Source organism: Opisthocomus hoazin, chromosome Z (genome assembly GCF_030867145.1).
Source record: "Opisthocomus hoazin isolate bOpiHoa1 chromosome Z, bOpiHoa1.hap1, whole genome shotgun sequence".
NCBI lineage: Eukaryota > Metazoa > Chordata > Aves > Opisthocomiformes > Opisthocomidae > Opisthocomus > Opisthocomus hoazin.
In genome coordinates this window covers 5,379,710-5,446,305 of record NC_134454.1, presented here as the reverse complement: position 1 = coordinate 5,446,305, position 66,596 = coordinate 5,379,710, and the positions used below count along the sequence as shown (strand labels likewise).

The 66,596-nt window shown below is 52.3% G+C and overlaps 3 protein-coding genes across 7 annotated transcripts; 1 reads left to right on the top strand and 2 right to left on the bottom strand.

Moving 5' to 3' along the window:
* Positions 1 to 6,231: 6,231 nt before the first annotated feature.
* Positions 6,232 to 21,590, bottom strand: POLR1E (RNA polymerase I subunit E). The gene is made up of 12 exons (XM_075411605.1): positions 21,430 to 21,590; positions 21,239 to 21,342; positions 18,997 to 19,073; positions 16,157 to 16,242; positions 15,975 to 16,030; positions 15,436 to 15,580; positions 13,564 to 13,671; positions 12,990 to 13,086; positions 12,094 to 12,227; positions 10,899 to 10,980; positions 9,150 to 9,281; positions 6,232 to 6,681 (listed from the first exon to the last, which is right to left on the bottom strand). The coding sequence occupies exons 1-12, from the start codon at positions 21,488 to 21,490 to the stop codon at positions 6,522 to 6,524; spliced, it is 1,242 nt and encodes a 413-aa protein (XP_075267720.1). The 5' UTR covers positions 21,491 to 21,590; the 3' UTR covers positions 6,232 to 6,521.
* A 213-nt stretch (positions 21,591 to 21,803) lies between these two features.
* ZBTB5 (zinc finger and BTB domain containing 5) lies at positions 21,804 to 40,508 on the top strand. Of its 4 annotated transcripts, none has more exons than XR_012761887.1 (3): positions 21,804 to 21,939; positions 31,395 to 31,523; positions 31,967 to 32,468. XR_012761887.1 is itself a non-coding variant. In XM_075410959.1 (3 exons), the coding sequence occupies exon 3, from the start codon at positions 35,567 to 35,569 to the stop codon at positions 37,589 to 37,591; it is 2,025 nt and encodes a 674-aa protein (XP_075267074.1). In that variant the 5' UTR covers positions 21,804 to 21,939; positions 31,395 to 31,523; positions 35,563 to 35,566; the 3' UTR covers positions 37,592 to 40,508. The 4 variants fall into 4 exon arrangements, 3 of the variants coding, with proteins under 3 accessions (XP_075267074.1, XP_075267076.1, XP_075267075.1); XM_075410959.1 differs by lacking the exon at positions 31,967 to 32,468 and adding an exon at positions 35,563 to 40,508; XM_075410960.1 differs by lacking the exons at positions 21,804 to 21,939; positions 31,967 to 32,468 and adding exons at positions 22,192 to 22,389; positions 35,563 to 40,508.
* Positions 40,509 to 50,064: 9,556 nt separating this feature from the next.
* On the bottom strand, positions 50,065 to 58,177 carry GRHPR (glyoxylate and hydroxypyruvate reductase). 2 transcript variants are annotated; one of them, XM_075410842.1, is made up of 9 exons: positions 58,086 to 58,177; positions 57,878 to 58,008; positions 57,711 to 57,783; positions 57,214 to 57,330; positions 56,540 to 56,628; positions 55,738 to 55,842; positions 54,361 to 54,496; positions 53,579 to 53,709; positions 50,065 to 50,326 (listed from the first exon to the last, which is right to left on the bottom strand). In XM_075410842.1, the coding sequence occupies exons 1-9, from the start codon at positions 58,148 to 58,150 to the stop codon at positions 50,205 to 50,207; spliced, it is 969 nt and encodes a 322-aa protein (XP_075266957.1). In that variant the 5' UTR covers positions 58,151 to 58,177; the 3' UTR covers positions 50,065 to 50,204. The 2 variants fall into 2 exon arrangements, with proteins under 2 accessions (XP_075266957.1, XP_075266958.1); XM_075410843.1 differs by lacking the exon at positions 50,065 to 50,326 and adding an exon at positions 50,335 to 50,496.
* Between the last annotated feature and the right edge of the window lie 8,419 nt (positions 58,178 to 66,596).

The following is a 66,596-nucleotide window of genomic DNA, read 5'->3' as shown; positions in this document are numbered from 1 at the left end:
ATTGTAAAAATAAAGTTTGCTTTCCCAATTAATCTTTCAATTTTATGCTAAATATACTTGAGACCCTAACTGATCAGTACGGTTAGGACTTGCAGACACAAAGTCAGAAAGCAATATTCTTTTCTTGTGTGGAGAGAATTCAGTGGGCCTTCATTAATTAATTTTCAGTGGCATTCACTAACCATAAAATGTTTTATATTCTGGTGCTACAGTGGACAGGTTTTAGAGCATAATGGAAGCAGTGTGTGGTGCTGCTGTGCTTGTGCAAACCTCTAATTCAAGTGCTCGCTGTGACACAGTGGGTAACAGCCCCCAGCCGCCCCAACCCGGGGCTGAAAGCACAGTCTGGAGCTCTGATGGCTTCCTTACAGCCTGAACATTGTGCAAAGCTACTGCACATACACGACCTGCACGGCCGTTTCTTGGCACAGCACCAACCTTGCAGTTTGCTTTGCTCAAACAGCACATTCGTCTGCTTGTAAGTTAATTAGAGCCCATCATTTCCAGAAGGGCAGCGCTGACGAGAGCCAAGTGCCTCCCTGCTGCTGCTGTGCCTGTCCTGCTGTCTGTGCAGGAACCAGCCGTGAGACAACAGGCCAACACCGCTGAGAGACGCTGACTCCAACCCAGCACTGTCCTACAGAGCCCCACAGTCTTAGGTGTGAGAAGGAGCCTGCGCCCAGCCAATTTCACAGAGCCTTTTATCTGATGGCCGGACAAGAGGACCTCAATGCCATCTGTACACTGGCGAAGTCCCGGAGTGATCTTGGGTGGTAGCGGCGGAGCAGTGGGGAGAGCGTCCGGTCACCTTCAAACCAAGCAGCCATGGGAACCGCCCTGCTCCCACGGGAACGTGCTCCTGCTCAGACACGGATGACAACGCATCCCGCTGCGGGTCCTGCCTCGTCTCCTGCGCTGGCTCAGGCATGCTGATGCTGCCAGGCTACGGAGCACACTTGCCATGGAAGCAGCTGTGGTGCTTTCGCAGCACAGGCTCAGAGCTGCTCGGTGGCAGCCCGAGGAAAGCTGCAGCCTGCTCCCGGCCAGCCTGTCCAGGCGTCACCGTGCCCTGGCAAGGGTCGGTGCTCTCTAGCTGGTGGCTGCCATGCCCGCCAGTCTCCCACAGGTCACACATGCCTCCGGAGAGGAGCGCATGGCCTCCCTCCCAGCCTTTCTTGCACTCTCAATGTCCAGGATGTTCTCTGGAGTAAGATGACCCTGGGAAATTGAGCAGAGTGTTACAAAAACTCTGAAAAGCAGCTTTCCCCACCGCTACCAGGTTTCTCCTTTCAACCTTTCCTGTTGTCTCCCAGGGATCAACCCACCCACTCACACTCCCCTCTGTGTGACGCGGACAGGGACCAGCGACCAGCATACTCAATGTGGGCCTGGGTCCCTCTAGACCACCTACATCTTGCTGTGGTTCACACCTGATACACGGTCCCCTCCGTGGGACCTGCCGGCAGCCCTGTCCTGCCGGCTTCAGCGCGGGCTGCCCAGCGCTGGGGACATCGCTCCGGGCCCAGCGTGGGATCCTGTGTCCCCTTCCCGCACTGTTACATCCCAGCCTTGGCATTTTTTTCGGTATAGCCAAGATCTCGAATGTGTTACCAGGAAGGTGAAGAGCTGCTCTCCAAAGTACAGCAGCTAAGAGTGAGACACATCACGGATGAGTCATTCTCCCTTTCGGACTAAATTAGCACTCATTTTCCCCAAATCAGGGGTGCTGCTCTCAGACTCAGCCAGACCAGGCTCTGCTGCACACAGCAGTGATGTCAAGAGAAACTATTAACGTCCTCATCTCTGCTGCAAGTGGCTCCAAATCATGGAAAAAAGCATCACTTCTTGCTTGGATGGTCGGGCAACCACCTCTGCTTTCTACTTCTCTACTTGCCTTGGCACACAGAAGCAGCTTTGCAACAGCAGTTAATTTTTCATCCAAAAATCCATAGCATTGTCAGGGTGATCCACATCTGCTCCCCTTCTCATGCCTGTACCAACCATCTGAAACACAGCAGCAATGAGCTAGAACTGGATAAAGAGGATAAACTGATTATACATCTCAGAATAGTGCTGCTTACCAGTCTGTCAGAGCTGCTGGCTCTGATACGCAGAACACCAGATTCTAATGAGAATGAAAAAATAAAACTCAAAAAGTGGTTTGGCCATATGAGCTCCCTGAGCAAATTCACTCTGCTGAAGACTTGAGAACAAGGTCTGTGTAAGTCAGAGGCTTCCACAGCTCAACACGGGGAAGCGCAGAGCTCTGCACTGGGATGTGCTGGGGGCTGCCCAGCTGGAGAGTGGCTTGGCAAGGGGACCCGGGGGTCCTGGTGGACACCCAGATGAGCACACGCCAGAAACCTGCCCTTGCAGCACAGGGTACAAGTGTCCTGGTGGCACAAGGAGGCCCATCTCAAGCAGGTCGAAAGAGATGGTCCTTTCCCTCTGGTCCACACTGGCAAGGCCACACTTGGGAGTGCTGTGTTCTGCTCTGGGCTCCCCAGCACAGGAGACACAGACACACTGGAGAGAATCCAGCAAACGGCAGTGCTGAATGGACTGGAGCATCTCATATGGGTGACGTTGTTGTGGGTGTGTACTGCAGGACCCCTGACCAGGATGAGGAAGCTGATGAGGCCTTCTACAGACAGCTGAAAGTAACCTCACAGTCACAGGCCCTGGTTCTCGTGGGGGAACTTCAACCACCCTGACATCTGCTGGGAAGACCACACAGCCAGGCACACGCAGTCCAGAAGGTTCTTACAGAGCATCGATGGTAACTTTCTGATGTAAGTAGTGAAGAAGCCAACAAGGAGAGGCATTTTGCTGGGCCTTGTACTAACGAACAAAGAGGGACTGGTTGAGGATATGACAGCTGGGGCCAGACTCAGCTGCAGTGACCATGAAATGGTGAACTTCAGGATCCTGCATGGAGGAAGCAGGGCAATAAGTAGGACCAAAACCTTGGACTCCAGGAGAGCTAACTTTGGCCTCTTCAAGGAGCTACCTACTTGGAGGAATCCCGTGGGTCAGGGCTCTAGAAGTTCGGGGAGTCCAAGAGAGCTGGTCGCTGTTTAAACGACACTTCCTCCATGCTCAGGATCAGTGCATCCCCCTGAGCAAGAAATCTAGCAAAGGAGGCAGGAGACCTGCATGGATGAGCAAGGAGCTTCTAGCAGAACTCAGACAGAAGAGAAAGGTCTATGGAATGTGGAAAGAGGGACAGGCCACTTTGGAGAGCACAGGAATGTTGTCAGAGCATGCAGGGATGCCACAAGGAAGGCCAAGGCCCACCTGGAATTGAAGCTGGCAAGGGATGTCAAAAACAACAAGAAGGGCTTCTTCAACTACATCAGCAGCAAAAGGAACGCCAGGGACAATGTGTGGCCGCTGCTGAATGAGGCGGGTGTCCTGGTGACGGAGGATGCGGAGAAGGCAGAGCTACTGAATGCCTTCTTTGCTTCAGTCTTCAGTGCTAAGACTGGCCCTCAGGAATCCCAGGCCCCGGAGGTAAGAGAAGAAGCCTACAAAGAGGACGACTTTCCCTTGGTCGAGGAGGACTGTGTGAGGGATCGCTTAAGTGATCTGGATGTCCACAAATCCATGGGCCCCGATGGAATGCACCCACGAGTGCTGAGAGAACTGGCGGATGTCATTGCTGAGCCACTCTCCATCATCTTTGAAAAGTCCTGGAAGACAGGAGAGGTGCCCGAGGACTGGAGAAAAGCCAGTGTCACACCAGCCTTCAAAAAGGGCAAGAAGGAGGACCCAGAGAACTACAGGCCGGTCAGCCTCACCTCCATCCCGGGAAAGGTGATGGAGCAGCTTATCCTGGAGGCCATCATCAAGCAAGTGGAAGAAAAGAAGGTTATCAGGAGTAGTCAGCATGGATTCACCAAGGGGAAATCATGCCTGACCAATCTAATAGCTTTCTACGATGACATGACTGGCTGGGTAGACGAAGGGAGAGCCGTGGATGTTGTCTACCTGGACTTCAGCAAGGCTTTCGACACAGTCTCCCATGATATCCTCCTAGGGAAGCTGAGGAAGTGTGGGCTGGATGAGTGGTCGGTGAGGTGGATAGAGAACTGGCTGAATGGCAGAACTCAGAGGGTTGTCATCAGCGGCGCTGAGTCTAGTTGGAGGCTGGTAACAAGTGGTGTCCCCCAGGGGTCAGTACTGGGCCCAGCCTTGTTTAACTTCTTCATCAATGACCTGGAGGAACGGTCAGAGTGTACCCTCAGCAAGTTTGCTGATGACACAAAACTGGGAGGAGTGGTGGATACACCAGCGAGACCTGGACAGGCTGGAAAGTTGGGCAGAGAGGAACCTGATGAGGTTCAACAAAGGCAAATGCAGGGTCCTGCACCTGGGGAGGAACAACCCCATGCATCAGTACAGGCTGGGGCGGACCTGCTGGAGAGCAGCTCTGCGGAGAGGGACCTGGGTGTGCTGGTGGATGACAGGTTAACCATGAGCCAGCAGTGTGCCCTGGCTGCCAAGAAGGCCAATGGCATCCTGGGGTGCATTAGGAGGAGTGTGGCCAGCAGGTCGAGGGAGGTTCTCCTTCCCCTCTACACTGCCCTGGTGAGGCCCCATCTGCAGTGCTATGTCCAGTTCTGGGCTCCCCAGCTCAAGAAAGATGAGGAGCTACTGGAGAGTGTCCAGCGGAGGGCTATGAGGATGGTGAGGGGACCGGAGCATCTCTCCTATGAGGAGAGGCTGAGGGAGCTGCGCTTGTTCAGCCTGGAGAAGAGAAGGCTGCGAAGGGACCTAATAAATGCTTATAAATATCTGCAGGGTGGGTGTCAGGAGGATGGGGCCAGACTCTTTTCAGTGGTGCCCAGGGACAGGACAAGGGGCAATGGGCACAAACTGAAGCAGGGGAAGCTCCAGCTGAACATGAGGAAGGACTTCTTCCCTCTGAGGGTGACGGAGCCCTGGACCAGGCTGCCCAGGGAGGCTGTGGAGTCTCCTTCTCTGGAGATATTCCAGCCCCACCTGGACACGGTGCTGTGCAGCCTGCTCTGGGTGACCCTGCTTGGGCAGGGGGTTGGACTGGGTGACCCACAGAGGGCCCTTCCCACCCCTGCCATTCTGTGGTTCTGTGATCTTACATGCGTGGAAAGGCTGTGTAAGCTGTGACTGTTCACCCTGGAGCAGGGAAGGCTCAGGGGGATCTCATCCACAGCTGTGACTAACAGAAGGCAGGGTACCAAGAGGATGAGCCAGGCTCCTATTAGTGGTGCCCAGTGCCAAGACCAGAGACAATGGGCACACAGTGAAACGCAGGAGGCAGCCTCTGATCATCAGGAAACAGTTATCGACTGTGAGGGTGACCAAGCATTGGCACAGGTTGCCCCAGGAGGTTGTGGAGTTTCCATCACTGGAGATACTCAGAAGTTATCTGGACACGGTCCTGCACCACTGGGCTTGGATGGTCCTGCTTGAGCAGGGGGATGGGACAAGGTGACCTCCAGCAGTCCCTTTCAACCTCAACCATCCTGTGATAAAAACATTTCTATTGATTATATGCAGCCTGTAATTCCCACGGCATTAATTATCCTCTACCCATGAAACTGGATGTTTGTGTCACTTCTAATGAGAGCTGTGAACAGGGGGTCATTAAGTCATGTAAGAGTTACCCTTAAATCCCAAAATGATGTACTAAACCCAAATTACTGTCTGAAGCAAAGACATCCCAATGAGAAGACTGCTTTTGACACCCCCTGCTCCTCCTGTTTCATATAAGCTTTTTCTCCTGGAGGCAATACTCAGCTTTTCACAAGCCTCGGATTCCTACAACCTTGCTTAGCAAACACCTGCAAGGAGGCTTACAGTCCAGCAGCCCAGGACTAGAGTGAAAATGTGGAGAAACTAGCCCAGAAGTCTCTCTCCCAAGGACTGGGAATCCACAGCTGTGGATCCAAACTAATCACCCTTTCCAAAGATGACACCAGCTCGAGTGAGCAGAAGTCCTTCTCTTCCAGGCAAGAAGCCACGATAGCAAAAGTGGCAGAAATATATTGTCTGTGTTGCACTTTTTCAACACAGAATTACACTAAAACTCTAGAGTAACAAACACATCCAGAGCCAAACTTGTGTGTAAGAAATGCTTTGCTTGGTCTGTCTCTTTCTATGCTTTCTACTCTGCATGTGTCAAATAGGGGTCAAACGGGACACGAGGTGAAAGGCCACCGCCAGAACCAACCAGACAGTAGCCAGATAGAGGACCTGCAGTTTCAAACTGTGTTCTCTTGCACAATCTACGCCCTTCTGCTCTCGTACAGACATTAATAATGACCAATGTTTCCTTATTACAGCTTTTTCTACATAAACAGAAAAAAGAAGTTTACTGAGGCGAACCGGGCTCGGTTCCAGCCCTGCCTTAAGACAGGGCTTCAGCAGGGGCATATGCTGATGCTGGACAGCCAAATGCAACGACAAAACCATCCCCACAACGCTCTGTGTGCAGAATGGCAGTTGAGAAAGGAACTGTTTTGTCCCTCCCGGACATTTTAGGTCATTTTCTTGCGCTTCCGTTGGCTCCCTGATGCCTTCTGCGCAGGCAAGGGAAGAGACAGAGTGCCCAGCCTGTGGTTCTGATCACTCTCGAGTCCTGGCAGCCCCTTTGCCTTGGAGATCTTCAACCGCATGGCCTTTGCGATGTCTATCATCCTGGAAAACATCAGAGAAATACTGCATCAGTGGGGTGCACAGGTCTTCTGTACCTGACCCTGCACAAAAGATCAAAAGCCTTTTGACTCTGGGGAGAAGTCAGGTGGCACCAGCGAGCAGGATGCCTTCTCTGCATCTCAAGGATACCATGGCGACAGAAGCTGGAAGCATTCAAAGAACAGAAGGTAGAGCCTTCCTGAGGAGGCTAGAATGCTCCTGAGCTGTGCACCGCTGCCTTGGAGCGCATTGTAAATCCGCGTTGCCTTACTCAACGGCCAGCTGACTTGAGGAAAAAATAACGCTGCTCTCCACTTCCCTAGGAAGAAGGAACAGGCATTATTTCTGTTCAGCTGCTGCTGCTGGTAGCCCATGGTTGTTTCCCAGTGCACTCACGTCCCGTGTGTGGTGTGATGAATGCAGCCTAGTACAGCAAGAATGTCTCATCTAAGCCACAAAAATTCAGCATCCTTAGCGTAAGGGGGGCTTGGCTGAGTTGTGCAGTCCAAAGAGCATGGGCAAGACCTGGACACACCTGGAGGCTTGTTAAACAGAGACCTAAGTGCATCTGAAGGCAAGCTTGCACAGAAATAGGTGTCCCAGCCTCAGCTGGGGACCTGAGAACACACAGGTGCCAGAATCCCTCCCAGCTGACTTTATTATCTTTAAAATACAAACAGATTCAGTCGGGGAGGGTACTTCAGTCAAACCTCCCACTCCAAGTGAGGATCATCACATCAGTTGGCTCAGGGCTATGTGTCTCTCCTCCATTTTTCCAACAGGTAACAGGTCCCAGCCTCCTCTACCCTTTTCTCAACAGCATCCTATGCCCTGTGTTCTCAGCTCCAGTACAGCAGTTAAGAACAAAACCTGGGCATCAGCTGCAAAAATCAACATGGATTCCTTAAAAAGCTTAGTCCAAAAAGAAAAAAAAAAAAAAAAAGAAAAAACGGATGGAAACCAACATCAAACTGCTGTTAAACCCACTATTGCCCATCAAAGAACTAAGAGCATAACTGGGGGCAAAATCAGAAGTCATTGCACCAAGGCCGACTAGGGAGCTTGCAAAACCCAGAGGTGACTAAGAACTCTGATAACTTGCAGTTGCTACAGCACCTTAACATTACGTCCCTCAGCCAGCAACCCCAGGACAGTCTGCAACGGTTTTCTCAGCTGCAGCGAAGGGTTTGTGTCCCTTCACAGTTCCTAGCCAGCCACACGACCTCCAAGCAATCCTGTTAAAAAACACCAGTGTGACCAAGTTTGGAAGCAAGCGTCCTTGGTGCCACCATCGCATACACAACAGGACAGAGTGGGAGAGAGGTGCTAAGACCAGGGCTGAACGGTCACTAGCAGGGCCACCCGGCCCCTTCCCACACTGTGTTAACAAGCTGCCTGCTGAGCTGACATCTGCTTGTTGGGAGACCTCCCAGCAAGCACAGTGGAGCAGTTTCAATCAACTCTCAATTTATTCTGCAGGGCCCAGAGAGACAGCACAGCACAAACCGCAGTGCAAGGACTCCCACAGCCATCAAAACTGGCAACGGGCTCCGACTGACACCTGCTGGGAAGACCAGACTGTGCAGCTAATGGTAGCTGCACAACACTGACTTATTCTTTGATGGAAAAAATCAACATCTAGGCAGCAACTGCCCCCAAAAGCTAACACAGCAAGCGTTGTTTGATCTAAAACTTATTCTGCAAACTGTTTTCTACCCATTCGCCTTCACTAACCCGGATTTGGCACATCCTTATTTCAAATACTACAGCCAGCCATTCTGCCTACAACGTCTCCCCATGATGCTCTGCTGAAAAATCTCCAAGTCCATCAGTATTTCAGAAACAAAAAACAAGCTCCTCAATGCCAAGTGCACAGTGGGTAAAATTCAGGAGCCTAGGATTTCTCCATGTAAACACCAATTACACACTCATAGCACGATTGTGAGGAAAAAAAAACCTGCTTCTAGTTTTCCTGTAGCAGTCAGCCATGAACCTGCACTTACACCCAGACTGGTACCCAAGAGGGACTGGAGCTCTGCAGGAAGAAGGGGCACAGAGGACATGAAGGTGAAGAGTGATGTCCTTTGTGAGGCAAGAAATGGGGCTGGGTGGCAGCAGATAAGTCTTGTCCTGGGATCTGCCCCAGCTGTCCATTTTGGTGCTGCCTGCCTCAGTTTCCTTGCCTGCAGGATAGCTGAAGAGTATCTGGATGCACGTGAGGACCTCTTTGTGTCAAGTGCTCTTTCAGAATTTGAGATGTATAACCACCCTCCTTTGCAAGTACCAGGGCTTCAATACAAGCTTCCACACACTCATAAAACACAAGAGTCCAATTACAACAAAAGGGACTGGCTAGCAGATACCACTGTACCACCCAGGTGCCAGTGAGGCTCCAGAGCTCCCTCCCCATGGGCTCTCTGTAGAGGGATCAAAGCCTGTCTCAGCAGGTATGAACAAAGACAACTCCTCACCTGCTTTCCGGGAGCTTCAGGTCATTCTGCAGGATGGTGAGGTCTGTTTGGAAGTTGTTAATGTGCAGAGCCAGCGCAATGACGTATGCTGCGATTTTAGCCTTCATGGATGCAGAGACTAAATTCTGGACACTGCATGGCAAGACGGAAAATAGATGAGGTGTGGAGTGTCAGTGAACCCAAAACACAACCACCCGGTGCAGACAGAACTGGAGCCCCAGTCAGATGTGACTGACTTTTCCTAGACACCAAAAAGAGCTGAAAGCAACAGAGACCTCGGATCACAGGGGCTGAACAGGCTTCTCTGTCCTCCTCACATGCCCCTGTTTCTGTTCAGAAATGCAGGCCCCTGGGGCTGTTTATCACCACGTAGCCTTGACAAAACCACCCACTAACGACAATTCAGCCTCTTTGGAAGGCTAGTCCCTTGCAAGAGGAAAGCCAAGGGAAGCTGTTCTGATGGCATTCAGTGTAACTGATCATAGCACCTCAAACACACAATCCACATAATGCACAGCCCTGCCTGGCAATCCTCTGGAAGCGTTTGTTTGTCACTGGTTTGAGCCTTCACATAAAAGCTGGCCCATTTGGACTCAAATTCTCTGGTCATGTCAGACTAACAGCGGCAGTGCAGCTGTGCAACAGCTGAGCATCGGCACTACACACCTTCTGGGCAGAGCCTGTTGAGTCCCCGAGTGTGCGGAAGGCACTACGGCAAGAGTGAGGGTGCTGTTCACTCTGGCCTGCATTTTGGTGCTTCCACTCAAGAAGAGGATTGCTGAAAACATTTTTCCAGATCTGTACCTTTTTAGTTATGAGTGGCATCCTTCCTAAGGCTGCAGCCAAGGGCCACCTGGTCAAAGGCAGCCTCCAGCAGAGCCCAAGGCCCTTCCTGCAGCGAGGCAGCACTCAGAGCCACAAACTGCTGGGAAGGAGGACGCTGTGGTAGCTTCCCAGCCTCTGCTCCAGTCAAGGGGTGGTGGCTTCTCCTGGCTGATCTCCACGGCAGAACCAGACTGCATCTTACTATACCAGACTTTGTCACTGCTGGTGGGGCAATGCCTGGGCAAAGCTCAGGCAGAGCTCTTTGGCCTGTACACACATGGGTGCAATGGTGTGGGTGTCAGCCCAGGGCAAGTTAACCAGTGCAAGCCTTCACACAGTTTCGTCTGCTAGGTTTCAATGGAGAATCCAAGTAAGTCAAGTCAGGTCTAGGTTCGCATAAAAGCACCCCTGCTACACTAATTAAACTATATGAGTGTAAAAAAAGCAGCATTATTTAGCCGTTACACCACCTCTGTCCTGACGCACTCTTGGATGGTGGAAGAGCCAACACACCCATCTGTCAGCTGCCTTGGTTCACCACAGTGAAAACGTAGGTACAGACAGCTGCCTGTTCAGCTGCACAGCCGAGAGGCAGCTGCAAAGCAAGCACTCATTCTGCCAGCCCGCATCCATAAACGGTCAGGCACACGGCACGGGCACCCCACTTGGTTACGCTAGCTAAATCCACAGCTGCAGGCACACATGACCATGCTGCTCCCAGTTGCATTTTAGACCTGCACTGTCTGAAATGGGCTATCACCAGCCACGACCCCGTGTTCTACAGGGCCAGGGGTGTGAAGCAAGAGAAGCTACTGCCATCTTCCATTTTGGCAGGCGGTTTCCTGATAATGTGTCCACGGCCCTTCAAGCTGAACTCTGACATATCTCTGCCTCAAGAACACCAAAGCAAATACAGTTCCTCACCTGCCATTGTTGTAGGTCAGTGAAGTGAAATTCTTCATGAGTTTCCGGCTAATAATGTGTGGGCATTCAGGACCCATTGGATCTAGGACAGAATCATAATAATACATTTATTACAACGACATTTATCACCTCTTCCCAGGAATACAGAGAACCTAAAAGGAACCTGGGCACTTGATTTCTGGGTCTCATAATTTTTCAGGTCAGAGAGAGGCTCCTAAAAGCTTTTATTTTCTTTACGAATGGCATTTCCCTCTTCAATACTACAAAATCTAAAATGCATGCATGCATGCCCACGCATACATTTCGTTTAATAGATTCCTGCCTTTTAATAGATGGTCCTGTCACAAAATATTATTAAAACTGAAACCACAGGAACAAATTCCTCTTAGCACCAGGACTAGTCATTTCCATATCCTCCTTGACTAAGTCCTACAAGGTGACTCCTGTGTCTCCCGCAATGCAGGAAGATATTTACAGACACGCTTGCCATTTCCTCCTCCATCACACTCCTGCCATTGAAAATGCTGACAATGACATGTTCAGTACTGACAACGAGACTCAGACAGAGAAGTTCTACGGAAGATGGCAAGTACTGAAAATCTCAAACAAAACATTTTGTGTAGTGCTTTTGAGAACAGCAGCTCCTGCCATTTTAAAAGAAAGAACCTCAAGACAACTGGGGTATGATCACTGCGATCCACACATTAAGCTTATAAACAAAGGATGATGAAAAATTCTCAAAAGCACAAAAGGAGATATAAGGGATGTATCGTGTGCTGTATATCTCTTGCACCTGGAATATGGAGGTTGGATGAGGGAGAGAGCTGACAGTTTCCAGCTTCTTGGCTTAGGATTAAAGTGTGAAAATATAAAACATGTTTATAAGTACAGAACTATTGATAAACTAGAGTCTCAAAATTTCCAATCTAAGCCACCCTGTCTCCCATCAAGAGGATCTCATGGTGCCATCCTGATGTACAGCAGTTACAGAGGGACTGAAAGGGATTAGACATACACCTCCCAGCAGACGCAGGTGTAACAACCCGCAACAACATGGAGATCCTCAACATCAGCATGAAACAGGCTAAAAGCAACTGCTGCAGCTTCTTGGCACCTTTACTGTTTCCTACTGCAGTAATCACAAACCAAGTCTCAGCAGACAGCTTAAAAGTGAAGGAGCTGAAATTTCTCTTACGCTTCTTCTTGATCACTTTCAGGTAGCTGAACTTAATAAGGGTGTCCAGGAACCAGAGGCATCGGGCTTTGTGATCTCTGCTCTTCTCATCAGCAGGCAGGAACTTCAGCTCCTCTAAAACAAAGGAGCAATGGCTGAAGGAGAAAGAGGGCAAAGATGAGGAACAAAGAACTAGGAATCAGTTTACACTGTCAGGACAGGACACATGTGTAACTTCAACACTAAGCTGTTTGAGAAGGGTTCCCTGGACACCTATGAAGGATAGCCCAGGGGGCTGCTTTGTGAGCACACTTTCCTCTTAATGCCCACCACGTTCAGCCAGCCCCTCTCAGTGTGCAGTTACCAAGGTGCCTGCACTGCAGAAACTGCAGGCTCTGAACATGGCACACAGACAGACTTCTGCTCCAGCACAGGCAGACAGAAAGCACTGGGAGTAAGGTGCGATTTGTGCTTTTTCTGCTCACTTCAGCCCTTCAGCACCAGCGCTTAACAGCTCTAAGTGTACATCCATGTCAGCTTGCCAAGGCATAGCAACTTCCACAGGAAGTCAGTACCTGGCTGGGACAGTGCCCAGCCACAGGCATACTGTGCTCAGCACAGATCTGTGGTCCCCCTTCCAGACCCCACTTTGGATTTCTCCACTCTCTTCCCCTAACTCAGTTCCCCAAAGCGCAGCCATGCTGCTGTGCACTTAACATCCTCACTTGTAAAACTCCACCCCACATTCTCCAAGGTAGGTGTTGCTCAGCTATGCTTGGATCAGATGTCCTCCCTCTGCACTGAAACAGTCAGCCTGGGTATCGTGGAGCTGACAGCAGCAGTCATCATGCCCCACAGAAAAACTAGCTTCACAGGGCCCACCTTGACTACTACAAGGCTGTTTGCAGCAGCATTACCTTTTGTCATCTGTTTTCTTGGCGATTTCTTCTGCAGTGATGTTAACAAAGACTGCTGCTGGAACCTGCAATGCTTCATATTCTGCTGGGGACAGAACTGGAAGGATTTTAAAGAAAAGAACAAGCACGCCTTTGCTCTCCCTTCTGGTCTGAACAGCTCGCAGTGAGGCAAGCTCTATTCACTCTTGCTTTAGGTGTGGGGCGGGGAAGGAGGGAAGGAAATTATAAATAGGCAGAACATAACAGGAAGACTAGGAAGCTAGCCAGTAACAAAGGTCTCTAACAAACGGTGGCTCGACACAAGTCACTTCTCCTGCATGGCCGACCTCATTACTATTCCCAGTGGAACTGCTGCCAACAGGGAGGCACAGCATCCTACTCTCTGTGGGGAACAGGCAGGATATGGGACTTGCGGGCCCAAAAATCTCCACACAGCATGTCCCTGCCTCTCAGCTTTTGGCCTGCAAGGGGAGAAGGCTTGGCTACACGTCTGGCAGCACTCACTCCCACATGCCAGACCACTGATGCCGAGGCTTACAGGTGTGGCAAACCACTGTGCCACAGAAAAAGATACTGTCCTCAAACTTGTAAACGTTTTCTGGTTTGTCAGCATCTTCATTACACGGTGGGAGGAAGATGGAGATGTTCTGTACGTCATCTTGGGCCACATCCTGGATCAAAGCTTTGGACAGAAGCAGGAAAGAAGAAAGTATTTGCACTATGCAAACAAAACCACAGAGAACATGACCACCACCCAAGTCCTTCCCCTAAACACAAGTCTACTCAAAGGTAGTTCTTGGGTCATCACCAGCTTAGTCACAGATGGAGTTTTAAAGGTTTAAAACTCAAGTTCAGTTTATCTCACCTGGGACAGCGCTAAGGAAAAGGCTACAGCTCCTCCCTGTTTTGTTTTGTTACTGCCACATGTCGGTGCTGACTGTACAGAAAGCATTCCAGTAGGCACAGAAAGGCCAAGAGCTTCTCATATGCTGGCTATGTATTCAGCATGTTGCCTTTCAGACTGGTGTTCACTCCTACCAAGAACTTTCTGCTCCTCAAAATTCAGAAAAGCCACTCCAGACTAGACAAAAATCTAGGAGAGAAGTGCACCAAGACAAACTGGTTGCTGCTGCTGCACCTCTTGGTGCAGAGCAGGCAGAATATGGTTTTGGCACCCTGTGTTCCACTGGACATCCCTTTGGCACAAAGCAGCTCTGAGAGCACGGTCAGTATCCACACTGCAGCACAAGGGATGAGAGCTGATGGGTTCTGTAGTCAACAGACATTTCTCCCATTCATAGCCAATGAAACTCAGAATCCCAAAGTGCTGGTGGAAAGGAGCTCTGGAGGTCTCCTGTCCAACCTCCTGTTCAGAGTAGGACTGTCCATAACGCTAGATAAGGGCAGCCCTGGCTTTGTCCTGCCAAGGCTTGGAAGCCCCCAAGGATGGTGACTCCACACCTCTCTGTGACCTGTTTCAGGGCTGCACCACTCTCCAAGGCAAGAAGGTTCCCCCAGTCTCCCATGTGGACCTCCCAAGGTCCAGGAACCACTGCAACTTGTGCTGTTGACCCTTGCTGGCCCTGCTGAGAAGAGTTTGGCTCTGACTGCCCTTCTGGTAGCTGTGGGCTGCTGTTAGATCCTCCTTGGCCTCCCCTGTGCCAGACTAACCAAGCCCAGCTCCCTCTGCCTCTCCTTGTCAGTTTTGTGCTCCAGGCCCTCGCCCGTTCTTGTTGCCCTGCCATGACTCTTCTGTCCACTCCAACTCCTTCTTGATCAGGGCTGGAGCACAGAGGGGTGGCACAGGCTGGACAACAGAATACAGATGCAGCCTAACAAGCACTTGGTAGCGGGGTTATCAACTCTCCTTGAAACAGTGCGATGCTTTGGAGAGTGAACTTTCCCAGGAGTAGTGACAATAACTAAGGCCATGGTAGACTCCTCCTTGCTGCAGGGTCCCCAGGTCCATGAGCCTGGCTCATAACAGCACTGTGGATGGCACTTGATGGGGCTGTGACGTGGTTCAGGGCACAGACCATCTTCCATAGACAAGCGACTGTGAAGCCAGGGTACAGTTCACCTTAATGAACGTTCAGCATCTCAGCTGAGACCAGGGGAACGTACTGCCTTTATCCCAGTGAACTGCCATCCAGTGACTCCCAGAAGAGTTCCCAACAACAGGCAGGGACAGACAATGATGCCACAGGGGGCTTCCCTCATTCAGGCAACTCCCACACTACGTGTAGCCAGATCAGCAGGAGGCAGTTCCTTTTCCCTCAGAAAGATCTGCGAGTTCCTCCATATGTGCGCTTATCAGCTGTTAGACCAGCTGCTTCCTTGGTCACTCAAAGAAAACCCTTTTCTTCTTCCTACCACACTTGGCAAAGATCAGACAGAAAAAGGCACTTCTGATTGCCTTCGCTGAACTCTGAGACAATATTCTTACCTGTTACTCCCTTTGCATCTATAACGTTTGCTGCTGCTTTTGTCACAGCAGTATTCAGAGTATCATTGCCCACTGCATTCATTCGCCGAGAGTTCAGAGCTCGCTTCTGCTTGCTGGTACCGAAGGCCTCAATGCACAAATCCATCTGTGCAAGAGAGAAGCAAATTAAAACAGGCTGCTGAACTGAAGACGCTTTCCATCTAAGGAAAACTGAGCTAATCACCACTTGTTTCACATTCACATTCTCTAAGAAAACTTCAAACATTTCACTGGGCACAACCCAACCATACAGCAAGCACTGATCTGCAAGGGGGCAGGATGTAACTGGCATTCTAATTAAGTCTGAAATAATTATGAACACACTGTCAAGACAGGCACTAACAATGCACTGTCTCATAGACCTCTAAGGCACAGAGAGAATGCTGAACCTGCACAGGTTCACCCTGCAGTAAACCAAATATCACAGACTCAGACAACTACCACCTGCTACCGTTAGCTGGATAATCACAGTAGAATATGATATGGGGTTTCAACTTTACCTTCTCCCTGTAGGATTTCTTCTGATAATCCTTTGTGTCATCAGGTATTAAGTTATCTATAAAAGACAAAAAGTTAGTTGCTTGGCACTGCTGCCAGCAACCAAGAAGTCAATTGCTGAATGCATGCATAGGTCTAGCATGCTGCAACTCTGCTGCTGTGGTTAAACACAGTATCTTCCTACCTGATAGCAAGGGCTGCATGTTGAATATTTCAGCATTGTAGACGTCCATTTGCCCAGAGTCCTTGTCTAACACACCAACAAAATACCTGGAAAGAACACGGGCAAGCGATTACCGACAGACAGTCCAGTGGAAGTGATGTTTTAAAATACACGTTGCCGAGTGATGTGTATTCCCCATCCCCTGCCAATTCTTTTGCCTTGCAAATACAAGTTTTCCAAGCAGACTCAGAACGTCACAATAAAACAAGTTACCTCCAAGGCATGCACTATATACATATACAAAAAAAGCCCAACAATCCCCCCCCCCAAAAAAACCAACCCAAACTTGTTTCTCTAAGTAAACGTAGAAGTCTTAAGACAACTAAATTAGGTCCAAAATATAGACTCTAGGTGCCAGAGTGCTAGCTGCTATTATCTTTTATCTTTTTTGATGTGTCAGGACCCTTGGTTTCTCAGTGTCTCTACGCAGTTTCCTGTGCTTTAAAAACTTGGGTTCCCTGTGGCCAGTTCTCTGCTTAGTACAAGTCACTTTAAATCCTCAGAGCTTCTCAGAAATGTGAGTTTGGGGTCTCTAAAACAGGACAATTTCTCTCACATAAATTCCTTCTCATCCCACATTACAGTGGGGCAAGGCCAAATGGTTTGCGCAGCTCCTCACCATGTCTCACAACCCACCAGGAACAGGCTGTATGTCACCCTTGGTTGAAGACGACCAGGGTATCAACCACACCAGTTCCTTACCCAGCTAGAAGAGTTGATTCCATGTGACCCCTTCTGACTGGTGCCTGAACTTGCTCTGCTCGATAGCAAATCTTTCTAAAACTCAGGACACACTTTCCAAAGACAAAACAGGCTGCTTGTTGCAGTGGAAGCAACATTCTCTATGCAGCTGCTCTCAGACGAGCTGCCTGAGCACAGGGGGAATCACAGCACCCTACTGTCCAGAAAGGATCTCTGGGCAGCTCCTGCCACCCCTGGAAGTCCAGATGTTTGGCAGAATCATTGACTTTCCACTCTGTTCTAGAATAAACTGGGCTGTTTGCTCAGAGGTGGTTTCTGCTCCCTGTTGCACCCACATTAGCAGTGTGAGTGCACAGTTTTGGGCTGACAGCTGTCAAGAGCTACAGGAATGGATCCACTGGAGGAAATCCTCATGCATGCAGCCGAATCAGACGTGGGAGGAAAGGGATAGAAGGACGGGGTGGGAAGACTTGAAAGAAAAGCAAGATATGACTGAAATGACTCTTGCCTGCATCTCTGGAGATCCTCAGGCATGTGCAGACTTAACAGAAAGCTAATACTTGAAGCTGAATGTATATCAGCAGCTAGCTTGCCTTGTTAGTTTCCACAGCTCAGGATCTCCAGAGGTGGTCCACTTAGGCCACTAAAACCACCTCTCAATAAGCGTTCAGAGATAAGAGCACTAAATCTGCCTAGAAATAATACTGCATTTACACCTGTACCATACATATTCATTAAACTAAATTCATCTCTCCAAACTAAGAAGAAAAAGCCCCTTGATGCCTTTTTTCAGCTACAGCATCTTAAACCGAAGACTGCTACATCTGAAGGTCCAGCTCTCCTGGTTCCACTTTTCAGAAAGAACAAAGACTAGTATTAGCATGTTTTGATGGGCTATTTGCAGAGGTGAAACCAGTTTCTTTTACAGAATTATAAAACAGAATAAGTATTTCAGTTGGAAGGGACCTACAACGATCATTTAGTCCAACTGCCTAATCAATTCACAGCTGGCCAAAGTTAAAGCATATTATTGAGTGCATTGTCCAAATGCACCTTAAACACTGACAGGTATGGGGCATCGACCACCTCTTGAGGAAGCCTGCTCCAGTGTGTGACCACCCTCTCAGCAGAGAAATGCTTCCTAAAGTCCAGTCTTGTTGAGAACATAGGACCATAAGGGCAGCCACATCGGAAAGCACCTCCTCTTCCTAACAGTTTTATACAACTCGGTTTTCTCTTCACCCCCTCACCCTACCTGTGGTTTAATTAGTCAGACACAATTAGGTCAGTGCAGTCCAACCAGAGAAGAGATGAGCCATGTAAGCAAACCGCACGGGGCAACTGGAGTGGATCTATGGAGCAGAGTGCTTGCTACAAAGAGCCTGACATGCACACTACATGCATTTCAGCGTTGTGTAGACTAGTAGGAGCAGGAATATGCATCAGAGGAGAAAATAAACACCTTTGCATGTAACAAGGCAATATTATTTCACATTGGCTCTCCACCCATTTGGTGATTCTCCTATTAGCAAACAAAGAAGATATCACATACAGAATACTTCTTAGGAGGCCAGTAGGATCTGCCCCAATGCTACAAGGTCACATTCTCAAACCGGGACACGTGAAGGCTGGTGATTTCACCAACACTTCCTTTTACAGCGTGGGGCACAGACAGCTTATTAGTTCACACAGCAGCATCATGCCATGGCCCTGAAGGTAAACGGTGATTAAGGACCCAGGGGTTTCCTGGGCAGAAGATGATGATCTTGGCGATTCCTTAATCTTACTTTCTTAATAACAAAGCTGTTATTCATAGGTTTCAGCTACATCAAATCATTTCCTCACCCTTTTCTTCACAAGACTTTTTCAAATACATGCTATTTGTATCTAACATCACAACTTCCAAAGGGGTGTAACGTGCACAAATGACACAGATGCCATGTGCTGGAGTCTCCTGTCAAAATACTCTTGATTCCAATCACGGCCTCAGTGAAGATTTCTGAGCCAGCTTTAAGAAAGGCTACCAGGAGCTTTGTATGTGAGCAATCCCTCTGCCTCCACCTCCACGTTCCTGCCCTCACATTGCCAGCAACCCGTACCTGCACAGGGTGTTACACTTCATAACTTCGCTGCCGAAGTTATTCCCCACATATGAAAGCCTTTCAGTTTCTGAGACCTGAAAAACAAAGAAAAATTACTTGAATACAGGGCTGTGAAAAACCTTCTCTTCATCCGCTTTGTTTTCCCTGGTGCCATGAAGCTCTATATTCCCAGGCATCGGACACTAGTCATGCGTAGCCGAATTTGAATTTGCTCATTCTGAGTACATTTTGCATCAGGCCCAAATCTTTAAAAGACAGACAACACTTCTTGACGCTGGAAGTACCCACGATATATAATTCTACCTCAGCTTTCACCGGGCCAGAAGATGAGGAACCACTGCAAAGAAATAATGGGAATCGTATTTTAGAGTTTATCAGTGTAGCAAACTTGGATGTCACCGCAGCTAAAACACCTCGCTGTGTGGACCACCGTATTTAAATCCAGAAGCAACAGTTTGTGAAACAAACTGGGGTTACTCACAAAGTCACTAGCAAAGAGAGATCAGGCCTCTCTGCCAGTCAGTTTCAGACACTATTTCCAGTGCTTCAGGGTCCTTAACACAGTTGCTCGAAGCTTCTAGCCAGGACAAACCTCACGGATTTCAGCCTGGGCCAAAGGCACACACTGGGCAGAGCCACCACTACAAGTAAGGGGAACGCAGCTTAAGAATGTAATTTTCAACGATCTGTTTTAAGCTCTAGTACTGCCAAGCGATGCCAATTCACTGACAGGACAAAACAGCTAGCACTATCAGGAATGCCTCAACCACCTAAACGTATTCTGAGATGTTTGTGTCTCTACTATACGGCACTATATTTCCCGAGGATTTTAGCTGTGAAGTCATCTATTCCTTGAGTGAATCACTGCGTAAGCAGTGCTAAAACTTAAAGATAGCAGCAGAAAGCACCTTCAGACTTTAAGCTTGGTTCTCTCTTCACTGATATAAATAGAAATCTCCTAATGTCATTTAACAGCAATCAAAAAAGCTTTGGAAGAGAACTCACCGTGTTCACTGTGTGAAGGTAACGGAACACATTTTATGATCAAATGGACCTGACCAGTTGTTAAGTAATAGCCTTTAAATTGCAAACATTATTTCCCTTTATGTTATTAAAATAATTCATGAACGCACACAACTTCCATACATCAGCCTTTGCCTGAGAATACGGAACCACGTACCAATCAACATCGTTCAAATATGCACGTATGCAGGTCTGATGGAAAGGTCAGTAACGCTCACGCCCCCCTCAGCACCGCTGATCTGGGTGTCCCAGCTCCCCTCAGCACCGCTGATGTGGGTGTCCCAGCTCCCCCTCAGCACCGCTGATCTGGGTGTCCCAGCTCCCCTCAGCACCGCTGATCTGGGTGTCCCAGCTCCCCCTCAGCACCGCTGATCTGGGTGTCCCACGTTCCCCTCAGTACCCCTGATCTGGATGTCCCAGCTCCCCCTCAGTACCCCTGATCTGGGTGTCCCAGCTCCCCTTCAGCACCGCTGATCTGGATGTCCCATGTCCCCTTCAGCACCGCTGATCTGGATGTCCCACCTCCCCCTCGGTACCCCTGATCTGGATGTCCCACCTCCCCCTCAGTACCCCTGATCTGGGTGTCCCACGTCCCCCTCAGTACCGCTGATCTGGGTGTCCCAGCTCCCCCTCAGCACCGCTGATCTGGGTGTCCCAGCTCCCCCTCAGTACCCCTGATCTGGGTGTCCCAGCTCCCCCTCAGCACCGCTGATCTGGGTGTCCCAGCTCCCCCTCAGTACCGCTGATCTGGATGTCCCAGCTCCCCCTCAGTACCCCTGATCTGGGTGTCCCAGCTCCCCTTCAGCACCGCTGATCTGGATGTCCCATGTCCCCCTCAGCACCGCTGATCTGGGTGTCCCAGCTCCCCCTCAGTACCCCTGATCTGGGTGTCCCACGTCCCCCTCAGCACCGCTGATCTGGGTGTCCCAGCTCCCCCTCAGTACCGCTGATCTGGGTGTCTGGATCACGGCTCTCCCTCCCGCACGGGCTGGGCCGCAACCCTGGCTCTGTTTTTAACTCTTCGCCGCAAAGCCGAGCCCCGCCCGCCGCACCGCGAGGAGGGCGGCCGGCCCGAGGAGCCCGACGGGAGCCTGGGGCGGGCCGCGGCCCGCCCGAGGGGGCAGCGTGGGGCCTCCCGCCGGCCGCAGCGTGCCGCTCCCGCGCGATGGGGCACCCGCGGCCGCCCGGGCCGGAGCACCGAGCCGCGGGCCCTTACCAGGATCCTCTGGTGCTTCTTCCGCGGGTGGGCCGCGTCCTTGTGCCGGTAGACGGTGAAGCGCACGGAGTCGGGCCGCTGCAGCCGGCCGTTGGCGAACCGCACTGCAAGGAACAGCACGTCAGACCGGGCGGCCCCCGCCGCGCCCCGCTCCCGCCCGCCCCGCGGCCGCCCCGCGGCCCCCGCCTCACCCAGCACGGCCGGCTGCTCCGCCTCGGGGCACCCGCGGTAGCGCCAGGTGGCGACGGCCATGGCGCCGGGCGAAGACGCCTCCCGGGGGGCTCCGCGCCAGGCCGCGGCCTCACTCCCGCCACCGGCCCCGTTCTGCCGCAGCGTGAGGCCCCGCCGAACCGCTGGGGGGCGCCCCTCTGAGACCCAGGGGAAGCGGGGCCCGCCCAATCACGGCTGTGCTTATTCTCGAGTCTCTGCCGGGCGCCATTGCGTATCAGTAATGAGGCCGCTGATTGGTTGGCGGCCGGCCGGGCCCGCCCCGTGGCTCCACCGCCCCGCCCACGCGCGTCGAGCGGGGCCGCTGCGCGATGGCGTCACTTCCGGCCGCCGGCGCGGCCGCCGCAGCGCAGGGCCCGTGGGGGCGGAGCCGCGGGAGCGGGGGACGAGGCCGCAGGGCCTAGGAGGACGGCGGCGCCCGGGGCCCTTCCCGCCGCCCGGAGAGCAGAGGCAGCGGGGGGCGGGGACCGCAGGTGAGCGGGGCGGCGGCGGGCCCGGCGGGCGGCGCCGGCCCCGGACAAGGCTGGAGGGGGGGGGGGGGGGGGTTGCGCGCGGGGACGCGCGGGGGAGGGGGCGGCGGCGGCGGCGCGTGACGGGGGCGGCCGGGCCGGGCGGAGCGGAGCGCGCGCCTGCTGCGGGGCGGCCCCGCCCCGGCCTCCGCCATGCCCCGCCCCGCCGGGCCCCGCGGCCTGGCCTCTCCCGGGGTCCGGCTCCCTTCGCGGCTTCCTCCGCCGCCACCGGGCCTGCGGCGGGGCCCCTGCGGCGGGGCGGCGTTCGGCCCCGAGCCGGTCGGGAGCGGGACGGGGCGCTCGGGGGGCTTGTTGTTTCGCGGGCACCGGCGTCTGGCGAGGCGCGGCTGGAGATCCGTGGTGTGTTCCCGACTGCTGGCGGCGCGGGGGAGCGATGCCCAAAAGACCCAACCAGTAAGCCACCAGTAGCTCCCAGTTGCTCTCTGTGTCCCCCCAGTAAGCCCCACTGTTCCCCAGTAGCTCCCAGTGACCCCCTGGTGTCCCCCCAGTAACCCCAGTGTGTCCCCGCCACCCCAAATGACCCAACCAGTAAGCCACCAGTAGCTCCTAGTTGCTCTCTGTGGCTCTCCAGTAACCCCCAGTGCTCCCCAGTAACTCCCAGTGACTCCCAGTAGCTCCTATGACCCCTTGGTGTCCCCCCAGTAACCCCAGTGTGTCCCCGCCACCCCAAACGACCCAACCAGTAAGCCCCCAGTAGCTCCCATTTGCTCTCTGTGTGTGTTGTCTCTGGCGTTGACCTCACTGGCTGTCAGTTTTCCTCACGATCGTGCTAACAAAGGCAAACTCTGCAGTGGTCGAGGTGGTAACCGTGTTGTACTCTGCTGTAAACCCACATGTTACAAAGAAAAGGTAGACCCGGTTAACATCTTTGAACTGACAAAAGCTGCTTAATTTCTTCCTCCACCTTGCAGAAATTACTCGGAATTCAGTTAATTCAGCATAATACATTCAAATCGTGCAGGCTGCCCAGAGGGGCTGTGGAGTCTCCTTCTCTGGAGATATTCAACCCCCCCTGGACACGGTCCTGTGCAGCCTGCTCTGGGTGACCCTGCTTCGGCAGGGGGTTGGGCTGGATGACCCACAGAGGGCCCTGCCAACCCTGACCATTCTGTGATTCTGTGACTTCTAAATGGTGATTAAGACAGTGTGTGCATGCTTGTGTTGGGTTTCGCGACAAGGTTTTGGTAGCACTGGGGCTGCAGGGGTGGCTTTTGTGAGAAGACACTAAAAGCTGCCCTGTGTCGGACCGAGCCGGCTCCAAGATGGACCCGCTGCTGGCCAAGGGTGAGCCAGTTGGTGACGGTGGTAGTGTCTCTGTGATAATGTGTTTAAGAAAGGGTAGAAGATGCTGTGCTACAGCAAGTGGGAGAGAAGAGTGACAAAACGTGAGAGAAATAACTCTGCAGACCCCAGGGTCGGTGAAGAAGGGGGGCGAGGAGGTGCTTCAGGTGGCACTGCAGAGGTTCCCGTGCAGCCATGGAGCAGACCGTGGTGAGGCAGGCAGTCTCTGCAGCCATGGAGGTCTGTGGTGGAGCAGGTGGATGTGCCCTGGAGGAAGCTGCAGCCCATGGAGAACCCGTGCTGGAGCAGGTCTTCTGGCAGGACTTGTGACCCTGTGGGGGACCCATGCTGGAGCAGTCTGTTCCTGAAGGACTGCAGCCCGTGGGAAGGACTCACGCTGTAGGGGTTTGAAAAGGACTGTCTCCCATGGGAGGGACCCCACGCTGGAGCAGGGGAGGAGTGTGAGGAGCAAGGAGCAGCAGAGGTGAAGCATTATGAACTGACTGCCTGTCCTCCTGTGATGCTTGGGGTGGGGGAGGTAGGAGAGTTGGAAGTGAAATCGAGTCTGGAAGGAAGGAAGAAGGGCGGGGGGAAAGTATTTTTAGTTTTGTATTTCTATCCTACCCTGTTATTTATTGGCAATAAATTATATTAATCCTCACCAAGTTCAGTGTTTCGGATGGTAACTGGTGAATGACCTCCCTGTCTTTATCTCAGCCCCCAAGCTTTTCATCTTACTTTCTCCCCCATCTTGCTGAGGAGGGGGAGTGAGGGAGCGACTGGCTGGGTGTCTGATCAACCCACCACAATGCCAAAAGAGACAGGACTGTGCAGTGCATCCGTGTAGATTTTTTTTTTCCTTCTGAGGCTAAAATAGTAATGTTAGAATCTGAGTTTTTGAAAGGAGTCTGGGAAGGTCAGGAGCAGATTATTCAGCAGTTCTCATCTGAAATACAGTAGTAATCTGTTGAATCAGTTACGTGGGTATAGTTATTTGCTTAAGCTGAAGATGTGTAATTCTAATGAATCCATTGTGGTGGTGGCAAACTAACGTGTTACTTTGATCTAAACCATTTCCTGGCAAAAGTGGATTTATTCATTACACAGTTAACACTAGCTTCATTGGGGTTAAAAGCTCAGGCAAATGAATTGCCAAGGAAGGTGGTTGGATAGGGTTGTTTAAAATCCTTGGATCTCTGGTAAATAGTGAAGTTGAAGAGCTAGATTTAGAAATGATTGCTGTACTGAGCAAGAAGACATTGTCCTGACGCTGAGCTGTCTGTGGCTGCCCTTTCCTGTGGGATCCCTGCCCTCAGACCTTCAGTTCTGCGTGGTGTTTTGTGGTTTGGTTCATGACCTGGGGTTGATGGCAGGCAGGAGAACCTGGCAACTGAGGACTTTCCTTTGCATCGTGTTCTTGTGAGAGGCCGATGACAGTATCATGAACCTTAAGAGAGGTTTTCTGAACCGGTAATGCAACTGTGAGTTCAGATGAATCCTGATTGATGGCAGTTTGTCTTTCTGTGCTGTTCAATGGCTTTATCGTCAGTTCTGCATAGCAGCGTTCTTTGCTTTTCCCTTTGTAAATGAATCAAATAGTGCTGTTGCCCAAACAGCTTTCTTCAGGTGTTTCACTGTGCAGTGCCTAAAATCCCATTGTGCTCTTGGGAACTGCTGTTTTCTCATATCTAGATACGCTTTTTTAGCTTCCTAAGATCAAGAATAGAATCCATGATCTTCTGTCTCTGTTTCGTATTGATACCTAGAAAATGCTGTGCTTTTGTAAGTTGACCAGAAAAGCATACGTCAACAACGTTGAGAGGCTGACGCCTGTGAAAGCTACGGTGCTGACCTTGGAGCCCAAAAGATGAAGGACAGGGTTAGCCAGGAAGTACAAGGAACCGGTGTTCAGTCTGTTCAGAACATACAGCAGTACAGGTGTGTTAAATGGTGGAATTACAACAAATGAACAAAGCCCCTGGTGACAAGCTGAAATGGGCACATCAAAATGCAGGAGTGTCACGTTTCAGTCTCCTCCTGTGTGTCTTCCTCTGAAGTATGGCACTGTGCTGCAGGGTCTGGAGACCAAGGGATGCATCACAGGGCTGGGAGGACATGAGTGGAAATGTCGGGAAGCAGGAGGATGGCCAAGTCACAGCTGGTGTCCGTTTCTTCAGATAACTAAGGGTGTCTAAGAAATATCTGATATCTTTCTTAAAAATTAATTTTTTTTCATGAAGCTTTTTGTTTCTTCTTTCTGAGGTGCTCATTGCAGCTGGCAAGCTGTGCTGTTACTGTTTGTTAATGAGTTGATGTTGCCACGGGTTGGACTGTCTATTTGCAATACCTTTCAGATGATGAGAAAATACGAAGCTATATGCTAATGTCTTACTCTTTGGAGGGCTGATACAACCAGCAGCAGTGTTTACAGTGCAGTTTATCCTTTCTGATTTTTAGACAAGTTGTAGCTCATCCTCCCTAACAATAGTGAGATAAACAGCGTGGGTTGGACTATGTATAAAACCTGGCTAAGGAAACACCTCAGATGAGATGCTGTGAGCTCAGCTGTCAATCATGAAAGTCACCAGTTGCAGGTTCTTCTCAGACACACACGAAAAATGCCTTTCATGTCTGGTACTCACCGTATTGTTGCACACATGAAAGCAGGGTAACAGTGGAGTCTAATTCAGTTGTATGCGGCAAATCCAGAAACCATTTTAACTACTGTTACCTAAAATTCCACTGTGTGTTCAGTTTGAGAACACTCTCAGAGCAGAGAACGCACACCCTCCATATTTTGAAGTGACAAAACTTGCTGAAGATATCAAAGAAAGTGAAGACTTCCATTTCTTCCTGCCTCCACCCTCCCACTGTCCTTCTGACTTGTTAAAAAAACCATATAACTGCTAGCATAAAGTGTTTTCTAAAATAACACTCATGTCACTGACTCCTGTCTAGATTTATATTTGTATTTCAGGCTTCGGGGTAGTTTTGTTTGTGAGGTGCATTATTTCAAACACAATGGTTAAGCATGGTACAAGTGTATTGTAATGTTTTGTAAAATGTAATTTAAGTTAAGAGGGTTCTTATGCTGTCATGCTCTCAAGTTTTGTCTGTATGCTGGAGATTCCTGCTAGCTGGGTACCTAGAATATCAAGTGCATTTCAATACAGATTGTTGGGAATGGAGTTTGAGGTGAAAGTAATAAATTGTCCTTCATTACATGATAAGGAAAACCAAGAACCTAGTGTAAAGTTTTCAATAGTGTGTTTCTATGTTAGATTTCTTCTGATATCATTCTACCGAACGGTATAGCTGAGGTGGCTTTACTTGTTGGTTTTAGTAACACAAGATGAATTACTTTGCAAGCTTTTTAAAAGCTTCTTTAGGGGGAACCTGAAGTTGCGTTTGATCTTTTTGTTTGACCATGTATGTTTGACTTCTTGACAGCGGCTCAGGATTGCATTACAATCTAGACTGTGTCCTTTAGTATATAAAATTTTACATAGATCATTATTCAGAGTTGTTATTTTTCCACACTGGTTTACAGTGAGTTAGGTTTAAAGTTTCTTTTTAAAAAATGAGAAAAGTTTTTGATTCTGCAGTAGTTTCAGTGCAAGTGTACTTAAATACTTGCCTTGTCCCATCTTGCTGCAGCTGAAGTATTGGAGCAGAGAGATCTGATGGAAGAAGGGGCTGTACGTCTACATAGTATTGTCAGTGCTAATCATTCAAGAAATAGGAAGAAATCATATGAAGAAACTATTACAGGTAGTAGAAATATGTGCTAATAAAACCAGAATTCCTATGGAAAAAGATGTAGTGTCCTTCTCCTGCTACGTGATTGTGTCACCACCTGTCCCTTGTGTTTCCTACCTGCCTGGCTGGGCAGATGGCTGCGTGAGTGCCTCGTTTGTAGCTGTGTGTGCAAACTGGCTGGCTGGCTGGTTTTAGGTGTTTTTAAGAGAATGAGGGAATTATGACTCTGTGAGAAGTAGCCTTTATAAATTTAGCTTATTCTGTACTAGCCAACAACTTCCACAAATAATGTGGGAATTCAGTATTTAATCTCCTCTTTGTTAAATTTGGTTGGAGTTGACAGAGAAACTGAGGTTAATAGCTGATGGGAAATTAATAAACAGGCTGTGTAATTGTAAATTGTAGGTCTTTTTTCCTAGAATTTGAAAAGACTTGCACATCATCTTCCCCATTAGGTATCTTTAATCCTGATGCTTTCTTAATATGGAAGGCTTAGTTTAAGAAATTTAAGCCTTATCTTCATCGACATACATGAGGAATATTTTATTGTGTGCCACCGTGAACATCAGGTTACATGGTCAAGCTCCTCTGCACAGCCCAAGGGAGCTTGGAGAGGCCATGGCAGGAGGGGGAGCCCAGGCAGGGCCCTGCAGGGGTGCTCCCAAGCCCATCCTGGAGCGGACCTGTCACAGGCCCAGCTCTGCAGGCCCTGGGGAGCACAGGGGCACAACCCAAATCAGGGACCTCAAGGAAGAAGCACCCTGTCCAGGCCCCTTTCAGGGCAGTCCCATCAGAACCTCTGCCCCTTGTCCTGTCGTGATCTGCCACAGTGGGTCACAGAGCAGCTCTGTGGGACTGAGGGGGTTGCTGCCCAGTGCTGGGTTGCGTGGGCTGCAGGGAAGACAAGTTGGGATCCCACAGGACTTACTATGGGATGTTTAGGGGAGGAACCGAGAGTGGGGTAGAGGAGGAGTTCAGGGGATTTGGGGAGGAACAAGTGTGGAAATACAGAGGGTTGAGGGGGTGAAAGGAACCGGTCACGTGTACGCAGCTGGCTGGTCACTGTGCTTGCCTGGCCATACCGGACGCCCGATCAGCGCTGTCTGTCCTGCTCTTTGCTGAGTTCGTGCCTGGCTCTGTCCTGGCTGGTGTGAGTACAGCCACAGGCGGGGGGTACCTGTCTCTGTGGCGTGTTGCGTGGAGCGGTGCAGGGCTGCGAGTGTCTGGCCAAGATCAGCCTGGATGAGCCGGTGAAGTGCCCTGGGGGCAAGGGGGTCCGTGGGTCCCTCAAGGTGGCTCTGGGTGTAAGAGTAGCTGTGTCTGCAGGGGCAAGAGCATGGGGGGTCAGCTGTGGGACCAGGGGGTCCCGGTTGGCTCTGTGTGCCTGTGACGGGCTGTACCGGCAGTAGAGCCAGGCGGTGGCCTTGGGGACCGACACGCCTGCTGACTGAGGATGGGGGGACTGGGACCCCGAGGACAGCTACAGGGAGGGACAGCAGCTGAAGGGGTCCACCTCGAACGCCTGTGTGTGTGTTCTCACGTATGGACGGCTGTCCTGCTGTCCTGCCCAGCCAGAGAGGGGAGCAGGACCAGGTCTTTAGGGCTGCACGTGGCTGCATGAGTGCTGACCGTCTCTTGTAGTGTATGCATGTGCTCTGTGCCTTCTCCTCCTCTGCTGGGACCTGGGGACGTGTAGCAGCAGCAGCCTCACCTCTCTTGGGCTGTTGGATCTGCTGTGGTATGTTTTCATCTAGCAGTGAAAAGGCAAGTTACGTATTTAAATATCTACTAAGCACACTTTTTATTTAAAGGTTAATTATCATTTTAAGCATATAATGAAAATGCTAGGGAGAAAATGCTTCAATCAATCTTACGTTAAAAATATCTATAGTTCTTTCCTGAAACTCTTCTGGAAATACCAAAGCAAGCTGTGAAGTTGAAAGCCAGAGAAGTAAGTGTATATAAAACTATGTCTGCAGTGACTTGTGGTGTAGTGCCTTCTCCAGGTGGAGCTGGCGTTTGAATATTTAATAGCTTTCAACTGATTTTTCTTCAATGAATGTGTGTAATGTGGCAAGGAGTTCTGTAGCTTTACTGCGTTATGTGAAGGAGTGTTTCTTTGGTTCTGACTCTGCTGCTCCTGGATAGGCAGAATGGTTGTTCTCTAGTCGGGATTTCATAGGTGTTTTTTGATTGCTTACCCTTAAAATTTTTCTGGCTCTGACTGTTTGTATTTGTAGCAAAACTACTTTTAGCTAAACAACTTGGTAGTGTTTCTTTTCACTTGTGGTTGTTTGTTTGGTTATAGAACTAAACTGGTTGCTTTCCTGCTGCCCTGCAGAAGGCCAGTGGACTCCATGCCTGCTGTTTGTACCACTGATGCCTCCCCTGAGTCCCACTGATTGGATCTGGTTCAGCGGAAGATTTAATCTAACATGCACTGGGTCCCCAGGATGTGGACGGGAGCTGGCTGTGAGCCTCGCAAAGGCTGCGGAGACTGGCTGCTGAAGCCACCCACTACTCAGCTGGGAGCATCTCTGTCCTTCCTCCAAACAGGCATTCACGTGCCGCGTGGTGGGATGCCACCCGTCGCGTCCTGGAGATCTTGGGTCGTTTATGGGGGAATGATGGGGATGTGCCTCCCACGGGGGGCTCGGGGAGACTTCATGGCGAGGTGTCGCTGAAGCAGACCGAGCGTGCGTATCCAGAAATATGCCACTCATACATGTTTTGATATTGACTTAGGTGTATTGCATGTGCTTAGGAACCTGAAGTAGCTGATAGCTAACCAAATGTGCTGTATGGATAGAATGCAGTATATATAATTCAAATCTAGTTTTATAATTTTCAGTTGATCTTGTACAAGATTTCAGCTTTCAGTGGAGGGGTCTGTGTTGATTGTGGTGTGAGGACTTCAGCCTTTATGGTGTAGTAAGAGTTAAGTACCAAGCCAGAGAAATGTTATTCAAAGCAAAAAAGGGGTTTGTCTTGTTTTGGGTGCACGAAGGATGCAAGCAGTTTTGGTGACTGTAAGCAAGGACTCTCTCTGAATTCTGAAATCCCAAATCATTGGTCAAATCAACGACTCCTGCCTGTTTTCTCTGGTTCAAATATGTATTGCTGCCCGGGTAGAAATACCTTGGACCATCCCTGTAATCAATCTTCCTTTCTGGAGTCCATCTCAATCTTTTTACTGATGTGAAATCCTGTCCTCACAGAATCACAGAATGCTTTGGGTTGGAAGGGACCTTTAGAGGCCATCTAGCCCACCCCCCCTGCAGTAAGCAGGGACATCTGCAACTAGAGCAGGTTGCGCAGAGCCCTGTCCAACCTGGCCTCGAATGTTTCTAGGTATGGGGCCTCCACTACCTGGCTGGGCGATCTGTTCCAGTGTTACACCATCCTCACTGTAAAAAATTTCTTCCCCAAGTCCTCCTTGGCAGGGCTGCTCTCCATCCCTTCATCCCCCAGCCTGTATTGATACCGGGGGTTGCCCTGACCCAGATGCAGCGTGTTGCACTTGGCCCAGCTGAACCTTGTGAGGTTCACACAGGCCCACTTCTCAAGCTTGTCCAGGTCCCTCTTGCTGGCGTCCCATTGTTCTGGTGTGTCAGCTGCACCACTCAGCTTGGTGTCATCTGCACTCGATCACACTGTCTATGTCATTGATGAAAATGGCAAACAGCATTGGTCCAGTAAAAACCTATGAGGGATACCACTTGTCACCAGTCTCCATTTGGACATGGAGTCGTTTACCACCAGCCTCTGCGTCCGTGCAACTAATTCCTCATCCACTGAACGGTCCACCCATCAAATCCCTATCTCTCCAATTTAGAGAGAAGAATGCTGTGAGGGACCATGTCGAAGGCTTTACAGCAGTCCAGACAGATCACATCCACAGCTCTTCCCTTGTCCACTGATGCAGTCACTCCATCATAGAAAGCCACTAGGCTGGTCAGGCAGGACTTGCCCTTGGTGAAGCCATGCTGGCTGTCTCGAATCACCTCCCTGTCCTCCATGGGCCTTAGCAGAGCTTCTGGGAGGATCTGTTCCATGATCTTCCCAGGCACAGAGGTGAGGCTGACAGTTCAGTATTTCCTAGGGTCCTCCTTTCTTCCCTTTTTAAAAATTAGCGCAGTGTTTCTCTTTGTCCAGTCACTGGGCAATTCACCTGACTGCCATGACTCTTCAGGTATATGGAGAGTGGCTTGGCGTGTTGTTTGGCATTTTCCACCTCCAGTTTTCTCTGGGCATTGACTCGAATGTATTATTATGTAGCCTTCTGAAGCACACCGCCTGCTCGGGTTGGCTTGATATGAGCAATGCATGAGCTCTCAAGTATTTTGTATCTTCTGCAGTGTGTTGCCTAAAATGACCTAAAGCAAGGCGCAGACTGGGAACTGCTCAGGTGCTTGTGAACAGCCTGCTTCTGACGACCCTTGAAGCTGGAGCAGTCTCTGCCGAGCCCTGTGCTTTCTGCGGCGAAGGTATGAGTGGAACGGTTTTGTTCTTGGTTGCAGATGGGGCACAGCAAAGCACTGCTGTCTTAGCTGCCTTTGCAGGCGGTGGTGCCAGTGGTTCAGCACTGCTGTGTTTTGGGGAGGCACTGTAGTTAATACCACAGTGTCCTCCAGGTCTGGTCCTTGCCTCTCCTGGTGTGGTGGGTGCCTGGCATTTTCCAGGATGTCTTGCCGGTGGGCTGTAACGCTGTACACTGTGCAGATCAGACCTGCATGTAGCTGTACAGCTGTGAAACGGTTCCTTGGAGCTGTCACCCTCGGCTGGGAAGTGAAGTGGAAACAAACTTGACCAACATCCAGCCCCCAAAGAGTGCACTGATGCTGTAGTGATGGTACTCTAAATGGAGCGAGAGTTTCTTGTTGGTGTGGCAGCTCTGGCCCCCACCCCTGTCTGCTCCTCTTCTCTCCAGATTCCCCCTAGATCCTGTGTTTTAGTCCCCTGAAGCCAAGGACGGAGCGTTATCCCTAGCATAACACCTGGCCCATCTCAGAGGTGAGAAGATAACTGAAGAATTGTTTGGCAGTGCCCTCTCAGCTTTCCAGGGGTGCCGGGCTGGAGGGGAGCTTTTCTTACGGCAGCAGTCATCCCTGCACGGTGCTTCGTGGAGCAGAGGAGGGCAGGAGTTTGACCAGGTGCGCACGAGCAGCAAAGGCAGGCAGCAGCGTGGCAGCACCGCCAGCGCAGCAGCCCTGGCCTTGGCCACCTTCCAGACGCTTCCCGACTGGACTTGGGGCTCTTGTCACAGGCTCCCCGTCCTGCTTTTGTGCAGCTGCCTGAGGCCAGTGAGTTTCAGGGTCTGCTCTTTTGTTCCTCTCTGCTTCTACAACCGCCAGGAAGCGTTTCCTCACTTTGCTTTGTGTTACGCTTCTCTCAGAGAAAATGTGTAGAAATAAAAGCTGTGCAATTCCAAAGTTTTTTGTTTCGCATTTTTTTGTTTGAAAGTGTTGCCTTATTTTTACTGTCAAATACATATTGGTGGTGAAAAATAAATAAAATCAGCTAGTATCTGTAGTCTTATTTCTTATTGAAGTGGCAAACTCAAATTCTTTTGTTTTATTACATAACTTTGTTTATAGAGGAAAGGGAAACTGCAACCCAGTACTGACTTAAATCTTATTACAGTGTTTATTTCACATATTCAGGCATCATAGCCTTAGTGCTGCCAAATTACGGGATTGTTGATGCTGCCAGTAAGCCTGGACCCTCACGATTGCTGGCAGGCATAAAGTGTAATTTCTTTCTTCTTTTTAAAATGCACAGGAACCGATTACAGTTGGAGGCAACAGATTTTTGCCAATAGAAGGTTTGGCTTTTTAGTGTTTAGGTAAAACTGTGGTTCTTGGCAACCCTGTACCCTTTGGAGAGGGGCAAGGGGACTAGGTGTTGCCATCTTTCTCCAGCAAAGACCTGGCAAGCGCATGTGGTGTGCCTTAGAGAAGGAGGGGTGGGTGGATGCCGGCCGCCTCTCAGCTGGCAGCAGCTGCTGCTCTGGCAGTAGCTCCAGCCTGGCAGCTGAGGCAGGGACTGTTTCATGAGAGTTTTTGTGACCTAGTGGTTCTAGTCCTTGTGATTTTATGTTACTTTGGCACCTCTTCTGGTGTGAATTCAGATCTCTTTGCCTACTGTGCTACCAATTCCCTTAGTTTTATCTGACCTGATGATAGTCGAAGTGCAGCAAAAGCTGCAAACTGGAGCAGGTCCTTTTGTTTGTCCGAGTTGCCTGTACGGGATTTCATAAGCTTGGGAATCAGAAGATGGCAGCTATTCATCACACAGTGGCGTCCGTAGTTGCCTCAAGACAGACTGAAAACAGGGAATATCTGCATATAAGGCCTTCCTACCTGATTTCTGTCTGTAGTCTGCTGCCCCTGACAACACAGCACTTTGTTCCGTAATGACAAGAAGTGTTACAGAGCACAACTGCTTTGTCCATCACTTCTATAGATGGTGGAGACCCTGGCAGGTTTGGACTGGGGAGACTACTATTTTAACACAGTCTATAGCTGCGGGCCTTACAGAAGAGAGGGCCTGGCTTTGCACCCTGGCTGGGTGTAGAGCCCAGCACGTGTTCATCTTGTGCTTGTCCTGCCCTGCCAGCGGATGGTGTGGCTGGCAAACCTTGCCCAGCCCCAGCCTGAGCTTCCTCTGGGGTCTGGGGGGATTAGTGCTGTTGGGGTGCGGAGGGGAGCAAGCAGGGTTATGGCGCAGAGAGCGAGGGCAGACAGAGCATATGTCAACGTCCCTTCCTAATGAGAAACCTAATCTCCTGCTGCTTGCAGAACTCCTGAACTAGTTCAGAAGTGTATTCTTTGTAAAAGAGGATCAAGAACACTTCCACTTTCCCTTGACATGTTAATGATGACAATCCAAGGCTGGGGAACATTGCAGGTATATTTCCTCCTTTGAGCTGAGTTAGTGCCGAAAGCCCATGGGTCTTTCTAATTCTACAGCTGCCTGCATACATACGCCTAAGTGTGTATGTGCATCAGTGATCTGCTGTGTATTGCTCGGCTTTTTGACCTTTACCAGCATGGTCTCACAGCAGTATGTGTGTTGAAGGTGCGCTGCCTCCCTCACTGCTGGCTGCCTCGCAGCCAAGGTGAGCGCAGAGCCCTGAGCTGCTGCAGGCTGAGGCAGCCTTGGTGGCCGTGTGCTGCTCTTGCTCCGTGCCTGCAGCCTCGGGAGCTGCTCTTGCATGTCTGACGTTTTGCTTTTTCTGCTGATCCTTCGAAGTAAATAGTCTGTGTCCGTGCAGGTGAACAGAACTGTGAAGTAATTAACAGTCTGCATCAAACAGCTGAACCTCTTTTCCTGTGAATGAATGCGTCTTCTTGGCAGCCACTGTCCCTGGCCTGAGCACACCTTATTCAAAACTATAATTCTTTCTGTGTGACCTTTTGTCTTAGCTGCTTTACAGTCTTCTTGTTTCACGTGATACTGTGGTATTGCTATTGAAAAATAAACGTGAACACAAAAATGTGTGTGTGTGCCCTATACATGCAACCTTTCTGTTCCCCAAATCTTACACGTTGTTGATTTGTCATGAGAAAAAGTAGAGATATCACCAAAAGTCACATATTTAGTCTTAAGGTGAGTCTACTAAGATTTGACTTATGTTCTGCTAATGCAAATTTACGGAAAAAAAAGAATCCCGAGTTTGTGTAGTTGTTTTGTTGAGTAGTGCATTGTTTTGTCAAAAGCTTCCCAGAACTTTCTTATGGACCAAGAAAGTTCATAAGGAGTAGCGAGTACAGAGACAGCTCTTAATGCTCACAAACTTTTCCATCTTGCTGCCATGTTGTTTATTTATTTTGTAGGCAAAAGAGGACTTTCAGTGCATCCCAGGTGATAAACTATAGTGAAGAAGAAAATTGTATTGAACTTCTGATAGCTAAAGGTGGCAGTTCGAGATAAGAGCTGACCACTTGTTCCAGCGCAGAAGTGTCTCTCTTCTTTTCCATTAACTCTCTTTTCTGTGTTTCTGTGTTGAAAGCGGATACTTCAATGACAGTTCTGCACAGTAGCTGAGAAACTGCAGAAAGTCATTTGCAGAAGGTGAAGCTGGATTAAATGAGATGAGAATTAAAGTTCAGACTTTTCAGTGGGAGGTTATCTAATAATGTGAGGAATTTATCGAAGGTTGCAGTAGATTATTCACAATTAGATTTTTTTAAAAGGCAGGATTAAATGTTTTATCAAAGAGTGTGTGTTAGTTTGGACAGGGGGTAATGGAGGTGAAATGACAGAGCTGCCTGTGACATGTCTGATGCCGAGGCGGCTGTTACACTAGGTCAGCTCCATGGTGGAACCTGTATTTTCTTCCTTGTCCTCCTCTGCAAGATTGCCAGCTTTGATACAGTACCAATGTGGCAGTGGTAAATTAAGATCAGTTATTGTTCATCTATTTTCAGCTGTCATCTTTCATTTTTAAACCCGGTTTTGCTGTGGTCTGAACAGGACATCAGCCATTTTTAACGTTATAGCTTCTTCTGTTTTGTTTTATAGGATCATGGATTTTCCAGGACACTTTGAGCAAATCTTTCAGCAGCTCAACTACCAGAGGCTTCATGGGCAGCTTTGTGACTGTGTCATTGTGGTGGGAAACAGGCATTTCAAAGCCCACCGCTCTGTTCTGGCAGCATGTAGCACACATTTCCGAGCTCTGTTTACTGTAGCAGAAGGAGATCAGACTATGAATATGATTCAGCTGGACAGCGAAGTGGTGACAGCAGAAGCTTTTGCTGCTCTGATAGACATGATGTATACTTCCACACTAATGCTTGGGGAGAGCAATGTTATGGATGTCTTGCTGGCTGCTTCTCACTTACATTTGAACTCTGTTGTTAAAGCATGCAAACACTACCTTACTACCAGGACGCTGCCGATGTCTCCACCAAGTGACAGAATTCAAGAGCAAAATGCGCGCATGCAGAGGTCTTTCATGCTCCAGCAGCTTGGACTGAGCATCGTGAGCTCTGCCTTGAATTCCACTCAGAGTTCAGAGGAACAATCAAATACTATGAGCTCCTCAATGAGAAGTAACATTGAGCAGCGCACTACTTTTCCTATCCGTCGTCTCCACAAACGTAAACAGTCTTCTGAGGATCGGGCCAGGCAGCGCATCAGGCCTGCCATGGATGAGTCTGTTTCCGATGTGGCTGCAGAGAGCGGGCAGTCAGTGGTTCATTCACGGGAAGATTTCTTCTCACCAGATTCACTGAAGATTGTGGACAACTCTAAGGCTGATGCTGTTGGTGATAACCAGGAGGATAATACTATTATGTTTGATCAGTCTTTTGGTGCTCAGGAAGATGCTCAAGTGCCCAGCCAGTCTGACAACAGCGGAGGAAACATTTCACAGCTGTCCATGGCGTCCCAGGCAACGCAGGTTGAAACCAGCTTTGACCAGGAGGCTGCTTCTGAGAAGAACAACTTCCCATGTGAGAATCCAGAGGTCAGTCCGAACGAAAAAGAGCACATGAGGGTGGTGGTGAAGTCTGAGCCCCTGAGCTCCCCGGAGCCGCAAGATGAGGTGAGCGATGTCACTTCGCAAGCGGAGGGCAGCGAGTCTGTTGAAGTGGAAGGAGGAGTAGTGAGCGCAGAGAAGATAGAACTGAGTCCCGAGAGCAGCGATCGTAGCTTTTCTGACCCTCAGTCCAGTACTGATAGAGTGGGAGACATCCATATTATGGAGGTGTCAAATAACCTGGAACACAAGTCCACTTTCAGTATCTCAAATTTTTTAAATAAAAGCAGAGGTGGTGGCTTTGGTGCTAGTCAAAACAGCGATGACAACATTCCAAATACCACCAGTGACTGCAGAATGGACAGTGATGCCTCTTACCTGATGAGTCCAGAGTCGGGGCCTGCTGGTGGCCACTCGTCTGCCACCGTGTCTCACGTCGAGAATCCGTTTAGCGAGCCTGCAGACTCTCATTTTGTCAGACCAATGCAGGATGTGATGGGTCTCCCCTGTGTACAGACTTCCGGGTACCGGGCGGCGGAACAGTTTGGCATGGATTTTCCACGGTCAGGCTTGGGCTTGCACTCCCTGTCGAGGGCGATGATGGGCTCGGTAAGAGGTGGAGCTAGCAGCTTTCCTGGCTACCGCCGCATAGCCCCCAAAATGCCTGTTGTGACCTCTGTCAGGAGCTCCCAGCTGCAGGATAACTCGTCCAGTTCCCAGCTGATCATGAATGGGACCACTTCTTTTGAAAACGGGCATCCATCGCAGCCTGGTCCGCCACAGCTGACGAGGGCATCTGCAGATGTCCTTTCGAAATGCAAGAAGGCCTTATCCGAGCACAACGTCTTGGTTGTGGAAGGTGCACGCAAGTATGCGTGCAAGATCTGCTGCAAGACGTTTTTGACCTTGACAGACTGCAAGAAGCACATCCGCGTGCACACGGGAGAGAAGCCTTACGCCTGCCTGAAGTGCGGCAAGCGGTTCAGCCAGTCCAGCCACCTCTACAAGCACTCCAAGACCACCTGCCTGAGGTGGCAGAGCAGCAACCTGCCCAGCACTTTGCTTTAACCTTCTCCACCCTGGGCCTGAGGCAGAACGCCGGTGCGGATGTCTGGCTCCCTGAAGCACCGCTGGAACCTGAACGCTGTTTTCTTCAAGGCTGCAGGCTCAGAGGCTGTTCTTGTTGGTCAGAGAACACTTACGTGTGATTGTGCCACACACACAAAAGTTTTGGTTCTGTCAATTGGGGATATTACTGTACCTACCTCACAGGGGTGTTGTGAGGCTTAAGCAGCTGCAAGCGAAGAACTTGGAGATGCTCAGATCCACACGGTAGGTGTGTGGAGCGTTATGATGATGTATGTGCAGGCCTTTGGCCGACGGGGATACAATCCCTAAAGCTAAGCAGTTCCTTTGCAGGGCAGAGGGGAGAGAGCGTGATTATCTCATGAAGTAGCAGTTTCGAGAATGAGAAACTGAAGTGCAAATTTCCTCTTGGTTTTTTTTCCGCTAAAGTATTTTGTAAAAGTGAAAGCGTTTAAATAAATGACCTGTAAAACAAGTTGCTGCATTATGTATGGACAGTAATGCGAGAGCTGTTTACTGTAACTGACACAGACTGCATATCTTTAAAAGAGAAAAACAACTTTGGATGCACCTGTCTGACATAATGCTTTAAAATACGCTAATTATAAAAGTAGTTCTAGGGTTATGAATGTATGTTTGGCTGTTTTGTGGTAAAGGACACTGTGTAATGAAGGTGCTTAAATTAAATCCGAGACAAGTAACTTTTGGACTGCCGGATGTATTTATACTTTGAATACAGCAAGATCTGGATGTTTGACTGATTTTTTTTCTGTAGAAACTTGTATTAAGTGATAAGTGAAGTACTGTTTCTTGTTCGTGCTATTCTTAGCAGTATTTTAACCAATTTGTATCTCCTATGTTAAAATTCTATATACACAGAAGTCTGAAAAGGGTTTTTGTCTGCTTTGTTACTTTGAAGGAAAGAGATAATTTGTGATGGCTTTTTTTACTGTGTAAGATAGTCTCTTGCGGTTTCCAGATGCTGATAGTCAATCTGATCCCCATTATTGCGTAAGCATATTGTCGTTTTCTGACACTCTTATCTTCAGGCTTTAATTTCCTCCTCTATATACTTACTCACTTTCCTTCACAGCTATGGATTGTTCCTCAGACCAAAGCAGTCAGGAATGATCCACATTTGCAATATTTATTTATGTCTCTCTGTAAAATGTAGTTGTCAAATCCAGTCGTTCCACTTAAAGTAGTGTCATAAATGTACTTTCCACATAAATAAAAAAAAGCATAAATTTAATTTTAAAAATAGCACTGTACACTTTGGGTAGCAGAAATTCAATCTTCATTATTCTCCAAATGAATCATGTAAATTTTGTTTTAATTTCCTCTTCTTAGGTACCATTGTAACTAATACTGTCTGCAGTCTTTTTTCTGTGTTAAAGCTGCACATGAACTAACTACTGGCGTTCAGCATATTAGGTTTCTGAATAAAATTTTGGAGCACTTCTGCTGATAAATGTTTCTCTGCCATATGGGAGCTGGGTCAGGGCTACAGCGTGTCTGTTCTGCTCAGGAGAGACAGAGGAGTTGCATTTCCTGGTATCTTAAATCAGAGAGCAACAGGGTTCCGTTAATAGAAAAAAAAATTGCAAACCTTCCCTTCTTTATTTTATTCTGTATAGCAAATGTATCCTGTGTGGTGATGTTCAGCAGTTTGATGGGGATTGTGCTACCTAATAGTCGTCCTTCTTAAGCATCTTGGATTTATATTTGGATAAACTGAAAATAAAATCCTAATCCACAGTGCTGTAGGTCATTCAGCAGAATGAACTATCAAAACTGTTGAAGCACAGAAACCAAACAGTCATTGTCAGACCAAAGGAAACATGGAAATCTTCCTGTACTTGGCATTATGTGAAACAGTAGTCCACTAATGAAGAAATGTGTCTTCAACTCTGATTACACTGCTCCACATTGAAAAAAAACACCAAATGTCTGTCAAAGTGTCATTGGCACCTTGGATGTCCAAGGTAAACAGGAACGGGGAAACACAGTGAATGGTTGGATTAATTCCTTTAAAGTGGTAAGATTTTGTTACGGGATTTATATAATGGTCATATTTCTCACTCTTGATTTTATAAGCATTAAGGAAATGTGCTGCATTTTTTTAAAGTATTAGTATAGGCCACATTTTGTTTGATACTAATTTTGATATCGGGGACTAACAGCATTGAGCTATACTAAATAATCTCACTGAAACATCAGTAAAATGCAGTATTTTGTGCTTCAGTATTTTCTTGTGTTGCCTTATTAGTAAAGTTCTGATTGTTTCATCTTCCTTGCATTTCTAGTGTTTTGTTTTAAAAATAGGGTTTTTTTTACATTTTCTGTCTTTCTCCTATAGCACATCTGAATTTGTTGAATTCTTACGATGCATAGGAATAAAGCTTCTATGTCAGTACGGAGATTACATTAATTAAGAACTAATGTGAGCAGATAAACATATCTAACTGTACTTTTGATTTGTTTTTATAAAAATTCGATGTCATTGTGAAATATCAGGCCTTGTGCAGGACTTCTGTCTTCTTTCATTAAGAAAAAATTCACCCTGGATAATTTTTGGAAGTAGAAACTTTAGATTTCATTGTTCATTGATATCTAGTGCATCTGGAGGAGCACGCTGCAAAGCCTGTGGCTGGTGTGCGGCTTTCCTAGTCTTCCAGTATGAAGCAATATCTCAGAATGGTATCTCCACATAGCTGTCCCCTGCTGTGAAACGAAACCATTCGTCTCAAAGCCTGGTAACATTGTCAAAGAGCTTATCACCCCAACTTTTGTTCAAAATTTAACTACAGTGAGACCTCATGTGAAGATGTCAATATGTTAGTATTATGAAACATCTGAAAATAAACCCTGCATTTTTGTGCAGCTGTGTCTGGCTTGATTTACTTGTTTATGTTGTCCCAGTGTCTTTGCCAACAGCATGTTATGTATTGACAAAACAAGTAATGTTTGTATGTTAGCGTGTCAGCTGGTTGGGCTCTTCATGTTGCCAGATCACTTGGCGGTGCAAAATAATGCTATTGAAATGTGGGCACACCCAGAGGCATTTTTGTCAAATGAGGCCAAGCACATCGTGCTGCCAGGACAAGGGGCAACGGGCACAAACTGAAGCAGAGGAAGCTCCAGCTGAAGATGAGGAAGAACTTCTTCACTCTGAGGGTGACGGAGCCCTGGCCCAGGCTGCCCAGGGAGGCTGTGGAGTCTCCTTCTCTGGAGATATTCCAGCCCCGCCTGGACGCGGTGCTGTGCAGCCTGCTCTGGGTGACCCTGCTTGGGCAGGGGGCTGGGCTGGGTGACCCACAGAGGTCCCTTCCAACCCCGACCATTCTGTGATTCATTCTGTGGCCGGCCTCCTGCCGAGGCCTCGCTAGCTTTGCGGGGACACGTAATCTCTTGTCAAGAAGAAGAGGGTCCATATTTGAGCCAGTGTGAAGTCCTGCAGGGCTGCGAGAGCTGGTCTGAGCGAGCGGAGTGTGGCTGGGCTTCACCGCGGGGGCTGTGGCCAGGCCCCGGTGGCTCGGTGCCTCAGTGCGGTGGGCTGCCTGCCGGCCAGCTCTGCTCCGGAGCTGAGGCTGAAGGTGTTTCGTGCTGATCCTCTGCGGTGCCCTGTGGCCGGCTGACCTGCCTGCAGGGATCCTTGCTCCTGCTGCAGCCCTGATGGGAGGGGGTGCATTGCCTGCATCTCCCTCTGCAGACGAAGGCTGCAAAGGCCTGGGATCTTAGGAGCATCCCTGCCTGTGCATGGAAATCATTGATATTTTTTTCAGCTGTATCAGGTCCCTGATGAGTTCACTTTGCAACTGCACAGGTGCTGGCGGGGGACCAAGGGTAAGTGGCTGGTTAATGGCATGATGATTTTTGTTAACGACATCTGCGTGCCCATGGACGACCTTCCAGGTCTGCAGAGCAAGGCAACTAACAAAGGTTAGTTTGGTGCCTTGCTTAATAAAATGTATTAGTGCTGATGAGACTAAACTGCGTGACATGATAGCGTAATTTGTGTCTTGAATAGACATCAGGGTACTTAAACAGATTTTGAAAAGGCCTAAAAGCAGCAGTCTAATGTAAATGCTATATTGCGCTCCCTTAATATTTCTTAATAATGCAGTAAAAGAAGTTCAGTCTGGAGCTTCCTATAAAAAGGAGTTACTCTGGAGTACTGTAAGATGTCAGTTGGTACAAGCCAGACATCAGTACTACATCTGAGTACCCAGGAGCGTGTGCTTAACTAAGGCTTTGTGTCCATTTATGCTGTGGAATCACTTTTGAAGGCTCGCTGTTCCTGCCAGAGGTAATAGTCTTGGAAAGACTGTGGCAAAGTTTCCTGCTCTGGAAAACTTGCACAGAGGCTGGTCTGTGTGCTCTGTCCGCTGCCAGTTGTCCTTGCCGCTGCAGGCCGCTCGTGTCGGTGTCTTCACCAGGGTACTGTCGTCTCACTAGGTCAGTCCACAAGCATCTCTTGCTCACCATTCAGCCTTGTGAAGCGCTACCAAACCACAGCAAGCGTATCTCTGTTCAGAAAGTCCAAGGGACGGGTCTGTCCCTGGCAATGGTTGTTTAAATCATCAGTAGGTACTCTGAGCGCTGAAGTGCTGCGGCAAATCTCACCTCTGCGGCAGTTTCACCACATTTACTGCTGATGTGTTACGTAGTGAGGGCTGGCCCTTGCCAGCCGCTGAGGAGAGTAGACGTGACACTCGGCTCCGCAGCTGCCTGTCCAGAGGGACAGGGTTCCTGCACCTCTTCCCGCTGTGCTCCGGGCTCTCCATCGGCTGCAAGCACCAGGGAGTGAAGCAATTGCTCTGCTGGCGTGAAATGCTGCTTTCCCCCACCGCAGCGCGAGTGCGAGTCTCCTTGTTTGCAACAGCACCATCAGCCAAATGGCCACCAGAACAGGTCACTGGAAAGGCACCTGCAAAGTGGTTATTGTTCTTTATGCCAGCTTGTACAGAAATACTTGTTTTTAGCAAAAACTAATTGTAAAAGCCTGAGTAACAATTTTGTTCCTGGTAGAATATACTCTTTTACAGAGTATTACTATGGTTGTTACTGAAATAACGTTACTATCTACGTGACGTCTGTAAAACCCATAATCCATTGTCATTGCTGCTCTCTGAATTCCTTGTGGGAAGACGACGCAGTGATCTGGAGGCCCAGCACAGCTGCTGTGCCCTGGGAGCTTCTGCAGCTCACCACACTGGCTAGCTGTCTAGCTGCTGGTGGTGCCAAGTCTTGACTGGTTGTTGGTATGGAGTATGTCCAGAGCTTGCTGAGCAAGAAGTCCTGTTAAGAAGTGTTTGCTCTTGGGCAGAGACCCGGCAAGGCTTACCTGTGCTTTGCTGTCAGTGGGTTCAGCTCTGACCCACCACAGTCAGATTTGCGTAAAAGACAGCAGTTTCCTTTAATCAGGGGCAGAGAGATAAGATTAACATTTTATCATTTGCAGTTTTTAAAGTATTTTTAGAAAGCAAAATCTTTTCAGTAATGGCATACTGATGATTTCTGTGGCTGGCAGAGCAAAATGATCGACAGCTGCAGAAGGTACTCTTCTCGAAGAAATTCCAAGATGCAACCCTTGAGATGTGCTTTGGTCACTGCGGCAGCCTTATTTACAAGCTTGTGTTTATTTCTTAATATAATTGGGAAATCTAATACAAGCGCTCAGATACCAGTTCATGTACACGTAACTATTTCTCACATCATTAGGGGGTCACAATAACCTCTCAAATCTTTAGTTGACGTCTTTCAGCATGACAGTAATTTCACCAGTACCAGAATCTTTAGTGTCAAAACTAACAGGTCTCAAAAATCATACAAGGCAGCTGTCCTGGTTTTGGCTGGGATAGAGTTAATTTTCCTCCCAGTAGCTGCTGTGTTTTGGATTTAGTACAAGAAGAATGTTGGTAACGCTGATGTTTTTAGTTAGCCACCCTGGGTGCCAGAAAGGACTGTTCTAGTTTAACTCAGCATCTGGCAACTCGGCACCAGACAGCCGCTCGCTCACCCTTCCCCTTCCCCCCCAGCAGGATGGGGAGGAGACATGGGCTGAGGTAAAGATTGTTTAATAATGCAACAAAGGAAATACTAATACTACTGATAATACTATTAATAATAATAGTAATGAATATGCAAAATCAATTATGGACAATACGATTTTTCTCACCCGACAACCAATTTGCAGCCTGAAAAAAGTTTGAACTCCTGGCCAAGAGAGGATTCAAACTCCCAGAAACTGAGAAGAACCGATAGCTTACTCCCCCTGGCCAGCCCCCCGTGCATAAACTGAGCGTGATGTCCATGGTGTGGAATATTTCCACTGCCCAGCTTGGCTCTCTGCCTGGCTGTGCTCCCTCCCATCTCCTTCACACCTGCTTTTTAGTATGAGTATGAGAAACTGGGAAAAAGTCCTTGATTTCATAGCAACAACCGAAAACATCAGAGTTACTAATGTTCTTGTTCTAAATCCAAAACAGCTACTGAGAGGAAAATGAACTCTATCCCAGCTGAAACGAGGACACCAGCAAACGAAGTTCGAGGACAGCCAGGGTTTTCACACCGAAGCGCATCCTGCTGCTTTCTGTTCTGTCAGTTGGAAACTTCCCAGCCAGCTGAGATGCTCGGGAGCGGCTCCCCTCCTGTTTACCACCACGGCTACAAACCTTTCCTCGGTCAGCGGAGGTCTCATGAGAGACTTCCCAAGCACTTTCTGCTTCCGATGGGCAGGCGTGCGGCCGTCAGCAAGCCCTGTCAGTCAGCGTGCGCTGATAGACTCGTCAGGTGCTCTCTGAGGCGTGAAGCGAAGGGCTGGCTGCAACTGGCCGGCATCGATAGCTAATTAACGAGCATCTCCCAGTAGCTGTTATTGCTGTCAGAGCGCGGCTCGTTTAAGGTGAAGTGAAATGCAAGCGGCGAATTCAGCGTGCGGCATAGCTGCCGGTCTGTCCATCTGCCCGTCCGTCCGCCTGCCCGCCCGTCCGTCCGCAGGTCTGTCCGTCTGCCCGTTCGCCCGTCCGTCTGCCTGTCCGCCCGTCCTCCCGTCGGTCCGTCCGCAGGTCTGTCTGTCCGCCCGCCCGTCCGCCCGTCCGTCTGCCTGTCCGCCCGTCCTCCCGTCGGTCCGTCCGCAGGTCTGTCCGTCTGCCCGCCCGTCCGTCCGTCCGTCGGTCTGCCCGTCCGCCGGTCTGCCCGTCCGCCGGTCTGCCCGTCCGCCTGTCTGCCCGTCTGTCCGTGCGCCCACCTGCCCGTCCTCCCATCTCCCCGTCCGCCCGTCGGTCCGTCCGCCCGTCTGTCCGTCCGCCGGTGGCAGCCCCGCGGGGCGGGGAGAGCGGGGGAGCTGCGCCGGGGGGGGCCGGGACGGGCTGCGGCCTCCGCGGAGGAAGCGGGGGGGTGGGGTGTGTGTGTCCTCCTCTTCCTCCTCCTCTTCCTCGTCCTCCTCCTCCTCGTCCCGGGCCAGGGGTGCCGAGAGCGGCCAGCGAGACCCTTCCCTCTGCCTGTGGCAGCCCCCCCGCCCGGCGCCGCGTCTGTCCCGCAGCCGAGGCCGCGCGGTACTGCTCCTCCCTTTCCAGCACGACGGCTGCGGGACCCGAAGTGGCGTGGGGGCCGGGGGGCCGCGTGGGGATCGGTGCCGGGGACGGGGGCACAAGGGGGTCCACGCTGAGACACCAGAGGAGCTCATGTGTCCTCCTGCATCATCCCGGCCACCACGGGGAGGTTCACCTGGCTCAGCCCTGTGTCGAGTGCGAGCACCGAATGACGGCAAAATAGCACTAGAGAGCAACAGGCTTGAGCTGGCCCCAGACAACACACTCCCTCCCGGCGGTTGGGGACTCCCGGTGGCTGGGGACACCCAGCACGACGACCGTGGAGCATCCAGAGGTGATGGGAATCACGTTTCTACTGCAATCCCACCACGTGGTACTGTGCTTGTACTGCGATTGCAGTACATACCACTCTGCTAAAGGAAAATCCAATGTAAGATCAAATGCCTACACAGAAGTAAATGTGGTACCAAGCACCAAACCCTCCTTGTGTGGATTATCTAACAGAACACGCTCAGAGGGTACCGGACTCCGTCAGGCACTGGGGTGCAGGTGACTGACGTGCTGGTCAGGAGATCAAGCCAGAGCCTACGTGACTGGAAGAAGGGTGCCCATGCCTGCCCACCCCACGCACTGAGCAGAAATCCCAGAGCTTCACCCTGGGATGGGGACAGCTTTGCAACCTTGCCTCAAACTGCAGGAGACCGTCTCTCATCCTGACCAAAGCTGGCCCCTCCAAAGCCACAAGCTCCCTGGCTACGTTCGCGTGTTGTGCTGCGGAGCACGTGGTGGGTTCCTGCACGCATGAAGCCGACAGAGCTGCTCCGGTCTCAGCTTTGGTGGAAACACAGGATGGAGATGACCCAGTAGCAGCCGGGTGGCTGGGGCAGGTGCTCTGCTGCTGGCAGAGCTCACAGCGGCTCAGCAGCTTCAGCACCTGCCCTGGCTGGATGCACCAGGCACGCTTTGTGTTGTCTGTGGGACAGACACCCCTGGGGTCAAAATGTTTGCTCACTTCCCCCTCCTCCTCCCCACACCTCCCACAGCCTTGGAAACCAGGCTGTCCCTTGTCCTGTGTGCTGCTCTGACTGCCGGAACCTGGGGAGAAGAGTGACGAGGCTGGGGGAGGCGCGTGGGCAATCAAGCGCCACGGCTCACCGGGAACCATGTGAGTCCAGGGCTGCTTTGCACCATGCGGACCGGGAGCGCACGGAGCTGGGAGGAGGCTGATGTAAAACTGGTGAGAGCGATCTCCACAGCACAGAGCGGGGGACCGGGGGGTGGCCGGGGTGGTGGCACCGCGCGGCTGTGGCTGGCAGGTCTGTGAACGGACCCTGCCAGCAGCGGGCAGGGCTGGCCGTAGGTGCCAGGAGGGCACGAGGGGCTGGGACCACAGCAAGGCCGGCACGCAGCCCAAGCAGCCTGGCACCGTCAGGCAGGGACGGCCCACCCGGACCCCGTCTTGATCCCCAACAGCACTAGCAGACTGCACTTGCCAAGCCTTCCCCACCATGCCACAGAGGCAGAACGTGAAAAGAAGATAAACTGAACTGGCTTCCTCACCATACATGTGTTCATCCACGGGGAACACAAATTCACAATTCACAGACGTGTCGAGCTGTGGCAGTGCTGTCGGTGCAGGACTGGGCACAGGACAAGTCTCTGCTAGGGCTCCAGACAAGTAACATGACTGTGCTTGTCCAACACACTTTGCTGCCGATTTGAAAATACAACAATCCCACACATCGAATCCTTCCCTGTTATTCCCTTATTATTACGAAGCTGGTGAAGGGTCTGGACAACAAGTCCTATGAGGAGAGGCTGAGGGAACTGGGGTTTAGTCTGGAGGAGGCTGAGGGGAGACCTCATCGCTGTCCACAACTACCAGTAGTTGTAGTGAGATGGGGGTTGGTCTCTTTTCCCAGGTAACCAGCGATAGGGCAAGAGGCGATGGCCTCAAGCTGCGTCAGGGAAGGTTCAGACTGGATATTGGGAAAAATTTCTTTCCTGAAAGAGTGGCCAGGCATTGGACCAGGCTGCTCAGGGCAGTGAGGGAGTCTGCATCCCTGGAGGGGTTCAAAAACCGTGTGGATGTGGCACTCGGGGACATGGTTTAGCAGGCGTGGTGGGGTTGGGGTGACAGCTGGACTTGATGATCTTAGAGGTCTTTTCCAACCTTAGTGACTCTCTGATTCTGAAAATCCCAGTTGAGTGCTTTCCCTTGCTGTGTCGTGACCTTTTCAGAACTGCTCCCTGAGTGCTGGCTGAACAGCAGGATGGGAAAAGCGTTGCTCTAGACCATGAAGCTGCAACTGTGGTTCCCAACCAGAGAAGACTCCCCGGCGACCCCAGAGACCTCGGCTCCGATCTGAGGAAGAGCAGATCTCTGACCTGGGCTTGCTTGCAGCAGGCTGGGAAGGACTGCCGCAGCTGCAGGGCACTCCAGGAATGGCTGCCCCTTTTGAGCAAGCTCCCAGGGGAAGCAGCCAATACCAGGAAAGGGGCTCACTCGCTCCTTACTCTTGGGAAGAAAGCTTTGCCAGCCCTAGGCCACTTCTCTCCTGCCGAAGAGAGTGAGGAACGAGCTGCTCCTGTCCGCAAGAGCATGGCTGGATGCTGCAGTGCCACGCGCTGCAGTGCAGGATCCTGCTGCAGATGGCTTACGGGCACGCCGCACAAACTGGAAACAGCCCTCTTGACCCTGGTGCCTGGGAATCACACCCAACGTGTGCTCATTTCCAAGCACGATTTCTGAGCAGCTTTAAATGCGTTAAATTCCTCCTGTCACGGCAATGCGATGTCACAGCCACCCTTCTCTTTTCCTTACGGCAACGATGCCACCAGGGCACGCAGCCCTCAAGCAAGGCATGGTAAGCAGCAGGCAGAAGCAACCCAAGGAGCACGCCTCACCAACTGCTTCACCAGCTGGAGCAGGGGCTTGCTGCGCTGGACTGGCAGCGAGAGATGGGTTCCAGCCCCCACTTCTAGAAGTGGGGCAGTCGCTGTGGGAGAGACAGAACCCCCCCAGATCCTGAAATGTGCTCATTCAGGCCTCTCCTGGCAGCCAGACGCCTGGCACCTGCTCAGGCTTTCCTTCGCACGAAGACGTGCCACTTCACCTCCAGGAAAAAAACAAAACTGTGGAGGGGAGCTGAGGCCAGAACCAGTGGGGGGTTGCAGAACCGCCCAGCGTGCATTCCGGTTTGCAGCCCACTTCAGAGCCATGCCCAGAATGAGTGAGGTACAAAAGGCAGAGCTGGAGATGCCAGGGGAGCCACGCCAGCCTTTTACGCTTTCCTTTAGGCACCTGAAGAACAGAAACATCGCACCCCGGCACTGACTCAGCAAGGCCTTTTAACGCGAGCCTGGCAGCGGGCGGGCAGCAGCTCTCCTGGCAGCCATGAGCTTGTGCTGGTCGCGCAGCTGCCTCTCCTGCCTTCCTGGCTGCGAGCCGGGAGCTCGCGTGCAGAACTGCCTGGCCTCCGGCTGTGAGCCGAGGCGCTCGGCTTCCAGCGCAGGTGCTGCAGCAGCAGCTCCCTTATGGTACGACACGTTGTGGAATTATTAGTAAAATTAAGGTTTTACATCTGAAAATTCAGGTTTATATGAAAACGTAGCAGTGTTCAGCCATTGAGGAAAAGCATGAAATCAAAAGGAGCTCTGAGGATGGGACACAGCTGCAGCAGGCATGCGAGGAATCCACTCACACAGCAACTCCCTGCAATGTACCGTAGAGGACGGAACGGAGCGGAGACTCCGTGGCCCTGCTCCGTGATGATAAAGCGGGAAGAAATGGTCCTCCAGAACTGATAAGCAGCTCGTCTGACCCCCTGAGCCAACAGGTTTTCAAAACCTTGCCAAAGTGCTATCCTCTCGTGAACTTTGCTCGTTTTAATATCATTTTAATACCAAAACACACCTCCATCCCGAAGGCTCCCCGCCTCCGAGGTGCGACCACCCCTCTTCGAGTCTGCGCTCTCGATTTTTCGTAAACTCTACCTTTAAACGTGAAGCGAGAGGATTTTACACCAATCATGATAAAAGGTCTGTATGACTACAGTCACTCAAACTCCACCTTAAAGGTAGAAAGGATATAAAAATAGCCAGGGAAATGGGGGATTTTCGGAGAAGAAGATAACACCGTAGATTTTTGGAGGAAAAGAAGATAACACCGTGAGCAAGTCAAGGGAAACTCCACCTCAGACTGCCTCCGACAACCAGGACTGGCCGACGGGCTGAGCCTTGCTTCTCCGCCCCTTGGGATGCCTGGGGTAAGACTTCAACTGAGCACTTTTCTCAGGAATCTTAGAAATCTCTCTAGAGCGTTACTCCCTAATGTTTATAGCCAGGCTGTATTATTTATAATCTTTTCACGCGTTTTGGATTTGCACGTGCTTTCTTGCAGGCAGTCACTATCACCAGCAATTCAAAAAACCTATATATCTGCTGCACAAATAAAACTGCCCTGTTTCAGCAGCCAGTTGTCACAGTTTCTCACTGAACGCGACCGAATGCGGCCATGCCAGTTCATGAGCACGACTGGACTGAAGGTGCAGACCGCTATGGGTGTATCCAGAATCATGGTAGTTTAATATACGTATTAAATGCGACTGGACTGGTAGTGGCAAATTGGACATCACTCAGAATTTAAACCTACCCGCACCGAGCCTCTCACTTCGGTGAGGAGAGTCAGAACGCAAGGGGGTTTATTTTCTGCCAAATTAACGTGACACACGTGCTGGCTACGAAAACAAACAACAGTCTTGACACTGCAAGTGTTTTCTGAACCAGGGCCAACCACCATGGTGATGTGACCACGAGGCCTGCAGCCCCCACCAGCGCTGTGCGCTCCGCCGCGCATCGGGCCGCACCCCGCTCTCAAACGAAACGAGCACAACGCACTCACTGCTTCTCTTTAATGGCCACAGAGCAGCTCCCCTGCCGCAGGCGCTGCTGGCACGCCGCTGCGGAGGCACAGGACCGGTCCGCGAGGCTTCTGCAGGGGAAGGCAACACCCGGCCCTGCCGCAGCGGGGCTCGGGCTCACAGCAGCAGCTCGTGGGGCATGGGCTCCCCTCGCAGCCCGGCCAGCAGGTTGTTGGCCGCCAGGACAGCCATGGTGCTCCTCGTGGCGTACGTGGCACTCCCGATGTGCGGCAGAACCACTGCAAGGGACAGAGAGGGTTATACACTCGTTTCTTACCTTCGCTGACTGCTTGCAGCCTCTTTCAGAGGTCTTCCCATGGAGGGCAACCCAGGTCCTGCACCAGCCACCATTCCACCTGGAGCTGACATCGCACATGGAGTGTGGAGCAAAATCATCGGTCGCTGAGGACTGGAAAAGACACCTGATAAATGGCTGAGTTATTTTTTAAGTCCTCCAACGACAGGCAGCAAAGAGTGGATCCTCCTTTCTGGATTCAGACTTCGTGCTCACTGTCCTGCAGAGACTCATGAGTCGGTGGTGGATGTAAAATACTATCCCTGCAGCAGAGGAACATGCAGTGGAATCTGCATGCTGCTGCCCGATGGCCACACAGCTTTAGGGGGTTCTGCTCTCTGACAGGCACGAACCAACACCTTCTGGGGCAAGAGCCTGAACACTGCTGTGAAACATCGTGTTTTACACACCCCTGGGTGCACTGGAAAGGCACGTGTGGAGGCCAATGGCCCGTGCTGAACAGAGCTGGCACGATGGACCACAGTCAGGGGAGGGATTTTTATCCACCTACGTGAAAAGACTCCTATTACACAACGCACAGGAACGAGCCAAAGCTGCTTTAGTAGTAAATTATTAAAACATTAGTAACGGAGAGTACTTGCCCAAGGTATGGATAAAAGCGTGCACCGCAGCCTCTGTTCTGCAACAGAGAGCAACTCCAGGCAATGCAGAAGCCTGAACACCCGACACGGTGCTGCCCCAGGGGTAGAAGGCTCTCCCAAGGGCTGTGGGGCCACGTAGGTTCTCCCTCCCCCAGTCCAGAACCAGGCTGGGTTCGGTTCCTTGTTCGGTGTGAAAGTAATGTCAGCACTTCCTGCTCTACTTATGCCATGTTCCTCTAGCTGCTGAAACTATCTGGCAGGTTTGGGTGAAATCTGTGAATAGTTTCAGAATCATCAAAGCCTCGTTTCTGTGAAAGTAAACATGCATGTATTTATTTGTGTCTTGCTTGCTGCTGTTCCAGAGCTCTAAGATCTCTGAAGTCCTGCAAATATTTCCACAAAGTCTCTGCTTTTATCATTTCTCACACGGTCTACTACGGGAGCCAAAGTAAACAAATAAAAAGTAGTTTTTGGCAAAAAAATAATCAAAGCAACAGACACGAACTTGTACTTCAGAAATGGACAACCAGTCATGGGGAGTTCCAAATTTTCATGGATGTCTCTATGGTTTATTTTTGAAACTAACTACAAAGCAGTGCCTCCTCTGTGTTGCCTCAAGGGGTTCAAGAGCGGCTGCCTGGCTTGCGGCCGAGCCAGTCCCACTCAGTAACCGGCTGGACCCATGCACTCCCTGTCGGGAGGAGCTCCTGGCCCTGCTTCACAGGGCAAGGGCCCAGTGACTCACTGGGGACCACACGAAGGAAGGCGGTGACCATGCCACAGCCATCCCTAACTGATCCCAGGCTGCTGGCCAGCGTGTTGTGCCTGCGAGGACAGAGCTGCGCTAGTGTGTGGCAAGGCCATGGGAAACAGCCCCCTGCCCAGGCCGTTCAGTCCGCAACAACGAGGGTCCCAGGAAAACGCTGAGGGCTGCCAACGTCCTGCACAAAAACACCACCCTGCCCTGCGTGGCAGCTCTCAGCAAGCTTTTGGGAAAGAACCAGTGAAACTAGTAGTTACTGGTTACTGCAATGGGTTGCAGGTGCTCCTGCCTCTGCTCCAGCACCCTGGCAATGCTGCAGCACGAGTGGCCAGGCAAGCACCTTCCTAACAAGCCCTCCTCATCTGACGTAACCTCCTCCAGAGAAGACATGCACTATCCTGGGACCAGCATCTTCCTACCTGCCCGATACCGGTTACTGTCCAGAAAAGAGTGGGAGTTGCCTTGGGCTGTCCAGGGGATGCAGCTAGACCAGTTGCAAAGAAACCTCTGCTCATCCCACAGTGTGAGTACTTGCTGGCCTCTGCAGCTCGAGGCTGTCTGATTTGCTGATACTCGCTGAGGAATGTGGATGTCAGGACAAGGCCAGCACTTAAATGAAGAGTGAGCTTCTGAGCACAAGTGCCAAACCCGTGCCCAGCAGCCCAGGCTCACAGTGGATGGGCTAGACAGCGAGTCCGGCCGTGGCTGCACTGCTCTGGAGGCTGAGATTCCTCTAGGCAGACTCAGTGAATCCCAGAATCCCAGCATGGCAGGGGTGGGAAGGGACCTCTGTGGGTCACCCAGTCCCACCCCCTGCCCAAGCAGGGTCACCCAGAGCAGGCTGCACAGCACCGCGTCCAGGCGGGGCTGGAATATCTCCAGAGAAGGAGACTCCACAGCCTCCCTGGGCAGCCTGGGCCAGGGCTCTGTCACCCTCAGAGAGAAGAGGTTCTTCCTCATCTTCAGCTGGAGCTTCCTCTGCTTCAGTTTGTGCCCGTTGCCCCTTGTCCTGTCGCTGGGCACCACTGAACAGAGTCTGGCCCCGTCCTCCTGACCCCCACCCTGCAGATATTTCGAGGCATTTCTAAGGTCCCCACTCAGCCTTCTCTTCTCCAGGCTGAACAAGCCCAGCTCCCTCAGCCTCTCCTTGTAGGAGAGATGCTCCAGTCCCCTCACCATCCTCGTAGCCCTCCGCTGGACTCTCTCCAGTAGCTCCTCATCTTTCTTGAACTGGGGAGCCCAGAACTGGACACAGCGCTGCAGATGGGGCCTCACCAGGGCAGAGCAGAGGGGAAGGAGAACCTCCCTCGACCTGCTGGCCACACTCCTCCTAATGCATCCCAGAAAAAAAAAGCCCAGCTTCTAGCCACATGGAAAGCTTTTCCAGAAGGATATATGCCCAGGACCTTACAGAATACCAGAGCTTGGCAGTGCATGAGCAGGGATTTGGTTTCTCATTCAGGCACCTGCTGGTATCACACTCCTCTGTGAATTTCACCCCATGCATTGGCCCATCAAATGGAGATCCATTAGGAAGGTGTTAAAACATGAGTTGATCTCAACTGCTTTCTGGAGAATTAAAATACCTCCCACACTTGTTTTACATCATGTTGATGAGGTCTTGCCCTCTAGCAGCTCCCCACATTCTCCGATGGCCACCTTAAGTACACCTGACCTTCCCGTCCTTCTGTGTTCCAGTGCTTGTTCGCACCGGCAGGCCCATGGGGACACGGAATTGTCACCAGCCAGCTGGTGGGTCCTCAGCCCTGGGCTCAGGAGCACCTGAAGCACAGGCTGCCGGAGCAGAGCGGGGGCTCGGCTGCCCACTTACCGCAGTTCTTGAGGGAGAGCAGGGGGTGGTCAGTGGGCAGCGGCTCCGGTGTCGTGACGTCCAGGCCCGCTGCTGCGATCTGGCCGTGGGTCAGCGCATCGTACAGGTCCTCCTGGTTGACCACGGCCCCCCTAGCAAACACGGAGGGAGAGGCTGCCGACGTGTCCTGTGGGCTCCAGGTGGCACATGGCCAGGGCACAGGCCATGCGGGACAGACCAGGTGGTGACACCCGGTCCCCAGGGCTGCCCGAGCGGAGACCAGGCCCCCTCCGACATGCCTGCATCTCCCAGCATGGAGAAGAGCTCAGGCACGTGCAGCACGGCGCCGGGACAGCCGTGGAGGGAGGTGCGGGCAGCCCGGGGCATCCTGGGCGGGTGCCACGTGTGGGCTGCATGGGTTGTGCCCCACCACCACAGGAAGGCAGGGGGAAGGGGAGGCTACGGCCGGGCTCGGCAAGCAGCTCTGCTGCAGCTACCTCCGCCCCAAGAGCAAGGCTTCTGGTGGTCACAGCCCTCTCCTGGGAAACCTTCAGCTTCACCCTTCCACCAGCCACCCGTCTGTCTATCCACCCCACCGGGGTGGGACATGGGGCCTGGGGAGGAGACGGAGGCTGCAGCCCCCTGAACACCTTACCCTCCCAAGAGACCTCAGGCTGGAGGGAGCAGGCCACGCAGTACAGCTGCTGTACACGCTGCCTGGACTCCCAGAGGAAGCACATCTCACAGCCCACCCGATTCCCCCCGCAACCGCAGCTGCGCAGGAGCAGCTGGGCTGCAGTTACCTGCTTGTGTTGACGAACACGGCAGTCTTCTTCATTCTGGCGAAGAAGTCCTTGTTGCACATTCCCTGGGTGGCCGGAGTCAAAGCACACGTCACCACAACAAAGTCCGACTCTTCCGCCAGCCTCGTGAGTGGGACTGTGTGGAGGAACGCTGGTCACACCTCTGCTTGGGGACCTCATCAACACAGTTCAGCAACCCTCTTACCCCTAAGATTTGCCAGCAAGGGAGTGCTGCTCTGGAGAGACCTTCTCCACAGATGGGGAGATGCCATGACCAGCAAGCACCAAACAGAAACCACGCATGTTCCTACAGACACTGCTGTAGCGTTTCATTTCACTTTTAAATTACATTCAAGCTGTAGAGGAATCTGGTGATGCTTCAGCCGTCTGGCCCAGACGAGGCTCCGTTGTGTATTTCATGTTTAGACAGCAAAACAGGGCGGCAGCAGCTTACACCAGCAATAAATCTCTCTGGGCGGTACCTACAGGTAACGACTTGCACATTCTTGGAGGTGAGAGGGAAGTGCAAGGAGCATGAAAAGTTCTGCCAACGACTCTGAGCGAAAAAAGCACCAACTGAAAACGTGCTGGCTTCGGACTGAAAAATCCGCACCTGATGCAAGCCTCGTGACTCTAACCGGCCCATGGAAAAGTCCTGTTCAGCAGCTAAGAGACACTCCCAGGCTTGGCTGGACTGTGACATTCATTTTAAAGCAGGTGAAAGCCAATGTTTGTGTCCAGCAACCAACATCTACTCTCAGTGATGATCTGCGGTCAGCCTCAGCCCACCCTTCCTCTCTGCAGGACGTTTCCTCAGCCATCCCATGGGGGATGACCCACAGACCCATCCCCTCCTCCCAGGGTCTCCTGCTGCTCTCCTCTTTCTGTCCATTACACTCTACTTTGTTGTGGGAATGAAACTGTCTGGAAAACACAAACGGACGGACACAGGGGGAAGATGAGGGGCAAACCCAGCAGAAACCAGCTCAGTCCAGGATTGCGGTGGGTGGTCGGCCAGAGCCCCGGTGCGCCCAGCCTTCGGGCTGAAACTGCGCAGCTCGGAAGGGGCAGGTTCCCCCCCGCCACCCCCACTGCTGCACGGGAAGCGTTTGGGACCTGCCATTCCCTCCCGTCGGTGCCCCACAGCCGCTCACGCCAGCTGCGCCCAGCAGCTGCCCCGTACCTCCAGCTCGCAGCCTCCCTCCGCTGTGCCAGACCCCACGGGTGAGGCCTCCCAGGAGCCCTCCCAGCTCCCCTTGGAGCCGTCCCCGAGCCCTCCTGGGAGCGTCCCAGCCCCCGGAGCTGACTCAGACACAGGACTCCGTGCTGCCTGCAGCCGACAACCGACCACACCACTGCTCCCAGTGCCTTTCTTACCGAACTCAGCTTCAAACTCTGCAGCATCCTCTGGTTTCGGGCGACTGCCAGCGTACAAAAACTTCTTGACCCCAAATGGCTTCAGGCGGCGGGCAACCGCCTGTCCTAGGAGCAACAGAGAAGGCTGTCCGGCCGCTGTGCCAGCGCCTGCACGAGACACACCGCACAGCAACCAGCGCTGGGCCACAGGGGTACCTCAGGCCCCTCCAAGCAGCCCGCCCCGCAGCAAGCTCGCGCTCGGTGCGGCTGACAGCGCAGCAGCCAGCAGAACACACTGCTGGCTAAAGCGTTGCTGTGGAGGGATCCCTCCTGCCAGGCTGCTTCAGGCGTGGCAGGAGTGGGGTGAGGAGTGGTTGTCTTCTGCTGCTCCTCACATGAGCGGGAACAAACTCCCCACCACAGTGAAACTGCGGGAAGGGACCTGTGGGACACTGAATGTGAAGCTACCCAAGGGAGCAAACTGGAAAGTGAGGAAAGAGTGAGCCACCTGCTGACAAAGTCCACAACTCAGCGGGTGACAAGCATGTCATCTTGGACTTTGTCAGGGCATTTGTTTAACTGAAACCTGAGAAGACTACATCCAGTTTGCTGTAGCATTCAGAGGTAGTGGATGAGTTTGAATGCTTTAAGTTCTGGGCCTGATGAGTCAGGATCGCTGTTTGGAGAGGCTCTACCCAGCTCTCTCTGTTGTTCTCATAGATTTTTAAAGAGGTGAGCACCGGGGATACCACCTTGGCTGAACCTCCAAAACCATCCCGCCATCACTGGAGACACACAGATCTTGCACCTGACACGCACTTACCTATTCTCCCCAGACCTATGATGCCCACCGTACTGTCAGACAGACCATAGCCACACATCCATAAGGGCTTCCATGTCGTCCAGCCACCGCTAGCAGAGAGGGCGAGACAGAAACAGAGGTCGGACAGCAGCAGGGGAGAGCCCGCTTGGACCCCAGACCAGCATTTGGACAAGTATGCCAGAGCACAATGCTGCGGGTGGCCAGCCCCTCTGGCACAGACAGATGACCTTACAGCCAGCTTCTCCGAGGTTCCTGCTCCAAGTGACCTCGGTGGTCTCCTGCTTGGACCTTGGGCATGCAGCAGCAGCAGCAGCTGCCACCTGGGCACCACAAACCACAGCCCTGGAATAGCTGCCAGTCACTGAGCTCCAGCCAGACCCACCACACCTGCCCTCCTTGAGGGGTCTGCGGTGGCCTTGCGTGCCCCCTCCCGCATGTCCTCCACCTAGCATACAGAGGGGAGTTCCGCCCCTCTCGCAGCCCCTCAGCAGTGCGTCTCCACAGTCACGGAACTGCAGGAGACTGCACCTCGTCTGGTGGCAGCCAGGTGAAACCTCGGCTTCAGCCCCGCTTCCCCTGCCCAGTGTGGCACGCCTTCTCCCGTAGCCCTCGGCAGGGGGGCTGCCAGGCTCCGCAGCCGGCCCCTGCCGCAGCTCGCCGCTGCCCGTACTCACTTCTTCACCTGCTCCACGGCCTCCGGCAGCCGGCGGCACGCGGCCAGCAGCAGAGCCACAGAGAGCTCCGCCGTGGCGTCGGTCAGGACGTCGGGCGTGTACCCCACGCGGATCCCTCTGCAAGGCAAGCGCAGGTCCCCGGGGTCACAGAATCCCAGCGTGGTGGGGTTGGCAGGGCCCTCTGTGGGTCACCCAGCCCAACCCCCTGCCCAAGCAGGGTCACCCAGAGCAGGCTGCACAGCACCGCGGCCAGGCGGGTCACCACCGCCAGCCTTGGGGTGCCCCCCCAAAATCTCTGTGCAGGCCGCTGACGCCAGACCTCTGCTGGGTATCTGCAGTGCCGGCGCCTCGGCCCTTCCTCCACGGACCGCTCTCACCCGTGTCCCGCAGCCCCTCCAGCCCCAGCCGGACCCCAGCGCCGGGGAGGTGCAGGCCCCGTCGGCTCCCCCGGGCGACCCCCGCCCGCCGCCCCCGCGTCCCACCCCCGGCGGGGTTACCGCCGCTTGATGTCGTCCAGGGCCAGGTGGTCGAACCCCACGGACATGGTGCTGATGACTTCCAGCCCGGGCCCTGCAACACACCGCGCGGCTGCCAGCGTCGCCCCGGGGCACCGGGACGGGGACACACACACACACACAAGGGGGGGGACGCGTCCCGCACGCACCGGCGGCCTCCAGCACCTCGCGGTCGATGCGGTCGGACAGCAGGCACAGCAGCCCGCGCTTCCCCGCCACGCCGGCCAGCAGCTCGGCCCGCGGCACCGGCTCCTCCGAGTCCCACTGCTGCACGCGGCACCTGCGGCGGCAACCGCGACCGTCACCGCGCTGCCGGCACCGGGACCGCACCCGGGACCGACCCCGGGCCCCGCTCACCCCGCGGCCTGCGACAGCACCCGCAGCCCCTCGGCCGGGATCCGCCGCGTCACGAACACCGCCATGGCCGCGCCGCCCCGCAGCGCCCCCGGGCGGCCACCGCCGGGAGGGGCGCCCCGGCGGGACGCGCCTGCGCAGTGGCCGCGACCGGGACCCGGGGGGGCGGGGCGCCGCCGCGCGCTCTGGCGCCCCCCCGCGGTCCCGCCGCCGCCCGCGCCCCGTTCGGGCGGAGAGAGCGGGGGGACCGGTACCGCGGTGTGGGAGCTGGGGGAGGGGGATGGCGCGGAGCTGCGGGCGGGCTGGTACCTAGCGGTGTCCCCCAGGGGTCAGTACTGGGCCCAGGCTTGTTCAGCTTCTTCATCAACGACCTGGATGAAGAGTTAGAATGTACCCTCAGCAAGTTTGCTGGTGACACCAAACTGGGAGGTGTGGCAGACACACCAGCAGGCTGTGCTGCCATTCAGCGTGACCTGGACAGGCTGGAGACCTGGGCAGAGAGGAACCTGATGAGGTTCAACAAGGGCAAGTGCAGGGTCCTGCACCTGGGGAGGAACAACCCCATGCACCAGTACAGGCTTGGGGTGGACCTGCTGGAGAGCAGCTCTGTGGAGAGGGACCTGGGTGTCCTGGTGGACAACAGGTTGACCATGAGCCAGCAGTGTGGCCTGGCTGCCAAGAAAGCCAATGGGATCCTGGGGTGCATCAAGAAGAGTGTGGCCAGCAGGACGAGGGAGGTTCTCCTTCCCCTCTACACTGCCCTGGTGAGGCCCCATCTGCAGCACTGTGTCCAGTTCTGGGCTCCCCAGTTCAAGAAAGATGAAGAGCTACTGGAGAGAGTCCAGCGGAGGGCTACGAGGATGGTGAGGGGACTGGAACATCTCCCCTACGAGGAGAGGCTGAGGGAGCTGGGCTTGTTCAGCCTGAAGAAGAGAAGGCTGAGAGGGGACCTTAGAAATGTTTATAAATATCTGCAGGGTGGGTGTCAGGAGGATGGGGCCAAGCTCTTTTCAGTGGTGCCCAGTGACAGGACAAGGGGCAATGGGCACAAACTGAAGCAGAGGAAGCTCCAGCTGAACCCGAGGAAGAACTTCTTCCCTCTGAGGGTGACGGAGCCCTGGCCCAGGCTGCCCAGGGAGGCTGTGGAGTCTCCTTCTCTGGAGATATTCCAGACCCGCCTGGACAAGGTCCTGTGCAGCCTGCTCTGGGTGACCCTGCTTGGGCAGGGTGTTGGACTGGGTGACCCACAGAGGTCCCTGCCAACCCTGAACATTCTGTGAATCTGTGGTTCTGTTTCCTCCACTGACCGCTGCAAACGGCAGCCCCTCTTCACCGCAGGAACCACGCGGCCCGGGGCCCGCTGCACCATGCCACCGCCTCCGCCCCAGAGCACCCCGCGCTCCCCCCGCCACGCTGCGCCCAGCGCTGGGGTGGGCGGCAGGGCCCCGGGGCCGGGGGGAGCCGGCAGCACCTCTGCCCCGTGCCTGGCCCCGCAGGGGCTGCCGGTGGGTCTCCGCAGGCCGTCCACCCCGCCGCTTGTGATGTCCCTGAGCCCGGGGCTGGCCACAGGCGGGAAGGGCTCCCAGCCCTTATGTCATAGACTGGAAGATGATTCGTGTCGAGTGCAGCTGTGGAAACCAGCATCATGTGAGATAACAACACCACGTCAGGCACGGGGCTGTAGACAGGAGAGCTGCGGGTTTGAGGCTGGGTAATACAGAAGTGCAGCGCGGTGTGGGACTGGGCTAACTGTATCGCTTGTGCAAGATGAGCGGGCAGCGGCGGGGAGGCTGCGGCAGCGCGCCAGAAAAGGACATTTAGAGGACACCGAAGAAGAAGAGACTTTTCATCCCGTAGACCAACAGAGGAACTACAAAGACCACCAACATCACAAGACGCATGTGTCAATAAATGATGCCATGTAAGAACAGAGAATCAAAAGAAGGAGGAGACTTTGTGGAAACGAACAGCTCGGAGAGGACATAAAGACGGCCGGTGCCATCAGAAGGTGTGCGTGTTGGTGGAGCGGCGACTCCCAGCGCACCCAGCGCTGATTGCTTGCTTTTTTTTGCCTTAAATTTAATAAAGAAAAAGATAAAGCAAATAGCATATTGTCATTTATAACAATTAGAGCTGCGGGATGGGTGCCCTGGGGACGCGAGGGTCTGCGGGTACCTGCGGAGCCTGGCCCAGCGGCGGGCATCCCGCGGCGAGGGAGCCGGGACGCTGCCAGGGGGACCTGTGAGGGTGGGAGAGGGGAAGGGTGGCTTGCGTCCCGGAGCGGGAGAATGGACGCTCCCATAGGCCTTGGGGAGATTGGCAGCTCCGCTGGGTTTGGTGTGGAGGCTGCAGATCCCAATAAATGGAGTGCTGGTGGCTGGCAGAGACCTACCCGCTGTGCCGCAGCCTGCGGCCGTCTGCATTCAGAGCACGCCTGCCGCCGATCTGCCTGCCTGCTCTGCTCCTGCCAGCTGGCAGGGGACTGAAGTTTACAGCAGTCCTGCAGGGCTCTAGGAAGACTTTTTAAGCCTAAGATGATGTTTTAATAAAACCTGGCTGGATTTCTTACAGATGTCAATGCGCTGGTGGCTCACAAGAGCAGAGCAGGCGAACAGAACGACAGAGGGAACAAACGGTTTGGGCGCGTCTGTCTGTCAGTCACCCGCACGTCTCAGTCTGTGTCCGTGTGCGTACAGGCACCCATTCCAACGCCGAGGGCCAGGCAGCCCTTGGTTCCAGGAGGCACCCTGGTGTGGACAACTCGTACAGTCACACACGCGCACACACATGTATGTGTATACATATTTGCACACGTTTACTTGGGTTCCTTCTGACTTTTTTCAAATCTTTGCAGCATCAGGGTGTTATGTGTGAGCCCTGGCATCTTTTCCAGACACAGTGGAGGGCCTGCTACCAAAACTGGAAACTATGGCACTGAACTCCGTCCATCATCGGGTGATAATTCCATACCTTTGTACAAGAAGTACCACTGTAATGTGTAATGCTATATAATATCATCAGCCATCAGCCAAGGGCCTGGTAATCTAAGTAAGCAAGGTGGGACAGTAACTACATCAATCAGCCTTTAGAGACCACTTTGTGCCAGTGTCATTAAAGTTGGGTTGGGGATGACCTATACCACTTTGCTAGGAGATGGTGGTTTCACCTGGCATACAGGGTGACAGGTCCTCCCAGACTCTGTTTTGCTGTGCTCACCCAACCTGGTCCCTGACCAGAATCACAGAATCACAGAATCACAGAAGCACAGAATAGTAGGGGTTGGAAGGGACCTCTGTGGGTCATCTAGTCCAACCCTCCTGCCCAAGCAGGGTCACCTACAGCAGGCCGCACAGGACCCCGTCCAGGCGGGTCTTGAATATCTCCAGAGAAGGAGACTCCACAGCCTCCCTGGGCAGCCTGTTCCAGGGCTCCGTCACCCTCAGAGGGAAGAAGTTCTTCCTCATCTTCAGACGGAACTTCCTGTGCCTCAGTTTGTGCCCGTTGCCCCTTGTCCTGTCACTGGGCACCACTGAAAAGAGCTTGGCCCCATCCTCCTGACTGTTTTCTCAGCTCTGATCTCTTTCCCGTCTTTCTCCTGAGACATCATTTAAGCTCTTGTCTCTCTGCTGGCCAAGGAGGCATGGAGGACCCGTGATGATGCACCATGCTGGGACACAACCTCCGTCTCTAAGCAGCGCATGCCTACTCCAAAGCAAGAGTGAGAACAAGCCGCCCCACTTGCAGCTCCAGGAACAGCATTGGTCTCCTAAACATCCCTCTGCTCAGCTGCCTGGGGAAACACTGGGGAGCAGCCCCATTCTGACACAGCAAGGGTCTAGGCTGAGCTGGTTGCCCAGTTTTTATTGATGGAGAAGGATTGCCACCTTCACAGAAGAATCACAGAATCCCAGAGTGGGAGGGGTTGGGAGGGACCTCTGTGGGTCATCTAGTCCAACCCCCTGCCGAAGCAGGGTCACCTACAGCAGGCTGATCTTTAGTCAGCAATTGATGCTACAGGTATTGGGTAGAGTTTTAAGACAAGAGTTTCCACCTCAGAGCCTCCAGTAACTACTTTGGGAGGTTTCCAAAGGCCGGAGATAAGCAGAGTAAAGCCTCTCTCAGCACTAAACAGACTTTGCTTGTTAATAGCCAGAATTAAATTTGCTGGAGACCTGATCTGAATTTGCTTCACAATCACAAAATTAACAGCATTATGTATAGCAGTGTGTGTGTGGGGAAACAACAAATGAAGATGTGAGCTTGTATAGGAAGGTGGGGTAAACCAGGTGTATGACTCTGGGAAAAAGCACAGAGTCAAACCAGTAAAGAAAACACATCCGTGGACAGAGGGAAAGTGGAGTTTAATGTCCCAGAATATCTAGCTGGGATTCGTTCTGCTGCTTCACAGCAGGTGCTCCACAGGCTGGTGCAACGTGGGAGATGGGGATGGCTTGTGGCACGCCATCCCCGGGTTTTGGGTTTAGAAGAGCCGGATCTGCAAGACAGAGGCTCAGGCCTCGTGACTCCCCGCTGGCGGCAGCGATGTGGCTGGTGCAGAGCCGGGCTGGGTCTCTGTGGTTCACTGTGCTGGCCCTGCTGGAAAACAAAGGGTCTATCCACTGTGTAGCCTCTTCCTCCTCATTGCCCTGGGAGATAAGAGCCTTCGTTATCTGATGGAAGCTTTAACAAGAGGGCTGGAGAGGGCTGGAGTGCACAACCGTCTGATCTTAATGGGAGTTTTGTAGCAAACTCGGAGGCCAGGGACTTACAGTACTTTTCTCTGGCATGAATCCTCTGTGCTGTATGAGGTATCACCTTATCTAATGAGACTGTACTCTACTGGTGGGATTTTCCTTTATCGTGATGCACGTCTGCTCCTACCATCAGTATGCTGTCAGATTATGCCAGCAAAATCCATTTTATTTTTTAATAATTGCTTGAAGTTTAGTTTACTTTATTGAGCTGGGTTATCATTAGAGCTGACATCTTCTCTCCCTCCCTGATAGCGTAAGGATTTGTGTCAGGAGTATACGCTCTCCAGCGTGACATCTCCGTGCTAATCTTGCAGCGCCGTGGCTGCTGGGGTTTCCCTTTCCCTCTCCTGCTGCCCTCCCCGGCTTGTTCAGGCGAATGCTGTGGTGCCTCTCGTTCAGGAGAGCACGCCGTGGCTGCCAGAGCCGTGTTGCCGGACCCAGGGCACCGCGTGCAGTGGCAGCCTCTGAATGCCCGGCCAGTTCCTCCAGTGGTACCAGTACAAGCAAAACAGAGACAATCCCCCCTCCCCCTCCCCCGAGGATCTATTTACAAAACAAGCACACAATGCTGGCGAAAGTGTGATTTTATCAATACAGTTAAATGCACAGCATACCTGCAAGCTGTCTCCTTAGCTGTGTGGCTTCAGATTCAAAGTCCTTAGTCTAAACGTGCAGAAAGCCTTTCCTCGGGCGCCTTGGCTTGCCAACACCCTCCTGGGCCGCCGGCTCCAGCCTCCGGCGCACAGTGGTCTGCAGGACCTGCGTTTAGCACCCTGTGCTCAGTCTAGGATGTCTCAGAAAATCACTGCTCAGTGGCAAGAGCTTGTGACAACATGAGCCAGGCAAGGACAAGGGAACACGTGCAGCCAGCTCCAGCGGGACGAAGCCAGGCTCTCACGCCAGCCCTGAGGATATTTTGCTTGCAGACTCCACTGCACTCCTTCAGATCACGTCACTCACACAGTTTGGTGACAAAATCCTTTTGCATCATATGAGCTGGTGACAGCCCAGCTCTACGTGCCTGTTCGCTTCACGGGCCACAGCCCACCGGGGCGAGAAACTCGCTGCCTCTTGGAAAGGCGATAGCTGCTCAGTCCCTCCAGAGCCAAGGCTGCTGTCAGTGCTGTGCTCTTGCACTACATCTTACGGGTGTCCTCTGTGGCGGGTGCAGCTCGGAGCCTCGGGACCCTGAGACTGGAGACATCTCCAGAGGTTACCTTGTCCAAGCCCCTGCTCAAAGCAGTGTCCCCTAGACCCGGTTGCCTGGGGCCATGTCCAGCTGGGATTGCGGTATCTCCATGGGTGGAGGCTCCACAGTCTCTTCAGGCAACTGGCTCCAGTGTTCACCCTCGGAGTGAAAAAGCATTTTTCTTCTGTTTCCGTGGAATTTCCTGTGTCTCAGTGTGTGCCCATCGCCCTGCCGCTGGCACTGCTGAGAAGAGCCCGGCTCCCGCATCTTTTTTCCCCAGCAGGTATTTAGACACAGGAGACCCTTCTCTGTCTGCAGCTCCTGCACTGGTCAAAATGTATTGGCAGGCCGGGCACAAACGGGATTTCACTTGAGACCTCTCTGAACGCCCGCAGCTTCCTCCCCAGAATCGCCCATCCCAAGTGCTGCTCGGAGCCGCGGGTCCTGGCGTCATGGGGTTGCGCGCTTGATTTTAAAATAGCAGGAGTTTTGTGAGCACAGGGACAAATGGAGCTGGATTCCCTGTGAGTTTCTGCCTTGTGGATGGCTGCGTTCGGTGTTGAGGGAGGTGCATGTCTCACTGAAGTGCTCCCTGGGGATGAGGACGGAGGGGGTGAAGGCACTGACCGGGTGTCTTGTAAGACTGGAGTGTGCGATGCAGCCCTCCCCTCCGCGGGATGCTGGCAGGACTCTGTTCCTCCACGTGTCCACCTCTTGCCCTGAAGGCTGTAGAAACATGGCTCACGTCTCCAGACACAGAGTGCGAATCAAAGCGGCCCAACCTTTCCCAGCCCTCGCTTTTTTTGAGCCAGTAATTTGGAGGGAGGAGGAGCAGCGAGCACCTGATCCCCTTTCTTTGAGTAGGGGGAGTGCAGATTGGGCACCTCACCTTCCAGTGCTGGGGTGTCAGGAGCATCCGCTGACACCCCCCCACCCGAACCGTGCCGGGATGGGGGTCGTAGTGCCTTCTTCTTGTCTGCCCACCTCTGCTGGCTCTGCTCGCATGGGCACGAAACTCCACGCGTGTTCACCCCAGCCTGGCAGCAGTCCTGCTTGCTGGAGCTGGGTGGGGGATGCAGACGGGGGACCCCTGCGAGGGCTGGGAGCTGCCTGCCTGCAGCCGGTGCTGCCAATGCTGCTGGTGCTGCCCGCCGGAGGACCACCCAGCCTTGCGGAGCACCAGCCAGCTCCAGTTCAGCCAGCACTCCTGGACACGGGAGGAAACTGGGAGCGCTGCGGGAGGACTGGAGGCACTGGGGCAGGACCATGAAGCCAGGGTCTGAGGGAGGGGGATGGAGGTTTCATGGGGGCAGCTGCTGGGAGGTGGGAAAGTCTTTAGGAAATCAGGCAGGAGACCATGCAGCGGGTCTGGAGGGGCGTCCAGCTGCTCTGCCGCTGCAGGGACTGAGGTGGTTTGAAGCCATTGCTGACTGGCAGACCTGCTTGTCCCTTGAGGGCAGGGAGCAGCAGCTCTGCGGCTGTACCAGCTCTCTCTGCCATGGGTGCTCTGATCCCACCGCCTGCTCCCAAGGCTGGCCTGTGCTGGATGCTTTGGACCTTTCAGAGCTTTGGACCTGTCAGTAAGCCAGCCCAAGAAATAACCCTTATTAACTAGCACTTCAGCTGTATGCAGAAGTTGTGCCCTTTGCCAGACACAAGCAGTGACCATGTCTAAGCCTGAACAGTCTCTGTATGGAAGGCAGCGGTCGGTCTCTGTGTGGCCCCTCGGCTGCCTGACTCGAGGGCACGCCGCAGCCATACGCAGAGAGGGGTCTATTCCCTCTCCTCAGTTTTACACTGGGTGCCATTCAACCCGACCTTCTTGTCCACCCCTCTGCAGCAGCCCCTGGCCAGCTCTCTGCCCCTTTGTGCACACCGTGAAGGTGAATACATCAGGCAGTGTCAGGCTCAGCCGTCGTAGTATTCCCATCCCAACTTTTCCTTCCGAACCATTTTCTGGCTGCGTTTGAGCTGTGGCCTCCCCAGCCACGGGAGACCAGTAACACCAGTGGCTTCACGGAGTCCAGCACGGCCATCCCACTGCCTCTGCCTGCTCCTCAGGTCTTTGCACCACTGCTGTTTCCCCATCCCCTTCCACTGACCCACCTTTGCTGGCCTCTTCTGGAACGCTGTACAGTGTCCATCAGCCTGCCTGACCTGGGGATGCCTCGTAGCCCTTCCATGCTCCACCATGCTTTGCTTCACCTCGGAGTTTCAGGTCACTGAAGTCACTAATCAGTCTCTCATCCTTGACCCGACATCTTTCCTGTTATCTGGACACCCTGGTGAAAACTGAGCTGTAAATCCTTTTTTTACCACCTGTTTTGTTTCGGAGAGACCTGCAGACCATTTCACCCCTGGGACACTGCAGAGTTCTGCAAAACCTTTCTGAAAGATGAAATGAGAGATGTGAATGGATACCACATCTTCCTCCGCTTCTGGCAGGCGGCCGGACTGCTGCCAGAGGAGCAGGGACGCTGGGTGCCTCTCAGCCGGGTCCGGGGCCAGCTCTTTTTTGCTCCTGTGCAACTCACAGGGGTTTGCCTTAGCAGCTAGCACATCTGGAAAAGC

Excerpts from the sequence above, each read along its gene's own strand:
- ZBTB5 (XM_075410961.1), top strand. The coding sequence starts at position 35,567 with ATGGATTTTCCAGGACACTTTGAGCAAATCTTTCAGCAGCTCAACTAC.
- GRHPR (XM_075410842.1), bottom strand. The coding sequence starts at position 58,150 with ATGGCGGTGTTCGTGACGCGGCGGATCCCGGCCGAGGGGCTGCGGGTG. Across the intron at positions 57,784-57,877 it reads CGAGGTGCTGGAGGCCGCCG|GGCCCGGGCTGGAAGTCATC; the intron begins GTGCGTGCGGGA and ends GGTGTGTTGCAG. Across the intron at positions 54,497-55,737 it reads AGAGTTTGAAGCTGAGTTCG|TCCCACTCACGAGGCTGGCG; the intron begins GTAAGAAAGGCA and ends TCCTCCACACAG.
- POLR1E (XM_075411605.1), bottom strand. The coding sequence starts at position 21,490 with ATGGCCGTCGCCACCTGGCGCTACCGCGGGTGCCCCGAGGCGGAGCAG. Across the intron at positions 19,074-21,238 it reads AGAAGCACCAGAGGATCCTG|GTCTCAGAAACTGAAAGGCT; the intron begins GTAAGGGCCCGC and ends TTTGTTTTTCAG. Across the intron at positions 9,282-10,898 it reads CTGACCTACAACAATGGCAG|TGTCCAGAATTTAGTCTCTG; the intron begins GTGAGGAACTGT and ends CTTGCCATGCAG.